Genomic DNA, 72,089 nt, shown 5'->3' on the forward strand with positions numbered 1-72,089 from the left:
ATTTAATTCTTTAATTTAAATTTTGACATTCCATCAAAATTATTCTTCTTTATTTTGTTTAATCAAATTGATTAAAAAATTAATTTTTCAAATAATTACCACACAATCCCCATGGAGACGATAACTCTTTTACTTACTACTTATTACTTATACGACCGTTACTACTTATTACTTATACGACCATGTATGTAATAGCCCGTTTTTAGTGGTGTCAGAAATCGTGGTTTTGGGACCACAATTTCAGTGAGTGAGCTATTATTTTAATACTTATTTAATTTTCACGAGATTATCTTAAGGTCGTATTAAAGTTTCGTTAAGAAATTTGAAGTTTAAATGGTTAATTAGGTAAAAATGGCTAAATCGTAAAGGTTGCAAAAGTGGGTTTCTATTAGTTAAAGGGGTCAAATGGCTATGAAATCTTAAACTAATGGATCTAGATAGTAATTATACCATTTAAAAATTTAGTGGACAAATATGGACATGATTTAGTTATTTTGTAATTAATAACTAAGGGTAAAATAGTAATTAAATAAATAAAACTTAAACTAAAATAAAAACAAAATTGTATCATCTTCATCAGTTGTCTTCTCCATTAAAAATTGAAGGAAATAAACACCATTTTTAGGGCTTTAAGGTTCCACCAACATAGGTGCTTTGCATGGTATGTTTCAAGCCCCGTTTTTAATGATTTTTATGTTTTTGAGCTCGTATTAGCTTAATCTAGCTAGCTCGGGGGTTAATTTGCAAAACTGTTAAGAGTGAGGGACTTGCCATGATTTTTTTAATGTGTTTTGATCTTAGTTGATAGATTATCAATCTTGGTTGTTAAACAAACATGTTTTGTTAAGTAATTTTTGATGAATTTTGGATTAAGGATTAAATTGTTGAAAGTGTAAATCCATGGGTTTTATTATGAATTGTTAGTAATTATGGGCTATTCTAAGGTCCCTATTAGAATTGGTTAACATAGGTTTAAGTTAAATTGGTTGAATTGGTTAAATTGGTTAAATTGGTTAAATTTCAAGTTATGAGCTTAAGGACTAAATTGTAAAAAGTTATAATATTAGGGGTAATTTAATAGTTCTACATAAATATGAATTATGAATTGAATTGAATATTTGAAGTACTTAATTGAATGAAATTATCTATTTAGATCAAAATAAACAGCAACCAGATTTAAATCGAAGAAAGGCGAAAGCTTCCGATTAGTTTCAAATTCTACATCTACGACCATAGTTATCGAGGTAAGTTCATATGAATTATAATCATATTAATGATAACTAAATTGATTATTTATTGCATTGTGTTAATATAAACGAACTTAAAAATGCTTATGTATTGATGTTTTGAGTAATTGACAGATAACAAATCTCGTTTGAACCTTAAGAATTCTTAGGATACGAATGACATGTCATTAGGGATTTCATGTTTCGAATGTTGGTCTTGAATGTCCCGCTGATAGCTGAGGTATTGCATTTGTTACGAATTCTTCACAACTCGTGTGAGTAGCATCGTGTAGCTAACATTCTGACCTACAGCTCGTATGAGCAGACCTATTTCATAGCTCGTGAGAACATTATTCTAAAGGAAAGGTTACGGTTTATGGAAAGGTACACTATGTGTGAGTATTCCCGAGTATCTGATGTAATTCTAGATGGTTCAACGGGTAAGTAAAGGAAATTACATGGTAAGTATATAATTACAATGGTTCATGATATTATGAAAAGGTTGATAAGTTAAATGACGTGTATATGAAATCTACTTACTATATCATTAAACTCATATGTACTATGGATGAACCTATTAACTTGTGAGTTTGATGGTGCTTGTATAGGATTTTACTAAGCTTATGGTCTTGGTAATGATGTTTTACTTATTCTATAATTATGCATAAGAATGGTAAGTTATGTTCAAGTTTATACGAGTTTACTAAGCACTAGTTGCTTACGTAGTTACCTTCCATTGTTTTATAGATTATAGGAAGCTCGATCAGTTGGAGGCTTGTCGGAGATCTATCACGCTATCCAGCAACCATTTTGGTAGTTTTTGAGTATTTTGGCAAAGATTACAAATGGCATATATAAGACCCTTTTATAATGGTATTTCTTGAATGTGTCATGGTTGATTTGGTATGTATATGCTTTTGAAGTTTATGGTTGTTTTGATTAACTTTGGAACTTTGTCAAATTAGGTCATTTTGGCCAATTTGAAGTGCTTGTATATAAGACTCTTTTTGGTATGTTTGTGATGGCATGTAAATGGTTATATGTGATATCGTTTGGTAGATAAATAAACTACGTTTTGAGGTTGAAGTATGGTTATATTGATTTGTTTTGGTTAATGACGTGTTGATATATAAATGTGGTACCTTTGAATGGCATATTGATTAGATGAAATAGGATGTTTGAAATGGCCTGTTTATAAGTGTTTGAATGATGTTTAAGTCTCTTGAATATGTGCACAATTAGGATGGATGGTTAGGTGTGTTTTGGCCTTGAAATAGCTTGCTTTTAGGGTCAAATTATTGATCACATGGCCTGGGACACGGGTTGTCACACGGCTGTGTGACACACACAACCTGCAACACGATCGTGTGTCACTTGTAAATTGTTAGTGTATCAAGTCAGTGTGTTACACGGCCGTGTGAGCCAACTCAGTAAGTACATGGGTGGAGAAACGGGCTGGGACACGGTCGTGTGTCCCTTTGTTCAATTGTTACACGGCCTAGGCTATGTCACACAGCCTGACCACACGGTCGTGTGACCATTGTTTTCAAAATTTTGCAACTTTTTCTCAAATCTTCTGTTTTGTTTCAAATTAGTCTCGAATTGTTTCTGAACTATTTTTAGGGCCTCGAAGGCTCGATTTAGGGATCAAATGCATATGTTTGATAGGTTTTTAATAAGATTAACTTATTAAATGTTAAGATGTTAAATGTTGTTCTGATTGTTCGGTAATGCTCCGTAATCCTAATCTGACGACGAAGGCGAGTTAAGGGTGTTACACTTACACTTGCACATAATCACGCGATGATACAACAATCCCTTACCATATGTGGACCTTCACAAAGGAAGCATTTCATTAGTTCCTTCAGTTTGTTGTTGGGCTTCCACTTCCTATTATGTGGTTTCCCATTACCACCATTTTCGTTGCTATTCTCAACCTCTCTTTCTTCATCTTCCCTATCATTGCCCTTCTCATTATGCTTGGAAGACTCGAACTTTTCTTTCCTCAAAACAAGCTCAATTAAGGACTCCACTATAATCATAGTTTTGATAAGTTCTTTGATCCCTCAACGTTGCAACTCTTGCTTCGCCCAAGGCTTCATCCCATCCATAAAAGAGATAAAGGCCTCTGTCTCACCTAGATCGAAAATTTTGAGCATGTGTTCAATGAGCTGTTGCACATTCTCCCTAATTGTGCCTTGTTGTGTAAGCTGGTGCAGCTTAGCTCAAGCATCATCCTCAGCATACTCTGAGTAAAACTACCCCTTGAATTCACTTTAGAACTCCTCCCAAGTCCCAATGGTAGCTCCACCTCATTTCTCATCTGTGGATCTATGGCGCCACCATAATAAAGCGACATCAATAAACATTATTTACCTTAGTAGCATCATACATGATGCCTTTGGCATGAAAGTATTGTTTCATTCCCCAAAATAAGTTGTCTACATCCTTTGTGGACCTCGTCCTCGTCCCATTGAACTCTTTTAGCTTCAGGACATCTATATTAGGCATGGGTGTCGCAACCAACACCCCATTACCCAAAGCAGCTTTCCGAATAACAAGCTCCCCCTTGAGCTCCTCAGTTTGTTCCTTCAAGGTTGACACCATAGCCTCGAGAACATCATTCTTCTTAGTCAACTCACCCATAGTGGTATTGAGCACCCCTTGGATCGCAACCACATTAGCACTGAGGGTTTCTACCAATTGTTCCTTGAGTTGATCTTGCCTCGATTCCAACTCTGTGGTACGCCCATCAACGTCTTCTATGATCTCACTCACATCACCCATGGAGCCCTCAAGTTTGGCAACCCTATCTTCCAAAGCTAACAGTATATCCCTCGAGCTGCTAGTTTTTTTACCCCTACCACAAGTCTCCCTAGGCTCAATCTACTTGTTTACTCCTTTCGTCATCTCAATCGGGGACTTTGAACCTTGGCTCAGATACCAACTATCACGGGGCTAGAACTTTAGTCTGGCAAATTGCGCGACCTTAGGCGATTTATTTATTTCAAATCCATCTAAGTCAACTTTACTCTCGAAAATGTGAATTCACAAAGGAATTTCTCTAAGGTATTGAAATAAAGTGGAAGCAACAAGAAAAGACAAAGGGACTTGAATTGAAAAGTAAAGCCACAAGAAAATAATTGCACACTAAGTGTTGGGGTAATTGCTCTCAATTATATTAAACAACTTTGAATGTAGTACAATGGGATGAATACAAATGAGGGTGAAGGCCTCTATTTATAGTTGAGCTCCCTCAGATCCAACGGTATAGATTGAATTACATAAACGGCAAAGATAATACCTATCTATAAGATGAGAGTATTTAAACTCTACACAATCTTATTTTTTAAGATTTATATTAGCCATGGTAACTCTAATTTTATTGAAGTATCTCATTAAGTCACTAAAGCTTCAAGTAGATGAGTTTCTCCATATATTTCACAAATAGAATCAATTCAAATAAATTAAATGAATCCTATTTATAATCAATTAACTTTTATAAAATTATCTATGTGCATTTGTCGTAGATTTTTATTCGCGGTGCGTGAAATTGTAGAAACAAGTTGAATTCCACACAAGGCTTGCAGCCTGCTTCAGTTAAAAGCATAATTGTTTTGCTCATCGGACTATTTCAAATCAGTTAAAAAGCTTAATTGTTTCGCTCATCGGACTATTTCAAACAACAGGTGGCATGCAATGTTGTGAAATGGCTACACGTGGCATTAACAAGTCCCCCATGCATAAACCGTAAACTTTCTAATAACATTCTCTCCTACGGACAAATGAAATGAAACTGCTTTTGCCCTGCAAACTGAATCACGATCACTAATTTACTCAACAATTTTTCTGCAGGTATTTCATCTCAATTCCTTGGGATTTTCTTTTTATATGTAGCTACTTTTCTTCTGTTATTATCTCTGCAAATTTCTGCTTATGTTTTACAGCTGTTTCTCCTAATCCTATCCCTGTTAGGTTTCACGTATTGATTTCCAAATGCAAATTACAGGAATTTTTTTTCAAAAAAAAAAAGTGTTTTGATGTTAATCGAACCGTGTGGAGTTGTAAATTGATTATTTTAATTCAAGTGATTGAGATGGCAGAGGTCGAACCATTTGGAGAAAGAAAAAAATGATGTTAATCCAACCATTTGGAGTTTTGATTTGTTTTAAAGGGAATTTGGAGTTTTGATGTTAATCGAATCATGTCATTAGTTTTTTTCCTTTATCATGATTGGAGAAGAAAAAATAATGTAGATACATGGGTTCTAAAACGTTAAAGGGGTAGCTTGAATAGCTTTAAAAAATATGCTACAAAATTAATATGGGAACGAAAATTTTTTCTTCTTTTTTGGCATGACCATGCCATGTCAAAAATCATTGCTGATGCATCTGCATAAAGAATTTAATTGAGGGTTTAATTGGATTTGTTTTTCGTTTGAGAGTTTTGATCACATTTTTTGAAAAATACATGGTTTTTTTTAACCCAAGTTTAAAAAATAAAATGAACATGGCCAAACCTTGTGATTGATTGATGACCTTTCCTTTGGAGGCGCAAAATCAGAGGTTTGAGTCTCCACTCATTTGAAAGAAAAATCAAGATAGTGTTTTCGATAATTAGTCTACTTTGCATATGGTATATTCCCATTTTAGAACCTTACTAGGATTAGCTTGTGGTTTTATAAATTGGGGTAGTTACCAACTTATGCTACATATTGACTGTATAGATGGCACAAGCACAACAAACCAGGGAAAGTTCAGCACTTTCAAGCTGTGAAGCTTACTTTGAGAAAGTAAATTCCAGGAAGAAATTACCACAACCATTGCAAGAGACTTTAACAACCGCTTTTGCAAGAATCCCTGTTTCATCTTTCCCGCAAGTTCCTGCTGGCAAAGGTGCAGCTTAAGCAATTTTAAGTTGATGTACTTCGTGTGAGTAATGGAAATGCCTCAATGTCTAATGTGTGGCAACAAAATTTTTTTTCTAGTGATTGAAATTCAAGCAGACACAACAGTTGCCGATGCTGTTAAGGTTCTATCAGAATGCAACATTTTGTCTGCACCTGTGATAAACCCAGATGCAGCCACTAGCATGAACTGGAGGGAGAGGTATTTGGGGATCATAGATTACTCAGCAATAGTTCTCTGGGTACTAGAGACTGCAGAGGTTGCTGCTGTTGCTTTATCAGCCAGCACAGCTACAGCTGTTGGTTTAGGTGCTGGAGCTGTTGGTGCTCTTGGAGCATTAGCAGTCGGTGTGACGGGTCCAGCTGCAGTTGCCGGACTAACTGTTGCTGCAGTAGGAGCCGCTGTAGCTGGTGGTGTTGCAGCTGATCAAGCATCAGGAGGGGATGCTCCAGCTGCTGCTGACAACTTGGGCAAAGAATTTTACAAAGTTATCCTTCAAGAAGAACCCTTCAAGTCAACCACTGTAAGCTTAGTGCAATGCTGCTTATATATTCAAAGAGTTGGGTTCGCTTTACCATACATTCAGTTTTACTGGCTCAGGAGGTCAAGTAGGCCATCTTTGTTTATCTTTAAATCCTTGGTTTTCTTTCACTACAAGTAATAATCTTAACCCTAAATGCCCTGTCATAAGATATTCTGATTGAACGTAGTGAAACAAAACTAGAGACCAGAATGAAGATCCAGTCCTCTTTAATGCCATCATGAAACATGTGATTTATGTTTTTCAGGTGAAGTCAATAGTTAAATCATACAGGTGGGCTCCTTTTATTCCGGTTGCAACAGACAGTTCCATGTTGAGTGTCCTACTGCTACTCTCAAAATATAGACTAAGAAATGTACCTGTAATTGAGCCAGGAAATCCCGAACTCCAAAACTACATTACTCAATCCGCGGTTGTTGGAGGTCTGGAAGGATGCAAAGGGAGGGACTGGTTTGATTGTATTGCTGCACGGCCTATTTCAGATATGGGACTCCCTTTCATGTCCTCTAATGAGGTGAAACTTTACTGTCACTTCAAGTAACTAATAAATATTTTTTTTCAAGCTAATTTCAACACTAAACTTCAATTACTTATCTTCTTTGTCAGGTTATTAGCATCCAAAATGATGACCTGGTTCTTGAAGCTTTCAAAAGAATGAGAGACAACCATGTTGGGGTCTTCCGGTTGTAGAGGGCCGAGCAAAAAGATTGTTGGGAATGTAAGCATAAGAGACATAAGACACTTGCTGCTCAAACCCGAACTTTTCTCCAATTTCAGGTACAGTGAAAGACATGCAGCTTTTAACCTGCATAGCATTATCTCAAATTTAAATGTTGAAATTTTAAATTACCATAGGAAAACTACTATTTACTAACAAGTGATAATTAGCAAACAGAGCCATGGGAAAATTCGATGATTCCAAGTTAGGTCACTACTGAAGATGCTTACCTAGTCTGCCTCTCCAAAACTTATATCTACTATTTTAGCAAACAGTGTTCCATGCAACCAAGGGTGGTTTAACAATGCTTTTATCTACTTGATTCTTAATTACAGGCAGCTCACCGTGGAGGATTTCATTAGTACTGTTGTCTCAACCGGCCAAGAAATTGGGAGAGTCACCACACCAATAACATGCAAGGTAGATTCAACTCTTGGTAGTGTGATCCAGTGCCTTGCCACCAAAAGGGTGCACAGAATCTATATAGTAGATGAGAATGAAGTTACAGGTGTAATTACTCTTAGAGATGTGATCTCTTGCTTCATATTTGAGCCCCCAAACTTTTTCGATAACTATTTTGGGTTTTCAGTGAAAGAAATGTTGAATAAGTGAACTGTCTCTTGTAGTCACAACCCAAGAAGATGCCAGACATGCAATTGAATTTGATTTAGTTTACAATTTCTTGCCATCTTGTCTAAGCAGTTCCTCTACATGTAATTTCAAATGAACCAAATCCAATGAAATTTACTGCTTTCCTTCCATAAGCTTAAATAGACCAAAAGTTAAGTCCAGAGAGGCAAATACTGAGTGGTGAAACTTTTTTCCCAGTAACCTGGAATATACCAAGAAGATGAAAAGTTTGAATATGGTAGAGCGAAAAAAAATTGCGGATGCTATAAAAAGTTCCTTCTCATGTCACGGATATTGAACTAAATCCGGGGAATTTTCTCAGTCCTCTGTCATCTATCATTAGTCTTATTCTTTCCACATCTCCCCACCTTCCTACTGCAGCGTATATGCTGGACAGTATCACAAAAGGTTCTGGAGTCTCTGGCTCCAACTCTGAAAGCTTCATAGCTATTTCTTCTCCTAGCTCATAATTTAAGTGACACTTACAAGCACCAAGCAGAGAAGCAAAAATTGCAGCGGGAGGGTCTGGAAGTTCTTGTATTAGATCTTTGGCTTCCTCTAGTTTGCCGCATCGACCCAAAAGATCAACCATGCAACCAAAATGCTCAAGATTTGGGCTCAAGTTACAAACTTTATTCATCATTCTGAAAACTTGTAATCCTCTGTCAACTTGTCCAGTGTGACTACATGAAGATAGAACACCAATGAAAGTTGCTGAATTTGGCTTTACTTTTTCCTCTCGCATCAAATCAAAAATTTCAAATGCTGATCCATTCTCTCCATTTCTTCCATAACCGGAAGTCATTGCATTCCAGAATGCCGGATCATCAGGCTTTGACTCAAACTGATCAAAGATTTTACGCGCACAAGAGGAATACCCACAGTTCATATACATGTCAATGAGTGCTGTAGCCATGAACTCCTCGTTACTAATACCACTTCTTATAGCAAGACCATGGATCTCTTTTCCCTGCTTTAAAGCACACAAGATTGAACAAGCTGGCAAAAGACCAGTAATGCATTTTAAACTCAGTTCTACACCAGCAGACTGCATCTTCTCAAAATACTTAAAAGCTTCAAATCCTTTCCCCAACTGCGAAAACCCCCTTATCATTGAATTCCATGTTGCTGAATCAGGTTTCATTCCTTCAAATTTTACCTCCTCGAACAGTGCAACAGCCATCTCACTTTGATTGTTTAACATCAACCCTGCTATCATTGAATTCCAAGTTATCAAGTTCCTGCTTCCTTTCATCTCCTTGAAAACATCATAGCCCCATTGCCAAGCCCGACATTTTGAATACATATCAACAAGTGCAGTTCCAACCATAGTATCAAACTGTGTCTCAATTTTCATAAGAACCCCATGAACCTGTCTGCCAAACTGTAGGTACAAAAGACTTGCACATGCAGATATAATAGAAATGAAAGTAACACAATTGGGTTGTCCTACTTGACAATTTCCCATCATGTTCTTAAACACCTGCAATACCATAAGTGGAACCCCATTTTGCAGAAGCCCTGAAAGAAAAGCATTATAGCTGACAACATTCTTATCAGTCATCTCTACAAACATGTTAATGGCTAAAACTATTTCTCCACAGTTAGAATACATAGTCAGCAACGAAGTTGCCACGTAAACGTCCAACTCAACTCCCAACTTAATGGCCAAAGTATGAACTTGCATACCAAGTTCAAGACTCTGACAAGCTGGCAAGACGGTAGCTATAGTGAGTGAATTAGGCCTCCACAATCCAAAACAAATCTCCTTAAACAATATAAGAGCTTCATTACAATATCCGTTTCTCCAAAACCCGGAAATGATCGTGTTTAAGGAAGCCAAGTTTCGGTCAGGCATTTCATAGAACACCTTGAGGGCACATTCAAAGCAGTGCAATTTCATGTACATATCCGTGAGAGCAGTGGCAGCATAGATGTCATGGGAAAACCCAGTCTTGATGAGATGGGTGTGGAGGATTTGGCCTTGAATTGGTGAGTTGAGCTTGGCACAAGCTTTGAAGAGTGGAGGGAATGTGAATTTGTTGGGAAGCAATGATGCAATGAGGTCTTCACCGTATAGATGGAGTGCTTCTTTGTACAATCCATTTCTCACCAGTTTTATTATTTGCTGTTTCATGGGATTATAGCAAAGAAAGAAAGAAAAAGAAGAGAGAGAAAACAAAGAATCACCTATTATTTGAAGTGAAGGATAAAAATATCATATTTAAATAATGATCGAAAAGTAGATTTTCCGAAATCAGGTTGGATTACCGTTTGTCCATTCCGGTCTCTTCTAATTTACAGTTTGAAATACTTATAAATTCAAAATAATTATGTTAAATAATGGTACCTTGGTTCCATCTTCTCCTTTAGAACACTAGCCTTTACCCTTAGATTTATTTGTGGATATATGACCTGACGACCCACCCACGTGTATACGTCCTCTTCCTTACATTCATAAAAGAACGACTATATTGGGGTTATAGTTTTTATCGAGGCAGTTCAATTCATAAACTAAAAATTTTGGTAATAAATTTTTTGGATTCTGAATTTTTTCTTTTTGGATAAGTTTATAATATTTTGTGTTGATAAATTTTGGTAATAAATTTATTTAGTTTTTATTTTTGCGATATTTTAGTTGATTGTAAGTTTATCTATGATATCACAATCATTTATTACAACACATTTTGAAGATTGGTTTAGATTGAATCATGGAGAATGACTTCCCAACTTTGAAGAGACTGGATCGATTCAGGTAAACTTGAAAGTCTATTTTGAAGACTTGTCCTAAGCTTATTGAAGATATTCTTCATGTTGATTATCATGTTTTATGACAAAGATTAATTGTAAACGATATAGTATATAGCAAGTTTCAGTTCCTTATAAGTTGAGGAGACTTCTATAGTTGATGTTTTGATTTGAGAGCATTTATTCATTGAGGAACATTTCTTGTGAGAATATTAAAGGTCTGGTTGTTTGCATGTAAAATATTTTCATTGTTTTATGGTATTTGTTTGGTGGAAAATGAATTCCAAAGGAAATCATTCTCCAAAAAAAGGTAAAATCAAGGTTTTTTTAAGGAAAATGTTTTACCAAATCTTTTTACGTAAGACATTTTCTAAATTGATAAGGTTTTGTTCACTGTCTTCACTATTGGAGAAACAAAAAGGGGAAGCTTTCACAGTAACAAAAGGGAAACGCTATTCACTGTCGAAGAAAATAGTCCCTTATATTCTAATTCTATTTTTTTACGACTTAATCCCTAAAATCCAAATTTTCAATATTCTACAATTTAATTCCTCAAAAAAAATTCTTATTTTACAGTTTAGTTCTAAACCTCGTTTTTTACAATTTTGCAAAGCAATCCCTTTTCTAAAATTTTCAAATTTTATAATTTAACCCTTACAACTAAAATTGTCAAAAATTCCAAAAATTAGTCCTTGATTTTTGAACAGTTAGACATTCATATTCTATTTTTCATAATTGTATATTCTTAAATAACGTAAATTAGTCTTAAAACTAAAGTTTTGAAATCTTTACAATTTAGCCCCTATACTTTCAAAGTTCACTATTTTATACCCAACTTTCCAAATTTTCATGTTTCATAATCATCTAATTTAGTTACTACGTCAATGTTTTAGATTTCACTACTCAGACCCTTATAATTTGAAATTTTAAAAATTTTACAATTTGGTCCTTACTTCAATTTTTATCAAATTAAATCATTTTTCAACTTACTCATCCAAATAATATTCAAAATAAATATTTACCACTTTCAACTTAATTGAATATAAATTTATCCCTAATGTACGAAATTAATTTTTAAGCTTAATTAAGTAAATTAAGATTAATTAAAACTAAAACATAATTAATTAAAATATAAATAAGCTTTATGAAATAAACTCAACTAAACAATGAAAAGATAATAAAATCTCAAATATATGTTTGCTTCATTGGAAACAACTTTTATGAAATATTTTCAAGAAATTTGCCAAATAACAGAAAATATTTTACACAGATTCATCCAAACATAAAAAATTATTAGCTTTTCTAGAAAAGCAAGTCATTTTCTAGAAATAATTTTTTGAAAAACATTTTCAATAAACAAACAGCGCCTAAGTGCAAAATCAAATTTGTAACTTGGTTTTGTCTTATTGTCTAGATCTTAGGTGCAAAAGTGAAAAGTTTAATAGGGTGATGTTAGAGATTGTAATCATTTGTTGTACGAGTTACTAAGATAGTAAATTATCTCTTTAGGCAAGGCCCCACTAACGTAGGGAAAACGAATTGCATAAACATATTGAGTTTTCTTTGTTTTATTGATTTTTTTCATCACTAGTGCCTAAAGCAGTTGGCACTACCTTTAGCATTGCTCAGTTTTGCCTACAAATATTGTTTTAGATTTTTCAATTGGTATTAGAGCCTACCACTTGACACATTTAGTGAATTTTCTGGTGTTGATATTTGTTTGCAATGGAAGGTTTATCAACGTCTGATTTCCCTATGCTCGATAGTGTTAACTATGCTTACTTTCACGCTAGGACGATGGCTTTCATCAAGTCAACTGATGAAAAAGCCCAGAAATTTGATCTTATTGGATGGGAGCATCCATTCTTTGAAGCCTTTAGAGTCAATCACCTAAGTTAGTGTTGACTTGGACTACTGAAGAGGAAAAACTTGTCAATGCTAATCCAAAAGTTCTCTATGCAATTTTCTATAGTGTAGATGCTCAATAGTTCAAGAGAATCTCCAAATGTATTATTGTCAAGGAAGTCTACAATATTCTTGAAACAACTCAATAAGACACTAATATTATGAAGCAACTGAAACTGCAAATCTCACTACTAAGTTCTAAACCTTGAAGATGTAGGAGAATGAGACAATTGACGAGTACTTAAATTCAAAGATGGTTTGAAAGGTTCTTCAATCCTTACCTAAAAGATTCGGTATCAAGGTAAAAGTCATAAAGGAAGCAAAAAAACATTGATGTTATGCATATGATGAGTTGATTGGATCTTTATAGACCTTTGAGATCAATTTAGATAAAAACAAAAAGGAACAAGATCATAGGATAGAAGTGCATTGCTTTACAAGTGACTAAAGTAATGCCCACATATCAAAGCACTGATATAGAATAGTGTACACACAAATTTCGAGTCGAAAGTTGGCTTGTACATTTGGAGTCAAGGGATGGGAGAGCAATGATAGGGGGATGGAAAATGGCATTTTGTTAAGTTTGTAACGAAAAATGGTAGCTTCGTTACGTCTATAACGGAAAATGGTTAGTGGTGACTATTTTGTTGTTTTTCAAAAGTTGAGTGACTGAATTGAAACCTGAGTGACTATTTTGCCAACTACCCCAAAGTTGAGTGACCGTTGGTGTAATTTACCATTAATTTTAAAATCAAGCAATTTTTTTACATCACATACATCCCTTGCAATTTTTTTTCTTTTCTTTAGCTCATCAAAGCTAATTTTAAAGATCACGAGAAATACGTGAGATCATGGAGGAAAGTTGTACGGCTAATTAGCAAATGTCTTAGTTATATGGTAAGAATATTGTTGGAGAGAATGTAAGATTATCAGACTTAGGTCTAGGTTAGAAATACTTTTCAAAAGTGTTTTTTAGAAAAATCACTTTTGGAGAGAAGCTAAAACTTTTAGTTTCTGAAAAAAGTGCTTTTGGACCAATTTTTGGTTTAGTAGAAGTACTTTTTTCTCAAAAACAACTTATTAAGAATGCTCTTGTCTTAAAAGTAAACTTTAGAAATAATAGTAAGCATACCCTTAGATTATTTATTGATATTTCACTGAAAATTATGGACTAGTCTAAAAATAACATTGACACTCAATATGTGTTGCAAACTATTTTGACTTTATTATGTTGTTTATGAGAACAGATAGTGCTCCCTTAATTCAAATAATGAAGAACAGTTGCAACATCTTGTGCTTTTATTGGTTCAAAGTTAATTTACATTTTCTTTTTTTGCAAAGACCATTAAGGACGGAATGATGGATATACCAGGGAATATGAACAATGTTGTCACCTTTTTCTTTTCTTTTTCAAAGCGAGCATGGGGGAATGAGAATAAGAGAAAAAGAAAAGATGAATTATAAATATTTTGAAATTGGAATTCGAATAAGAGAAAAGGGAAGAAAGATTTTTTAAGGATGGCAGAACTTTATTTTTGACTTAAGCTTAAAGTTTTGAGTCTGTTATCTGCCTAATTTTTAATTATTTATGATATTTTTTATCTTGAATTATGCTATTTATATTATTAACTATATTATTCATAATTATATTTTATTTATTATTAATTTAGGGAATAATTAGAAAAAAAAACTTAAAGTTTACTTTTGGTAAGTTTTTACATATTGGACTTTCACACCGTATAATTTTAGTATTTTAGCTATAACTTAAGCTATAAACATCTGTTTTGGGACAATAATATATTGATTTGAAGGGAATTGAAAAATCTAACCAAAGTTATTTCATGACTCAAGCCCAAAATTGTTAGAAAGGCACCCAAAAATGACTTGAAAGTTTAAATAAAAATTGTCAAGATATCTTGAAAATTTCTGCTTCATTTAATTAAGGGCACTTTTGCATTATCTCCATGTTATTATATTTTTACTCAAGTAGATATTATTAGGTTAAAATTTGGAGATACTTAGACTTATTTATAGCAACTTTTAGTTTTATTTTGTTTTTGTAATTTTATGGATTTTTATTTTCGATTTTCTGGTTAAAGGTAAATCAAAATTTGATTTAATAAATTCATGATACTTAATTTACACTTTAATTCTTCTTTGTTATTTGGTATTCATGTATCTTCTGTTATAATTATAATTACTTAGGTTTATTAAATATTGACCAGTATTTGATAACTTAGAATGGTTGCCTTGTTAATTAAAATAATTAAATTTGTGATTGTTTAATTCATTCTAATACGAATGACAAATTGCATAACTTGTTTATATCATAGTTTACAATTATGTGGTGTGGATGCGTGGTTTAGCTTAAATAAACCCCGCTGAGGTAAGTTTGTTGGTTAAAATTAGGCCTCTCCTGTTGTTAACGTTGTCAGTAAGTAATTTCAAACGAGTTGTCTCTTAATTATCGAACAAGTAAAGAGTGATTGGTTACCCGAAGTTGAGTCAACAACTAGAACTAATTTATTAAAGGCATTGAAGTTATCTTTACGTCGATGATTGAATCTATGAATCAAATGGAGATTTCACCTTTGGCTAGAGCTTTTCCCTCGTTGATTTTCTTTTATTTTATTTTACGATATCTTTTACTTTGTTTTAATTAACTTTTGTTTTTAATTTTAAACCCCCTTATTTTATTTTTATTGTTTATTAAATAAATAAAGTTATCACATGTCTCTGTGGATACGATCTTACTTGTTGCTTTCTACTAGTTAATATTTTCAAGTAAGTTTTTATGTTTTTGTAGGTCTCGAAAACCTAGTAGATATTGGATTTGGTGTCCTAATTGTAGTATATTTGTTTTATATACTTGTATTTTTCGAGCAGATTGGTTTAATAATATCCATTAATTACATTAATATCATCTGTATATTATCCTCAAAGTTTTTGCACGCAAAGCAAAATGGAAGCAAATATTGACTCACTGGTTATCTAATGTTTAACAAATATTAAGCGGTATTACGTGGTTGGATTGTAATAAGAAAAAATAGTTTGTATTAGTAAATGAACATAAACATGTCTTTACTCTAATCAGAAATGAGCAAACCGATTGAAAGACTAATATGTCGTCTATCAAGTCCAATTAGGGCATTATTTTCTCTTGAGCATTAGAGCGGGTAACTCCTAGAAAATAGATGTAACAACCCTTTTTAGTGATGTCAAAAATAGTGGTGTCAGGATCAGAAATCTGACTATTTAGTCTGTATTTATTATTTATTTCATACAAGTCAAATAAAGTTTACATTGAATTTTGATTTGATAAACTTTTTCTAATTGAACAAAGAGCTAAGTATAAGTGGTTTGTCCTTAAAGTCAAGTGGGTTCGAAAAATAAGGTATCGAGACCTCGTAATACCGAGAAAAAGGAAAATTGTGGATTAGTCCCTACGAGTCAACCGATAGAATATCCTAGGTAAGTTCATAGTATATATGAATATATATATTTATAACTTGTGATATTATGATTTGGTTAAATTGTGTTCAGGTTAAATTTTGATAGTAAACTGAAATTATAAAATGTTTACAATTAAGTGCAGGTGAGAAATAGTTATTCAGTAGTTGGCGAATAATATGGTTAATTAATATTGAAATTAACGTAATTGAGTTATAGCATGTGTACAGATATTGTTGAAGTGCCTCTAATTTATAATGTTAATAATTCAGCTAAATACCCGTTTGAACATAGTAAATGATTAGGATATGATTGGCATGCCAATAGGGTTAGAATGTTTGCTTGTACGAGATTACGCTTCGGTGCCTCTATTTGCACTTTGGTTCCTCTGTTAGCATTTCAATGCTCTCTAGTGTGTTTTGGGGAAACTCGTGTATCCAATTCATGATGCTATAGTTCATCATGCTATGAAAATTATGATTAATCTCAAAATGACTTGTTATTTTCAATGATTATCTATTAAAAGGTTTTTATTAAAGTAATATCATGTTTGAACATTTTATTTGGTATTGATGAAATGAAATGTCTATGTTATGTATATGAAGGTTTTGGTTAAACCGTTAATGAGCATGAATTATTTGAGGAACTAATCTTGTACTAATCATGTGAATTCTTGTACATGACTCTCAGGTTAAATTAATCTAAGCTATATTAGTTTTTATATTGTTAATTGAGCTAAGTTGATTTGAATTTCATCTATGAACTTACTAAACTATTTAAGCTTACTCTGTTTGTTCTTGTTTTCTGTAGTTAACGTTTTGTGGAACTGGTAGAGCAGATCAACTTCAAGGCTCACACTATCAAGTTTCTGTTTTGGTAGTTTTTTATTTGGGTTTTTAGTTTGTGGCATGTATATAGGGTTTTAAACTTGTTAAATTTGCAAGCTTGGTTATATCATGTTGACCCTATTTGGTGAGTTGGTGTTTTGTGCCATTTGAATGGTAAGCATGGCTTGGTATTTGGTGTTTTGAAATAGCAATTGGTTTTGGTGTCTTAATTGGGGAATAGATGTGGAAATGGTCATTTAGATTTTTGGTAACTTATAGTTTTGGAATGATTATGTTGGCCTTTGGAAAGTTTGTATAAATGAAAGATTTTGGCATATATTATTTGAGTCATAGTTGATGACTGAATGAGATTAACATGTTAATTATATCTTTGGTTTGAATGTCTAATATTAATGTTTGAATTGAGGTGCCAATGAAGGCATATGGGTTAGGAACTTAGGTTGATTGTGTGTAACTCCTTTAACCCGTATCTGTCGCCAGAATAGGGTTACAGAGTATTACCGAAATTTACAGTACAAATAAACAGAATTTCAAACATTTCATAACGTATCAATATTCATATCAAAAACCAATAAAAATCATTCATATTGTCCCACATACGAGCCCTCGAGGCCCAAAATATGCATTAGAAACAAATCGGGACTAAATTGAAAACTCAGAGAATTTTTTGGAACACATTGAAAAATTTCAAAGCTGCAAGGGTCACACAGCCATGTAGGCATTCAAAATGGGGACACACGGCCATGTCCCAGTCTGTGTCCATGCCCGTGTAACTCTCTAACTTGGTCACATGGCCAAGCCACACACCCATGTGCTAGGCCGTGTACCCTTCAAAGTAACCTCACACGCCCGTCTGCCAGGCCGTGTGCTAGGCCGTGTAACAGCCTGACTTGCAACCCTTTGAAAACTACATGGGACACACGGTCGTGTCACCTAGCCGTGTGTCACACATGGCTGATACACACGCCCGTGTCTCTGTTTGTGTGGACGAAAATAGGCCATTTTACAAGCCATATTTGTCACCCAATTTGGCAGCAACCTACACTCAACATTGTGCATATAAACAAGCCATATTAAGGCATCCAAAACAAGCAAAATCAAGCCTTAAACATGTATTATATTCACTTACAACCAATATGTCCTTAGACACCTCAAATGACAATTCAAGAACATGTGCAAATATAAACACAATTTGCTCAATTAACCAACAAAGGCTTGACCAAAATTAAGCCATATTATGCCATTTGATTTACCCTTTGAAAACATACCAAAATGCACCATATATGACATACAAAACTAGCTCCAAATGGTCATATAATTCACATATAACTTGTGCACTAAAAACACCAAATAAGTCATTCAAACAAGTACCTATTCATAACTATTCAAAGCTTACACAAAATGCATATTCAAACCATCATTTTACCTTCCATCATTCTACCTTATCAAGCCATACCTCAACCATATAAGGCAACTTATATACAAATCAAAATGTACCATTTCACCAACACAAGGTCAAAATGCAAACCAACCAAATGGTCATATCCATAACCAAAACACATAGACTAATATTAGCCAAAATAACCTATACATGACATTACAACCAAATTTAAACCAACCAAAAGTACCTAAAGAGCCGGTGGATAGTGTGATATAGCTCCGATAAGCTTCCAACCCGAACGACCTTTCGATTCACTATAAAACACAAAAAATAACATAGAGTAAGCATTTAAACTTTGTAAGTTTGTATAACATGGAGTTCAACTTACCATTTATTCACATATAAGGTAAGTAAACAAAGCATATCCCAATATATATTGGACAAATGCCTAAGCACATATACATCAACCATGTTAGTCATGTAAACGCATATATAAACCAAGTCATGGATGAGCTTAACAATTAATCAAATTACATGTACATGTGTCCTCCATTTCATATACCTATATACCATGTGATATCATTTTCCATGTAATTCATATCTATACCTATAATAGTTCATATCGAACTCATGTCACATCATATTAGAACATTGCCTATTGAACCATTTAGAATATCATTTGATACTAGGATAGCTCACACATAGTGTGCTAAACTATAATCCGTCAATTCCTGTACATGTATGCTTATATGAGCTATGAATCGGTATGTTCCCACGAGCTAGAAATCGGTAAGCTCATACGAGCTGAGAATCGGTAAGCTCTCATGAACTAAAATCGGTAAGCTCATACCAGCTGTGGTGTGTCTGCAGCACATGCAAGACCACAACAAAATTGGTAACATTAATGTCATCTCATTTGTATCCTATGTATTCCTAAGGTTCAAACGGGGCTCGGTAATCATCGTACATCATCGGATATGCAATAAATATTTATACATGGCAATTATGCAAATCACATACATATAATTCAATTCAAATATATAAATACTCAATTTAATTACACGAACTTACCTTGACGAGTACACGTAGATATGGAGGCAACTAATCTGAGATTTTCTCTTTCCCTCAATCTAACTCCGTACGTGGTTTGACTAGATCTATATGAATAAATTTAACTCAATTTAATATATTTACCAACCAAATTATTCCAAAACATAAAAATTACCATTTTGCCCTTGTACTTTTAATTTCTTTGTAATTTAGTTCCTAGGCTCGAAAAATGAAATTCATTGAATTTAACCCTTACCCAAGCCTAGCCGATTTTTATACAGATTAATAGTAACCCACATATTTCACAAATTCAAAAATTTTACCATAATTTATCATATTTTTCAGTTTAGCCCCTAATTGATAATTTCATCAAAAATTCCTTTACAAAAGTTATTTATCTAACAACAACCATTCATTTTTTAACATCAAACTTCAAAAATCAAGCATGTTCATCAATGGAAAAATCCTAACAATTTAATAATTCCACAAATTAGTCCCTAGGCTAGCTAGATTAAGCTACAACGATCCCGAAAACATAGAAATCATTAAAAACTAGACAAAAATCACTTACCAATTGAGAAAAATAAGCTTGGACGAACCTAGCTTCAAGAAAAATGGTTTCTTCTCCTTGATATTTGGTTGAGAAAGATGAAAGAAAATATGATACTAATTTGGTTTTATTTTAATTATCATTTATTTACTTAATTACCTATTTAACCTTTATAAACTTTAATAATTACACAAAATGTCAAGCCATTATCATCCACTAACAAAATAATGGTCTAATTACCATATAAAGACCTCCATTTTAAAGCCCTATAGCTATTTAATACCTTTAGCTATTAGAACTCAACTTTTGCACTTTACGCGATTAAGTCTTTTTTATCAAATTAAGCATGTAAACAATAAAATTTCTTAACAAAATTTTTATACGATACTTCTATCATACTGTAGACCATAATATAATAATAAAATAAATTTTTTGACTTCAGATTTATGGTCCCGAAACCACTGTTCTGATTTCACTGAAAACGAGTTGTTACATTGTGAATTGGTATATTTGGACATGTTTGACAGATTTTGATTAGGTTTGGATGTTGGTTAATGCATGGATTGGAACCTAAGAAAGGGTGTGTGAAATGGCTAGTGTTTGAAGGTGTTTTTGGGTATACACGACCTGTGACATGGTCTGCCACACGATCATGTGCTCTATTTAATTTTGGTGATTTTAGGTCCACATGGTCTCAGAGAGTTACACGGCCTAGTGACACGACCGTGTGACCCTAAGTTACACAGGCATAGGTTATTACACAGTTTGGCCACATGGCCATGTCTTTGCTCCACATAGGTTAAGTCTTATCCTACGGCCTAACCACACGGCCATGTGACCCTTGTTTTCAGTTTTTACCTCATTTTCATATTTTGATTCAATTTGATCCTTGGTTGTTTCTCAATCACTTTTAATGTTATGTAGGCTTGATTTAAGTCTCGTTTTATTTTGAATGACATGTTGGTTGTTTGATTTTATTAATGTTTGATTTAAAATTAAATTTTTTAATTGAAATTATCTATGTTTGTTCTACTAATGGTTGTAAATTCCTATAACCCTAATCTGGTGACGGAGACGGGTGAGGGGTGTTACAATAGAGATATAGATATGACTGACAATACATTAGACAGGACCTAAGTAGAATAGATCCTAGATTTTTTTATGGATTTATTCACTTTTGACGTTCATAGTGTGGCATACCTTAATCCTAAGGGAATGATAGACTATATATGCGTGTCTCGTATACTTTAATGCAAGTAAAAGTCTGAGTTCAAATAGATATTGAGCCAAAAGCTAATGAGTTGGGTATATGACTTCTGTAGTATTTAGCGTCATTCACAATAGTGAAATTCATAGCCCAACTAATGGGTAAATGATATCCTCTCATCGACATCATATAATAGATGGAAAGTAAACGTGGCCACGGGTCGTTTGTCTTTGTAATAAACGACTTGATTACTATTTGATAGTAATTGACTTGTTATGAAGAAAAATGTAATGATTACTATAAGATAAAATAAGATCTTATTGCGAGAATAGATTTATCCCAAAGAGATTAATGATATCCTATGAGGGTAACATACTTATGACAACATCATTGGAAATCACTGATTGCATAGCTTTCGTAATGGTATATAACTAGGGAGAGTTCAGTCACGATACTACAGTGGAATGAATTCATGACTAAATAAGGTTATAATTAATAGGCGAAAAGTTGGAACTTAATTAGAAATTATTTGATCCCTAATTACATATGTCCAATCGGTCCCTCCGCTAGCTTGTTGAAACCATAATGAATTATGTGTAGAACCAAATGAACAAAAATGGATAAAAATGATGAAGTTAGAGAAATGGGTCACATTCACAAATGAATGTGTTTTCTTTATTGTTACCTTATTTAACTAGTTGGTAATCGATACACAGTCTCAAAGTTTTGTCTTTTTTCTTCACAAACAGGACTGGGGCTCTCCACGACAACACAAGGTAGGATAAATTCTCGATCTAAAAGCTCTTGAATCTGGACTTTCAACTTGGCTGGAGCCATTCTATATGGCGCAATTGAGATCAGTGCAGTTTCAAGCGCCACCTCAATAACAAATTCGACCTCTTTTTCAGGCGGTAGACCTAGTAATTCCTTAGGAAAAACATTTGGAAATTCACGTACCATGTGGAATCGATCTAAATTGGATACTAATATTCTCGAATCCAGGATATATGCTAAATACGTCTAACATCCCTTTCTAATCAATTCTTGATTTAATAGCTCAATTTTTAATGGTACCGAAAATGGCAATTTTAGAACCCTATTTCCATAAGTTGAGCCTGTAAATATTAAATTTGAATATTTACGAAGTTGGTATAAAAGAATATTGATGTTTGGTCTTTTAATTTTTTCTATTAATTACTTAATTATGGTACATGGATTAAATTGTAAAAGTCCAATTGCTATAGGTTTGTAATTGGCCAAAGATTTAGGGACTTAAATTACAATTAGACAAAGGTCTAAAATGGTAATTAAGCCATTTTTATTATGAATTAGTGCTTCTTCATGGAAGAATCCACTTATTTTGATTAATGGTGATTAAGTTTAATTAAGTTAATTGAGTAATTAAAGATTTAATTAAAGTATATAAGGAAAATTTTAGTGGATTTCATTCATCTTCTTCATCTCTCAACCAAACCAAGCTTTGAAAACCTAAGAAAAACCATTTTTAAAGAATTCAACTTTTGGCCTTTGATTGGTAAGCAATTTGAAGTCCTTTCCTTATAATTTATATGTTTTTGAGGTCATGGAAGCTTGATTTAGCTAGCCCATGTACTAATTTGCAAAACTGCTAAAGTTTTTAACAGTTTTCATTTTTTATTTCTTGAAGAAATTGGTTTTATATTGATAGATTTTAAGCTTGGATTATGAAAAAGGACTAGATTGTAAAGTTTAATGGTTTGTTTTGTACATAAGGACTAAAGTTTATAAAATGTAAAATTATTGTAAAACTTCAGTATAAATGGAAAGTAGAGGGTCCCTAAGGGATGTAATTGAATTCAATTTTTAAATTGAAAGATATTTTTATTTCAATTTAAGGGATTAAATTAAATAAAATGTAAAACTTTAAGGGTATCAAAAAATAAGATTGTATAGGTTTATTCATGTCATAGCACATTGTATAAATGTTTGTTATTGAATGAAATAATTATATAGATCAAGAATTGAATCAAACCGATGATAATCAAGGAAAAGCCAAAATTGTCGATTAGTCCTGAAAGATTCAGTTGCTTTTTGTTTTGACCAGGTAAGTTCATGAAGATTCAGTCCCTGAAAAATTAAATCCAATCTATAAATTGGATTGTATGTATTTGAATTCTAATTATGTATGTTTGATTGTAAACTAAATTGGCTATGAATTGGTGCAAAAAGGTGAGAATTGGATTAAATTGAAAAGTGATGATTATATGTGCCATAGATGCTTGTGTAAACTTAGTAAATATTAGGATACAATTTGCATGCCAATAGGTTTTTGTGCGTACTTGTACGAGATTAATTAAAGATGTTCCTGAGATCCAACATTTGTTGCGGACTCACAAATACATGTGCACATGTTTAGCTCAAACAAGTAACTTGATGTTGTTTTAAAGGTTTAGCTCGGACAATGACCCGGCTGCACGTGTGCAAAAAAAACAAACAATTTTATAAAAAAAATTTAAAACTGCGATTTTAATTGCAAGCGTAAAGTGTCTGTTGTAATATTATAGGTGTCCAATAGAACACCAAAGTATCCCAATGGTTCAACCCAAATGAGTCGGTGATTAAGTGATTTCTAAAATATAGACATACAACTAAAAGGGTCTAGCTGACTAATCACTAAGCAATTATATTACGACAAGCCATACAAGAGGTTAATTACATTGATTAACTATCTAGAAGCAAACAAGGACTAAATTGTAAAGTGAGCAAAGTATGAAACTAACCAATACAATAACAGATAGTGGTTGGTTGATTTCCATGTGGTTGGTTAACCTTTGAATTAAGGATCTAAATCGCTAATACTCCTAAATTGGTTCAATTATACCTCTCGGTCCTAATTTTACTGATTTAGACAAATTAGTTTGATTTATCTTTCTACCTCATCGAACTAAACTGAGACTATCAAATTGGTACCTGATAAGATCTCTTCTCAATCTCACTTATCTTAATTTTCCCTTAAGGGCGCCAATCCTAAGTTTTGAAGTCTATTTGATTTAGTCCATAAACCCAAAAATCAACTTTCGCACATTTGCATCAACCAACCACCTATAATTTAGATACTCATGCTTATCTCTAAACACCTTAACAATAGATAATCAATAAAAAATTCCATCAACTTAACCACAAAGCAAACAATAAAAACCCAAGCTTTCTTTCAAAAGCTTGGAGAAAACCACAATGGCAGCAGAATAAATGAACAAAAACATTGAAGAAACGATTTTTAACAGGTGAAATGAAACAAAGCTGAATAAGATTAAATCATAGGATTAAGATATAACTACAAGGAAAGTTGAAGTATTAAAAGGTAATTAGCACTTAGTTACAGAAACCTAACTAACTAACTAACTTAACATTGAACCACAAAAGAAAGAGTTTGAATCTTAAAAAGATGATAAAAACATTAAACCCTAAGCTAAAAAGATGAAAAAAATGAATAACTAAAGGTCTCTCATTTTTTCTCAGCCAAAAGGTGACCAAATTGCCCTTGATTGTCTAATTTTGGTTGGAGGACATGTTGGACAAGGACTACCCTTACGATCATTTTTCTCTCCCTCGACAGTGATATCGCAATACCCATGGTCCAGTATCGCGATATCCTCATTAGTATTGAAATAGAGGTCCTTTGGGAGTTTAGGTATAGAAATACCATTGCTGGTGGCTCCATCTTCCTATTTTTCAACACTGTCAAGGATATCATGACTTCCATGCTTTGATATCACGATACCCCCTTCTCAGTGATGTTCTCTTGCTATTCAGGCCACCGTGGACTCCTAAAGTAATATCCTTTTTTTCAATGGTAACGGAATAGTGGTTTCAAGACCAAAAATCTAATATATAGAGTTGAATTTTTATAATTTAATTAATTTTATAGGGTTGCATTGGATTCATGTTAAATTTTAGTGATGAAATTTTAACGTTTAGACAATTAATTAAGTAAAAATGATTAAATTGTAAAAGATGTAAAGCTTAGTAATTATTGAATTGTAATGATTTGATTGTTTAATTATCAAAGGAGAAGGGACTTAAGTAGTAATTAGATCATAGAGAAGATAGATGGATGGTAAAAGACAATTAAATTCTCATTTGGTATATAGGGATAAAATTGTAATTAAGTAATAATAAGATAAAGAATAATAAAAATAAAAATTGTATCATCTTCTCTATGTTCTTCCATTGAAATTTGAAAGGGAGAAACACCATTGAAGAGCTTAGGGAGGTTTGTCCATAGTTCCTCTTGCATGTGAGTTCTATTTGAGTTTATTCTTAGTAATTTTCTGTTTTTTAGATCGTTGCAACTAGGTCCAGCTAGCCCGTACCTTTGTTTTTGAATCTGTTAAAAATTTTAGAAGTTTCCATTGATGAATTTTGAATGTTTTTTTATGATAATTATGTGTTTGAAGCTTTGATTGTGGTATTTGGTTGTTTTATGAAGTGATTTTTATTAGATTTTGATTTAAGGATTAAATTGTTAAAATGTCAAAATTTCAAGTTTTAATGGTGAATTTCAGGTATAATTGGGACTGTTTAAGGGCCTAGATTATTTTGCAATAAATTTTTACTTGAGAAAATGATTAATTTGATTATTTTCGGGTTAGAGGACTAAATTGCAAAAGTTGTAAAAGTTTTAGGGAAAATGTGTAATTAATAAAAAGTTAAGGGTCATATGCATTGAATGGAATTTGAAATGTGTATGAGATTAATATATTATATTTAATTATTATATAGATCAAGATTTGAATCAAAAAGATAATAACCGAGGAAAGAGGAAAATAGTTGAATAGTCCTTGCGTGTTAACCGAAATTAAATCGTAGGTAAGTTCATAGTATTTCAATACGTAAATGAAATTCTACTTGTAATATTATATTATTTTTCTTTAATTAATATGTTTATAGATAGTTATTGTATGAATTCACATAAATGCTCTTGTTTGTACTTTGGTACCCCTGAATGCACATACGTGCCCTTGTTTGTACTTCAAATTCCTGAATGCACATGCATGCCCCTGTTTGTACTTTGGTACTCCTAAAGGCATATACATGCTCCTGAGTTTATTCTGGTATATTTGAGAACATTATATCGTTACATCATCTCATTATTTGTTTTCTTGAAATTTTAGTAATCAAATAATATGTCAACCGTGTCTAATTGTATTTAGATTAAATTTTATACTATGTCCTTACTAAGCTATGTGTGCTTACAGGTTTTTTTGGATTGTTTTCTAGATAATCGTTGCTGACTTTCTAGAAGGATTAACCATTCGACTCACACAATCCATCTAATTTGGTAGTTTTTGTACCTTTTAGGTAGTGGCATGTATATATAGATAAATATGTGATTTTGAAATGTTGATGGATGTAGTTCATAAATGAGATGCTTGTTTTACTTAGGGTATGTTTTGTATTGATGAAACAAGTATACATATATAATGCATATATGAACACCTTGATGTTTAGTTGTTGAATGAAGTGGTTTTAGTCATAGTGTAATGCTTATTTGCTTAATGTCTTATAAAGAAGGTCTTTTGATAATTTTTTAGACTAAATGTTTAGTATATATGTGGTGCCTTTGAATGACATATTGGTTAAATGAAATAGGTTGATTGATTTGGTATGTTTAAATGTGTTGGAATAGTGCCTAGGTCTTTTGAATATGTGTATAATTGGAGTGGTGGAATAGGTATGGTTTGGTTTTAAAATGGCATGATTTTTGGGTCAAATTTGGTGCACACAGCCTGGTGACATGGCCGTGTGTCATTTGTAAATTCCTAGTGTTTTAAGTCAATGAGTTACACGGCCTGGCACACGGCAGTGTGTGGCAAGTCAGAGAGTTACATGGCCTGGCACACAGTCTGCGACACGACTGTGTGACCCTACTCAGTGAGTTGCACGGGTGATGACATGGGCTGGGACACGGCCGTGTGGCCCTTGTTCAATTGTTACACGGCCTGGGCTATGTCACACGGTAGTGTGACCCCTATTTTCACATTTTTGCAACTTTTTATTTAAACCTCTATTTTGTTTCAAATTAGTCTCAAATTGTTTTTAAATTATTTTTAGGGCCTTGAAGGTCCGATTTAAAGCCCAATTGTATATTTTTGATAGGTTTTTAATGAGTTTTTGTTAATTACTATTGAATGGCATTAATGATATATATTTTGATATAAATTGTTTGAAATTGCTTGGTAATACTCCGTAACCCTAATCCAGTAACGGAGACGAGTTAGGGGTTTATACCATGCGTCACTTACCAACCTCATTAGACTCCCCGAGTGCTAATTGGTCATCTCGAGTCTTAAAATAGCATAAAATGTGTTAATTCACTTATTAAAATGAAGAAATAAAATTAAGTAAAAACACAAATATAAATTTAATACTCTTATCTACTTACAGAAAACTAAGATCAAGAAAACTAAAGAGCACTTCAATAACATTGCAATTGGTCAATATGTCTTTGGTAGACCCTAAAGGTTTATTAAAAGATGTATTGGTCAAAGTGAGACAATTTATAATTCTAGTGGATTTCATTGTCCTCGAATTTGAGAAAGATCAAAAGATTCCCATCCCGTTGAGAAGACCGTTTTTGCCACATCCAAACCCACATTTGTTTTAGAGAAAAATGAAATAATAATGAACATCGAAGGGGAATTGGAAGTGTTTAAATGCGATAATCCTTCCAGGGATAAGGAACCGGTAAGGTAGTTATTGGAAAACTATCAGTTATTATCTTATCGTACCACTAACAACCTTGATCAAAGGTATACTTGTTGTCTTATGTGTGCAAGAAAACATATCTACGAGAGAGAGAGAGAGAGAGAGAGAGAGAGAGAGAGAGAGAGAGAGAGAGAGAGAGAGAGAGATGGAAGGACTCAGGCTAGAATGATGAACACTAGACAAATCAAGATGGTTGAACTCGAGGTAAGAAGTCAATGAAGAAATCTAATGGGTTGTCGAATGAATCTAGCAACAGCACTTAATACTTTAATAATTAAACTTCAATATTTTTTTAAATTTTTACTTTTATTTTTCGTATTTTTTAACTAAACTTAATTTTTATGCAGGAGTAGGACATAATAATATACGAGGTAATGTATGTTGAAACTTACGTTTATTTAATCAATGTAGGTAGGTAAGAATTGAGGATATGATAGTCTGACACCACTAAAAAATAATTTTTTGCAAAAATGGAGTTGTTGTCGTGACATTGGCCCAACAATGTCGCAAAACCATATTTCGAACCAAAATTATGAACTTTTAGGGGGAATGTTGTGACATTGAACCTCTATGTTGCCACACAAAACTTTTAGCTGAAACCTGGAAATTACAAGGATGAATGTCGTGACACTAGCGTTCAAAGTGGAATGTCATGACAAAAAAAATGGGTGTCACAACATCAAGTTGGGTTTTGTAACAAAATACCCGACCTAGTGATGTGATTCGATGCTTAAACCCTAAAACCCACCGATTTTAAGCCCTACAAACTTAAATATAAATGCCACTTTACCTCACTTGAGCCGCTAAAACATCTATTAGCTAAGAAAACTCTTCCAAAACTTTTTCAAAAACTCCCCTCATTGATTTTCCTTTACAAAGTTGTTGCCACCTTTTTCTTTGCTGTAATTTCTTTCTTTCTCTTTTGCTTTCTCTACGGTTTGTAGGTTAACAAGGTGTCCTATTCCATAATAACGGTCTTCAGCAATCAAAAAAGTATCAAAAAATGAGGTGAAGGGTTCCAAAATCGTTTCTTTAATTGTTTGAAAACTAAATTGCCTTGAGTGTGGCTCTATCAAATTGAATCAAACACAGAAACTAGAAATAGTTTTCTTTTCTTTTAGGGTGAAAACAAAAATTCTCTTTTAAAAAAAACAAGCAAAATCATTATTCCAGAAAATATATTTAATTCTTAGATAATAAAATTCTCACTATTTTCGGGTAGAATAATGATATCTAAAAGTTATGTGTAAATAGCCCTACCGGTGCCATCTATTTATAGGGAGAGAAGGTAGAATTCTTGTTAAATTAGAGAAGTTTATTTCAAATAGAAAAATACTCCATACTTAGGGTAGGATTAGGTTGGGTGGCACACCCCTAGTATTCCTACTAGGGTTGTCGCCCCTTCATATTCCATGAAGGGATTTTGAGTCTCTCTCACATCAAGTCCAATTATGAATATTTTCCAGAATTTTTGACCTAGTACCTTGTAATATGATCCAACCCAATTCTATTTTACTATTTCCCAAAATAAAATTCAATATTTATATTTAATTAAATACTTTTTTCATCCCAATTTTACCCCTGGTAAAATTTTATCACTACAGTAGAACAGATTTTTAGCGGCGTTTTTTTAGGTCTTTAGCGGCGCTTTTTAATGCCACTAACTCCATTTCCGGCGCTTCTAATGCCGCTAACGACAACGTCGCTAACTTTTGTGGCGCTTACATAAAAAAACGCCGCTAAAGATCATGTTCTTTAGCGGCGCTTAGAAAAAAACGCCACTAAAGATCATGTTCTTTAGCAGCGCTTAGAAAAAAACGCCGCTAAAGATCATGTTCTTTAGCGGCGCCTAGAAAAAAAACGCCGCTAAAGATCATGTTCTTTAGCGGCGCTTAGGAAAAAAACGCCGCTAAAGAACATGATCTTTAGCGGCGCTTCGGAGGAAAACGCCTCTAAAAGTAATGTTCTATAGCGGCGCTTGTTCAAAAACGCCGCTAAAAGTAGTGTTCTTTAGCGGCGCTTATTTCACAAACGCCAGTGTTTTGATATGACTTTTAGCGGCGCTTTTGTAAAAAACGCCACTAATTTTGGGATTTTTTTTTAAAAAAAATTTGTTTTTTTCAACCCTCCTGCAACAACAAATCAAAAGCAACCAAATCTAAACTAACCAAAAACAATAAATTTATATAATATTTCAAATTAAATGACTAAAATAATATTAATTGATAAATAAAAGTGAAATCATAATTTTCTTCACAAAAGCGTTAAAAGTATTTATGCAACATACACTATGACGGCGAAAGTTGCAACTACTGAAACATCTTCATCATAATCTGAAGCTGCTGTTGAAGGTCGTCGTACTTTTTGCTCTGCTCTACTTCTCTCGATGCCACATCTTTTTGAAGTCGTAGCTGTAGTTCTTCATATTTCTTTTGAACTTCTGCTTCTATTGCTGCTTCTCTCGCTGCTTCTCTCGCTGCGGCCTCTGCTTCTCTCGCTGTAGCCTCTGCTTCCCTCGCTGCCGCATCTGCTTTAAGTTGCTGCTGAAGTTCTTCATATTTCCTTTGAACCTCAAATGTGGTCGCTTGCATCTGAGCCATCTGGTCTTTTAACCTCTGAACTTCAGCTTGAGATTGACTCCCCGAAGCCATGTATTGGTGCAAGCTGGATCCAAAATATTGGGTTGGGCTGATAAAAGATCCTTGAAATCGAACCCGACCATACTTTTCAGGACCCAAAACTTCAGTAATAATCCGGTTATCAATGTCTTCAAGATGAACCGAACTATCACTAGAAGCAATCGCTTCGTACTCCGTCTTTTTTCCTTTAGTTTTTCCTAATAAATAAATCACATAGTTAGGAACGCAATATATAGTAAAAAAAACAAATGCAATAAAACAATAGTCGCATTACATGCAATGAATTAAACCATTAGAAAATAAACACTATAAATAACTAAAACAAGTGAAATCGTATTAAGTAAACGTACCATAATTTCACCAGCTTCAGGAGTCATAGCAGATCCATCTTTCTTCTTATGTGTAATTTCAAAAAGTTGTAGGCGTCCAACTTTTTTACCGGACGACCGTTCCTACAATATAGTAGTAAAAATATTATTTAATAGAAAGTTATACATATTTGAAAATATTAAAAAATTAAAAATACCTCCGCCTCAGCTACACATGCAAAACTTCTCGACCCGGCTGTGTGAGTGAATTTTTGTTGCTGCCGGCTGCTTTTTCCAACTCGTTCACGATCCTACGTTATAAAATTTTAGTACGTAAATAGTAAATACTATAAACCAAAATAATTACAATAGTTTGGAAGTACGTCGTACCTCGCCTTTCTGAGAATGCCAAAATCTAACCGCATCTTCCCATTGGTACCTCAACATACCCGGCGGGACATTTTGCAATTTCTCATCGAGGGTTGTTTTTGTTCAAAATGGTTCAAAAGTTTTAAATTTTGATGACCTACTCAAATTAAACAATCAAACATTATGCATGCGATTAGCTCGTGCGTTTCAGAATCCAGGGTCCACAAAACCGGACCCATGTGGAAGTAACGGAGCTACCATAAAGGTGGCTTTTTATCTTCGTGATTTTCAAGCAACTGTTTCTTTTACAGTGTTGCTCCATGGTTGCTTTTAAGAATTCTAATGGTGGGCGAAGCTGAAGAATACTAAGGACCGTTTATGTTCTTCCACTTTAGAACATATCCACCATTTCCACATGCATCAATACCCTTTGACCCACAAGTGTGGCTATAGTGGTAAAGCAGATTTTATAGAAAACTCAAGTTTAAATACTAAAAATAACATTGCTGGAAGGAATAAGGCCGACTCTATAAAAATTAATGTTTATAAATTATAAAACAGATACAGGAAAAACCTTTGGTAAAAGTTCCTTAGCTTAACTGAAACCGTCCCTTCAAAACAAGCTTAATTCCATTTCAACATCAATCCAAGTCCAACCAAACTTTATCACCGCACCTTACATGACACTGAGAATCCTCTTTACCCACCACGTTTCAAAGGAGTGCTTTGTTAAAGGGATTTTTTTATTTTTGCATTTTCACACTCGGGTATTTTTTTTATCAAACCATGCAAGGCAAGCACTAGGAAATGTTCGGCCTAAATTAAGTAGAATAAGCTCGAAAAACCCTCGACATCTGGCCTAATACAAAATTTTTAAAGCAAAATTAAAAATCCCCTAATCTTCTTGTCTATGAATTCAATAGTTTAACGCAAATCAAATTTTGAACCCCCAAATCAGTAACTTACCCTTGCAGCAAATGAACAACTCCCCAAGCCTTAATCCTCCACTAGAATAGTTGCTCTGTGAATAATCCAAAATATTAATATCGAAAACATACACCCGATTCAACAAGGTAACAAATATTACGGAATAATGGGCTTTAATGCGAAGAAATATAACCTTAACCGAATAGAAGAAACACTGAATAGAAGAAGTAGACGACTGTGAAAGCGGGTTATAGAGCGACCGCCGGAGTGGAGCCGACTGCAATGACAGAGGGGGATTTGGGAATTTTGGGATTTAGGGAAATTAAATCGGGGAAACTGGGGGAATAAGAATTGGGGGGAAATGAAATCGGGGAATTGGGGGAATACGAAATGGGAAATTAGGGAATGAATTTAGGGAAATCAAAGAGGGGGTGAACTAAGGAAATTCTGCGCGACAAAAATGACGCCGTTTACGATAGTTCAGTACCAAATTTGTGGCGTTTATAAATAGCGCCACTAACGCATTAAAATTTCAAAGATACAAAACGACAACATTTAGGAAACACTTATAGCATAATTGCGGCGTTTATAATAAAACGCCACTGAAATATTACATAAAAACGACAATGTTTAATAGAGGCTAATACCAAAATTGTGGCGTTCTCTAAAAAAAGGCCACTAACATAACTCCTTTTGCAGCGTTTTTACTAAAACGCCACTAAAAAATCAGACAAAACGACACAGTTTTGCTATCTTTCAATAAATATTTGTGGCATTTTCACGCAAAACGTCACTACTGGTTAAACTTATTTTCAAATTATTTAAAATAATACTATTTCACTTTTTTCTATTTTTAACATATATTTTCCAATGTTTTTAGCATATCCCTTAAATGTGGAAAAAAGAAATTTAAACCCTAAACCATAGGCCTCTAACTTTAACCCGTAACCTTTAAACTTTAAACCCGTAACCTTTAAACTTTAAACTCTTAAACCCTAAACTACAAACCTTACACTCTAAACCCATAACCTTACACTCAAAACCATGCATTGTAAGCCTTAAATTATAAACTACAAACCGTTAACCAGAAGCATCAAGCCCTAAAATACTAATTAATCCCAAACCCTAAAACTTAAACCCCAAACTACTAACCCTAACCCAAGACACCAAAACCTACATCATAAACCCTAAACTCAAAACTCTAATATTCACAAAATAATAAACTTTATACAATGATTAACCTTAAAACCCTAAACTATATATGATAAAATTTTTAACTTATAATAATCACTGAACCTTAATCATCAAACTCTCAAACCCTAAACCAAAAACACTAAACCTACATCGTAGACCTTAAACTATAATCTAAAAATACTAAACATTATATAATGAACTCTAATAACCTAAACCTAAACCAAATATGATAAACTAAATATATAATAACCTACATTATATAATGCATGGTTAAGACCAAATTACTGTTAACATATTTTGCGGCGCTTTCAGGAAAGCGCCACTAATTTTAGTATACATAACGACAAAAACGCTGCGTTTTGTTTAAGGTATTTTGCTTTTTTGCGGCGTTTTAACGTCAGCACCACTAATTGAAGTATACATCGAGACCAAAACGGTGCGTTTTGGTTCAGATATTTTGCGGCGTTTTCCTATAAGCGCCACTAAATGTAACATAGCTTAAGACAAAACACTGCGTTTTGTTAAGATACGTTGCGGCGCTTGATCCAAAGCGCCGCTAAAGTTATTCTTTAACGGTGTTTTCTAGTAAGCGCCACTAATATAATCAAAATTAAAACTACGCATTTTAGTTAAGATACTTTTGCGGCGTTTTAACGTTAGCGCCACTAATTGAAGTATACATCGAGACCAAAACGGTGCGTTTTGGTTCAGATTTTTTACGGCGTTTTCCTATAAGCGCCACTAAATGTAACATAGCTTAAGACCAAACACTGCGTTTTGTTAAGATATGTTGCGGTGCTTTGGCTCAAGCGCCGCTAAATCTATTCTTTAACGGCGTTTTCTAGTAAGCGCCACTAATATAAGTATACATCAAAATTAAAACTACGCGTTTTAGTAAAGATATTTTGCGGTGCTTTCTACTAAACGCCGCTAATACGGTGCCTTAGCGGCTTAGCGGCGCATATCACAAAGCGCCACTAAATCTAGGATAAATCAACAAAAAAAATGATGCATTTTGGTTAAGATATTTTGCGCCGCATATCGCAAAACGCCGCTAAGACGCTTTTGCGGCGTTTTTTGAGAAGCGCCACTAATTCTAGGATACATCAACACTAAAAATGATGCGTTTTGGTTAGGAGAAATTACGGCGCGTTGTTGTAAAATGCTGCTAAGACACTTTAGCGGCGTGTTTTTTGAAGCGCCACTAATTCTTGCATACATAAAGATGAAAATGTTGCGTTTTGGATAGGATATTTTGCGGCGTGTGGTTGTAAACGCCACTAATGATGTTCTTTTACGGCGTTTAGTTCACTGCGCCGCTAATACTCGAATTTTAGCGGCATTTGTCATGCAAACGCCACAAAATATGCCACTAAAAGCATATTTTGGTGTAGTGTACCCTTAATAATTTTTTTGAAAAAATATATTTAATATTTCACTGTTCAACTTTTTCACTATGATCGTATGATTTATTTTCATTTTCGGGCTTTAAAATAGCTCAAAAACATAAATTCAATCATTTGATTATTTTTTTAGAATTCCCTGTTCATTTCTAAATGAATTCATTTCTTATTTCTCATTTTCATTTCCATTTCCATTTTGAAAAAACCAAATTTATTTTCAAATGATTCCATTTTCTCCATTTTCATTTTCATTTTGGAGAAAGCCATAATCATTTCCTGAATGTTTTCCATTTCTCTTTTTCTATTCATTCTGTTCATTTTGATTCAACATGCAATTCATTTCTAGCTTCCACGAGCTAGCAAGGGGACCGATTAGACATATGCAATTGAGACAAATAATTTATAATTAAGTTCTAGTTTTTTGCCTATTAATTATAAACTCATTTAGTCACGAAGTCATTCCACTATAGTATCATGATAAAGCTCTCCCTAACGGCATATCATTACGAAATCAACTCAATTAGTGCTCGTCCAGTGACCTTGTCATAAGCATGTTACCCTAATAGGATATCCTTAATCTCTTTGGATAATATCTTGTAACACCCTTTACTCGGTCCGATTGCCGGACCGAGCTACAAGATGTTACAACAATTGACATGATCAATCACATACATTTAACATCAATAAATTTTCAATAAATCAACAAATACAAGTCATGATTCATGATTATTAAGAATTAAAAAAAATATGAATTTTAATCAATCTTACAAAAGCTCATTAGTTGACCTGAGTGCAAATAAGGACTAAATTACAAACTTTTAAACAACTCGGAGAAAATCACAAAACAAGGCCACACGACTGTGTGCCTAGCTCATGTTAAAAAATGAGATCATGTAAGCTGGAACCATTTGGACGTGTATCCAGGCCGTGTGGACTAAAATGTAAAAAATTACAAACATTCACACCATCGTGTAGCCAGGCCATGTGAGAGACTGTGATCGTGTTTAACCAAAACCACCCTGATCATATAGAGCACATAGCCATCTCACTTTCCCGTGTGTGACACACGATTGTATGTTAGGCCGTGTGTGCTGAAATGTGCATTATAATGCAAGTTACAAACCACACTCTCACATATATCATCAATAGCAATTATCCATTCCAGAAACCTATTCAAATTGTTCCAAAAGCAAACTAAATTATATCATTTCCCTAATTCTAACCAATATGCCTCAATGATACCATTTCAACATCAAAACTTTGAAACACTACACTTATATTTTACACCAATACAAAGCATCATAAACATTGCTATACACCATGTAACAAGGACCAAATATGATATCATTTACCATACCCATAATCCGTTTCATCCAAACCAATGCCCACAAATTCATACACAGCATCAAATGCATATTTTCCATTCACACCATTTCCATATTAAGCATTAAAACATAGCCTTTGGAGCATGATCAAAGTATTACATATAAATATATATACAATCATACACACAAGACTACCAACTTAACCAAAATACCACTTCAACATTCATTTAACCATTTCAAACCACAAACTTGTATATATACACATAGAACCACAACACCTATTTACATGCCACTTATAACCTAGCTTAAAATAATTAAAAAATCTTACCAAGTTGTTAAAATGATAGTGTGAGCTCCGACTTGATTCCAACCGACCGCGTAATTTTTGATGATCTATAAGAAATAAAATAAAACAGACGTAAGCATACACAGTTCGTATGTAAATTTAACATAAATTACCCAAAATTAAGAAACATGGTATTCTTTGATATCTTATGCAAACCACAAACCCAACAAGGTTAGTTTCTTCACAATTGAAACATAAAAAATTTTCCATGCTTTTCTATCATATACAAGCAAACATACTTGGTTCATGTAATACCATTCACATATAATAAAATCATACTATCATTTCCATTCCATAAGTCTTGTTTTTACCCGATGAACTATAGTGAAATAACATTGGATACTCGGGATAGAAATGCTCACACGAGATGTGAATATGGGCCTGCTCACACAAGCTATGGATTAAGCTGGTAACTTTACACGATGTTGTTCACACGTGCTATGAAGAACCTGCAACAAATGTAGGACTTTAGCCATTGGTAAAACATCTAAGACCAACACCTGACACGGTAATAACCCTAATGACATGTCATTTGTATCCTAGTCGTTCAATAAGTTCATACGGGCCTCAATTCATACTCATACCAATCAATCCTTTCAATATCATCATATACATATAATTCATCGTATACTTTCTTATTTTCAATCACATTCAACAACTACACTTCACTTTGCAATTTAGTCCCTCTAACAATCAAAATTACGGGTCCATAGAAAAATTAACTACAAGTTGTTACATAAAATATCATAAAAACAAGTATAAATCAGAATAAATTTTATACGAACTTACCTAATCAAAAATTGGCAGCAAACACGAAACTAAGGACTACTCAGCAATTTTTCCCTTTTCGCATTTATCTACCAGATGATCCGTTTCTTGATCTATATAATAGTTTAATTCAATTATCAATTTCAAATACTTATAAATCATAAATATATACATATTACCTTTTATTTAACATTTTATGGTATTTTCCTAAAATTTTACATTTTATTCAATTTAGTCATTAAAACTGAAACTATTTCATCTTTTGTAAATAAGCTCCATTTTTCAAACCATTTACAATTCCATCCTCACAAAACCTTCTAGGACCAAAACTTATAAAAATTTCAATTTAATATTAGGAATTTTCCATTTTAGTCCCTAATCCAAAAACTAACAACTATCTCTTTACAAATAAGTCATATTTCATAACAAAGTTCCAAACTCTACCATTTAACATCCAACAACAATGGCAACATTTAAAATATTTGATGATTTTGCAAAATAGTCCCTAGGTTAGCAAAATTAAGCTACAACGATCTCAAAAACATAAAATTTACTAAAAACGGGCTTGGATTTAACTTACATGCAAGGGCTGAATATCTAAGGTTGCTTGAAGCTTTTGTTTCTCCTTCAATGGTGGTTTTTCGGTGGGGGAAAAAGAAATGAAGGAGATGGTGAAGTTTTCTTTTCTTATTTTATGTTATATTTATTTTTAACATTATTTTTAATTAAAGTTTTTAACTTAAAAACATTAAAACAATTCACTCACAGTCCAATATAAACAAAAAGGGTTAATTTTCCATTTAAACCCTTAAATAAATATTAATTCAACATTTTAACGAATAAAAATAATACTGATTAACTTTTATAGCTTTTACGATTTAGTTCTTTTTCATTAATTGACCAACTAAACATCAAAATCACTGTACCAAACTTTAATATGACACTTTAATAAACTCATAAATATTAATTTATACTATCTACGTACTCACTCGTTGGAATTGAAGTCTCAAAACCACTATTTTTGACACCACTGAAAAATGGGTTGTTACATATCCGTTCTCCCAATATGATCCTATTTTGTCTCACGGTAACCATTACATCTTTCTTCATGAAAAGTCAATTACTATCAAATAGTAATCAAGTCATTCCTCATAAAGACAAATGACTTATGTCCATGTTTACTTTTCTTTAACCATGTAATGCCGATGAGAGGATATCATTTACCCATGTCTTGGGCTATGAATTCCACTATTGTGAACAACTCTACATACTGTAGAAGTGTACACGCAACACACCAACTTTTAGTTCCTTATCTATTTGAACTCAAGTTTTTACTTACATCAAAGTGTGCGAGTCACGCATACATAGTCTGTCACCCACTCAGTATTTAGGTATGCCACATTATAAATGTCACAAGTGAATAAATCCATAAACGAATTCAGGATCTATTCTTCTTGGATCTTGTTCGATGTATTGTCAGTCCAGTCAGTCACAACTATGTCTCTATCTTCTGAGAGTCAGTCGCTCCGATGCCTAAGATAAAGCATCTCCATAATTTGACTTGATAGATGACATATTAGTCTTTCAATTGGTTTGCTCGTTTTCAATTAGACTAATGATATGTTTAGGTTCATCTACTAATACAAGTTTTATTTCCATATTATGATCTGACCACGTAATATCAATTAGTATTAGATTAAACGTCAGACGACCAATGAGTAACATTTGCTTCCATTTTGCTTTGCGTGCAAAAACCATATGTGGATAATCATACAAAGTATATTAATGTAATACATGAATTTGTTTTATTATTCAATTTTTTTGAAAAAAATTACAAGTTTACAAACGAATATACTACCTCAGGGCACCAGATCCAATAGTCTTTCACTTTCCCTAGTGAAGTACATAAGTCATATTCCGCATTCCCATGCTCTCCATGTGTTTCTTAAAACTCCTAGCTAGTAGAGTTTTGATAATTGGGTCGGCAAGGTTGTCTTGAATGTGACCTTGACTACATCTATGATTTTGTTTGCAATTGCCTCCCTTATGATGTGATACTTGCAACCAATATGTTTCGTCCTGGTTTCTTGTCTCCTTGGTATTAGCTATTGTCGAACTGTTGCCACAATACAGTGTTGATAGCTTTTCCCATACCAGGAATGATTTTAAGATTTTTAAGGAACTTTCGAAGCCATATTGCTTCTTTGGTAGCCTTAGAAGCAACCAAATATTCAGCCTCTATAGTGGAGTCAGCAGTGTAACTCTGCTTTACACCTCTCCACAAAATGGTACTATCGCCTAGGACAAAAACAAAATCGGATGTTGATTTTCTTGAATCCCGAGACATTTAGAAGTCAAAATCAATATATCTTATAGGAGTAAGATCTTCTCCAGAATACATAAGCATATAATCCCTCGTTCTTCTTAAATACTTAAGTATATGTTTAACTACTTGCTAGTGTATTGGTCTTGGATTCGCTTGATATCGACTTATCAACCCCATTGCATAACATAGCATACATGAGTCTTCCTACTACTGAAGCATAATGAACCTTTCTCATGAGACTTTTTACTACCAAATATAAGGAACCTTTTTTATGTTCTCTTTTTCTTTCGCTGTCGTAGGACAATATTCCAAATAGAGATAAAATCCCAATACAGAGGGTGTATTTCTCTTCTTCAAATCAGTCATTATATAACGCTGTAATATCTTGTCTATGTGTGAAGCCTGAGACAGTGTTATCACTTTTTTCTTTCAATCCATTAAAATTCGAATACCCAAAACAAAATTAGCTTCTTCTAAGTCCTTCATGCTAAACTGTTGGGTTAACCACAATTTAGCCGATGATAATGTCCTTACATCATTCCCAATGAGTAAAATGTCATAGACATATAGAACAAGAAATACCACCTATTCATCCCCTAAACATTTATAAACACAAGGTTTCACATTTTGTTCAAATCTAAAAGTTTTGATCGCTTGATAAATCTTTGATTCCATGAGCGAGATGTTTGCTTAAGCCCATATATGGATCTAAGTAGTTTGCAAACTTTATACTTATTTCTTTATATATTCGATGGGTTGCATTATATAGATGCTCTCTTCAAGATAGCCGTTTAAAAATGTTGTCTTGACATCCATTTGTCAGATCTCGTAATTGAGAGTCATCATAATAGATAACAATATGCGGATTAACTTAAGCATAGCAACCAGAGAGAATGTTTCTTTGTAATCGATACCTTCTTTCTGAGTATAACCTTTTGCTACAAGTCTGGCCTTATAAGTTTCCACTTTTCCATCTGTATTTCTTTTCCTCTTGTAGATCCATTTACACCCTATTGATTTTATCCATTTCGGCAAGTCTACAAGTTCTCACACTTTGTTGTAATCCATAAAATCCATCTCATTTTTCATAACTATTTCTCAGAGCTTGGAATCAACACTCTGTTTTGCTTCATCATAAGTAAGTGGGTCATCTTCCTATTTGAAAGACTTAGTGTTAAAATCACTTCCGCCATATTAGAAGAACTCAGGCCTACAAGAGACCCTCCCACTACGACAAAGCACCCTATATTGTTAATTGTTTGCAAGTCTACTATTAGGAGTTGGTTCTGGAACCGTTTATGTAGGGTTTTGTATATTTCACAAAATTTCCTTGAGTACCTCTTTACTTCAAGGTTTGAAGTCATTCATGTAACTTTCTTCAAGAAAAATAGCATGAGTTGACACTATTATAGTTTGCTCTTTTGGGTTATAAAACAAGCCACCATTTGTTCCCTTTGGATATCTTACAAAGATACATAGTTCTATCCGTGATTCCAACTTCCTCGCATCTTTGTCCAATACATAGGCTAGACATCTTCGAATTCTTAAGTGATTAACATTCGGCTTCCTACCATGCCATAATTCATATGGAGTTTTTGATGCTACCTTATTTGGCACTTCATTTAGAATATAGCAAACCACTTGTACTGTATATCCCAAAAAAGAGTTTGGCAGCTTCAAATAACTTAACATCGAACGTACCATGTCTAACAATGTTCGATTCCTTATCTCTACCATGCCATTCTGTTTTGGAGTGCTTGATGCGGTCAATTGGGATAGAATCGCATTCTCTGTGAGGTACCCTAAGAACTCATTTGATAAATATTCCCCACCTCAATTAGATCGAAGTGCCTTTATGGGTAAACCTATTTGTTTCTCCATTTCCGCATGAAACTCTATAAATTTATCAAAGGCTTCACTCTTGCGGTGCATTAGGTATACATACCTATATCTAGAGTAATCATCAATAAAGGTTACATAATATCCGTAACCCCCTCTTGCACTAACGCTCATGGGGCCATATACGTCAGTGTGCACAAGTTTTAAGGGTTTTACGACCCTCCTTCCTTTTGCATTAAAAGATCACTTGGTCATCTTTCCTTCTAAGCAAGATTCACATTGTGGAAGATCGATTTCTTTAAGTGAATTTAAGATGCCTTCTTTCACAAGTCTAGTGATTCTTTCTTGGTTAATATGATTAAGTCTCAAATGCCAAAGGTACGCCTTATTAAAGCAAGAAGTTTTAAGTTTCTTATTTGATATTTCAGTCTCAAGCAGTGTATACATCTTTGGTTTGATAAAATAGAAATTATTTGACATCCGTCCATTACAGATAAGATTGCGATTTCTAAAATTTTCAATTCTATTATTAAAAGTCACGATCAAGTCGTCTTTATATAGACATGCAACGAGAATCAAGTTTCTTTTGAAACTTGGTACATAGAAAACGTCATTCAAAATAATCTTTCTAACATTATCAAAGTATATATGTACATCTCCCACTGCTTCAATTGTCACAATTGTCATGTTTGCAGTCTGCAATGATAGATTTTTATCTTTAAGATATTTCGTCTCCTCGAACTCCTACGTAGAAACACAAACATGATTAGTGGCTCTCGAATCAATGACCTAGTGGTCCATTGAATCCTCAACTAAACAAGCTTCTATTATAAAGAGTTTCATTCATTTGCCTTTGGTGGCAAGGTATTCCTTCATCTTTCTACAGTTTGCCTTGAAGTTCCCTTTCTTATTGCAAAAAAAAAAACATTTAGACTTAGATAAGTCTTTAGGCTTTCTGGTTCTCTTCCTTTCCACTTGTGGTGGCCCAGAGACTTCAGTCTTGCCTTTTTTAGCATGCTTTCCCTTCCCTTTTGGGGAAGAAGTGACAACTATATTTGCTTATGTTATTCAGACCTACTGAACATCATTCGACATCAACTCATAAGATTTTAACTCCTTCATGAGTTATGTAAGCATCAAGTTTTTGTTACCAATGTTATATGCGACCAAATAACCAACAAAGTCCTTGGACATACTCTTGAACACCATCTCAATTTAAGTGTTCTGGTCCAAATTGGCCTCATTGTTTGTAACCTCGGCAAAGTATCCCATAAGAGTTATCATATAGTTTTTGATCGGAGTACTAGGCTTTTGCAGGGCATTCATCAAGCTAGTTATAGTAGACTTTTAGGTCAAGTCAGTTTGGCCTTCGAACATGTCTTCTAGCTTATCTAGAATCGTTTGGCAGTGTTAAAACTCTCCAGTTGCTTATATAGGGTACTGGTCATGCTTGCTAGCATATAACAATGAGTTATCTCATCAAACTCCTCTTAGCTTTTTCTAGCCTCAACTTGAGTGGCCGAAGGGCACTTATTATCAAGAACTGTTAAGTTTTTCATAGCTCAGAATAATTATAAGGTTCGTTTTTCATTCATTATAGTTATTTTCGTTCATTTTGTTTTCAATGAGTCTGTTCAATAAGGGAGTTGGTGCCATTTTTGAACTGAAAATAAAACATTCATATATTAATATCTTTGTAGTAAGAAAATGTTTGAAAACATTTTGCAACATTACAATATGCATTAAGATGATGCAAGCATATAACATTAGAGTTATATGATGGTTGTTTTTTCCATTGTGCCATCATTTCTAAAAAAAAGAAAAATAAAAGAAGAGACCATTTAAAATTTGAAGTCCTCAATCATAAAAAAAAATTCCTTTATTTCTTTCCTTTGTCGTCCATCTTCAACCTTCTCCTTAAACCTAATTTCTTTAAACCCTTGCACCATCTGATCACTTTTATTTACTCAAGTTGTTGCTTTCCTTGCATTGACACCATCGTCAGTCACTGCCACCATCTATCCCGTCCTTTCCTTCGGTCATCTGTTTCCTTCAGTCCTTTAATAAGCTGTTGTCTTATTGATTTTTTTGTTCAGTTACCAAACAAATAGATTGCACTGATTGCTTCATAAGGCCATATTTTGCTTTATATATTATAAATGTTTGCTTCAATTCCTGTTACATAAAATGTTGGATCACCGGTACGCCCCATGGCACAGCGGAAAAATTATTTTAGCGATCATCAACCATGGATCCATGTCTGAGGAATGAATCGAGTTGAAACAAGGGTCGAAAATATACCTTTTCGGAACTGAAAGAGCGACGAACAACATTGTTGATAGGATCCCTTTGAACGATGTCGATCCCAAGCTGCAACAATAACGTCTCGGCCTCTACGTAATCCACCCAGTCAAAGAACGAACAATAAATTCTCTTGAACTTTTCAGAGTATTTTCAAAAATAGCTGCTAGACCTTTTGATTTGTGTTTCCTTGGTAACCCTAACACACTAAGGGACTATTTTCCTTTTTATTCTCTTTGATATCACATATCATAAATAAAATGAGATTATTCCCTTATTATTAGAGAAAAAAATGGAAAGTTAGAAAAAGAAATTATATTCATTCTTAAAGAATATCAATTTCTATGTCTTTCATATTTTGACTGAAATTAATTATTATAACTGTTTATATTAATAATTTCAGTAAAGTATATACAATTAATATTTTATAGAATCAAATTCATATATTAATTTTATCTATGTTCTCTATTTGTGTACAACAAGTTTGCACATATAATGTGTTCAATATTTAACTATCAAATTAAATTAATTCAATAATTAATTTAATTCATGTGAAAACTAAATGCAATACCAAATGTATTTGGGTTTTGTTCGCTTCAACTATAGGGTGTGATCCTATAGGCTCCTGTAACGTTAGTAGTAATACTAGAACGTTTCTAATATTACAAGCAATGAGTGACATTTAGCAATGCATCATTGCTATCCAAGTTACAAGAAGTCGTGATTCGACATAAGCTTTCTGTGATAATTTTTCATGTATTATATCATTTTATCCTTAATATTTAGATTGGACAGAAGTTATGGAATAGTCACACTTGTATAGCTCAATCTCATATTTCTTGATATTATGAGTAGACTACAATAAACAAATAAGTGTGATATCTCATATCAACTTATTCGAGCATGACCATGCATTTCTAGTTTCACTCCATCAAGAGGCCTAAGATATTGCTCCCATTATGTAAGAGGGACAAATCCTATCTTAATCAATCATATCCCACTACATAGATTGCAACATACCCAACATCAGTATTTATAGTATAACCTGTTATGGTAGACATTCGACTATGTCAAAATATACGATTCATGATATTGCAACAATGTTGATCTCAAGTCCGAGGATCATATACATAGTTATCATTATGAGTAACGTTGTGACTATTACATAATAATCCAAGAAACATAATCATAGCGGGTCAGTCCAGTATGTTGTTCTCTAACACATACTCATGTATCGATTTTGACATCCCTATGTCAATGACAACACTTTGTCACCAATCAACTACACATTAGCCTCAATGCATTATCATTGTCCAAGCCCACAATAATACTTAACTAAAGACATTTTAAGAATAATCATATTATTCTCTGGACTTTATTATTAACCAGTTTATTTATACACGCAGAAAAAGAAACTGAAATAATAATGACAATGCATTATATTAACAAAAAAGATAAAACGAGCATGTGATTGCAATCATCTCATGATTAGTCTTTGGGCATACTCTAACATAAAATTTGTTACCTTGCCTCTTTTTTATAGGTGTCAAGTTGCTCGAGTTTTGCTGTGTTTAAGCTTCCCATCCTAGCTTTGTTGTTATGACTCACGGTTTGGCACATTGGTTAGTATTTGAATGTGATTCTAGAATTATTTTATATGTTGGTATCATTCAATTTTGAAAGTTTGACAATGTTTTGCTTAGGTGATTAAATTGATCGTAGTTATAATGTATTGATCTAATTGTGAGTATTTGGTATGTATCTGGTATGTTTTCTTGCATATGGTTATTTGGGCTTATCGAATATGTTAAAGACTGAATTGACCTATTAATTATTTCAAATATTTGTTTTACCTATGTTGAGTGTGGTTATATAATGTTAGTTTAATATAAGTTATACAGTTAATAATATGTTGTTCGTATGCTTGAAATTTTAGTAGCATTATGCAATATTTTTGTTAGACTTGTAGAACACCCTTGAGCTGTGAAAAGTTTAGTGCTTGGATTTTAAATTTTGTGCACTAGTGATACTTGGACTGAATAGTTTGTGAGTTCGTGTTAGAGCAACATCCTCTTAGAGTCTTTGCATTTGGCATGTACATTGAATTTGTTAATTGGTCGATTCAATTACTTTGCTTATTATATTGAGTTCTATTAAATGATTTTATTTTTTATTTTTTATTTTACTTTACTTTTGTGAGCATGTTTATTAATTTTTGAAATTTATGTTCTAATGTGTAATTATTGAATGATAATATGAGTGGGTCGCTTTGGTGATCACTATGACGCTTTGAATCTGTCTAGATTTAGGGTTAGACGATATTATAAAAATATTTTAATATTAAATAGTAATACAATAGTTCTACCAAAGAAAAGTAGTGAAATGGTGTTCCTAATCTACAATAAAATTAAATTATAAATATATTTCAATAATAAAATAGAGATTGATTTAGATTAATTATTACTTAATAAGTGCTAGAGTTATATATCAATTAAAATTTATGGTTTTCGAAGAGGAATTGGACAGAGATAGAAGCTCGTTTTAATTGATGATGGAATAATTGATTACGATGCTATCTTTTTATTTTTTTACTTTTTATAAATTATTTATATTATACGAAGTAAGCACTCTTTTACCTATTATACATAAAGTTGAAAATTTTATCGCGTTATTTATTTGGTGTAGGTGAAAAATGTTTTGTAGGTTTGTTTTGAAAAGGAAGTTAGATTTGAACATTTATTTTTTTAATCATTATTTATTAAATATGTTTATTAGTTTAGTGTAAATATCTTTCATATTTATCTTAAATTATTATATAGTTGCATGTTGTTTTATTTAATTTTGTTATTTTTTACTTTAATATTGTAATATAATTTCAATTTGTTCCAAATTTCTGTAATAGTTTTATGTATCAATTCAATGTTAAGTTGATCCTGTTTTTTAGTTATAAACATTGATTTTACGTTTGATTTTGATTTTTGTTCAATGATAAAGTGACAAAATTTCAAAATAACTTTCACAATGAAAAAACTTTTACTATTACATGAAAAAAAATCATTGTTGATTAATGTTGATAACAAATTTGAATTGTTGTAGACTTCTTATATTGCTATTAGAGAAACAATGTTGACATAAAGCTTAACTTATAATTCAATAATTTAGATTTAATAGTTAACTTTATAATTTAAAATTTAGATTTAATAATGAACTTCATAATTTAAGTATTAAAAGAATGTTGAAATAAATTAAGCTTAAATTATAATTTAATAATTAAATTCAGAATTTAAGTAGGATGATTCAATTTGAAAAAGATTAATTTAAAATTGAGTTTTAATGTAAATAAAATTCTAAACATAAAATAGGGAAACAAATTATTCATTAATTAAAAAAATTAAGATTGAAGAAGCAAATGTGTAAATATACAATATGCCCTCTTTTAAATATTCTACAAATACACTTTCAATAGTATGAATTACAATTTGAAAGTATTCTATTTATAAATATTATTTATTTTTAATAATGCTCACGAAATAAAAATATTTTATTAAATAATAAAAATATAAATGCATATATTTACGTGCAATGTACGTGATATTAAAAACTAGTTAAGCTAGATAAACGAACATGAACAAGATTTTGAAGCTTGTTTAGAACAAAAAAATTTTGATCAGTTCATTTATGTTAATGAATAAGCTCATTTATGTTTGTTTAAAACTTATTTAATAAATTATTTAAACTTGTTTATTGTTTCATTAGTATATATCAATAAAATATTATGGTTTGTATACTTTTTTTATAATATAATTATTAATATTTATATCTGACTATTTTATATCTAAAAATAATATATATATTTATTGTTTTTGTTTTCTTATTATTCATGAACATGTTCAATTATATGTTTATGAATATGTTTGTTTAATGTTCATTTAACTTAAATAAACGAACATAAATACACATAATTTTAAAAAAAACAAACATTAAATTTATTTTAAAATTCTTAACGAATACGAAAAAATTTAAAAATAGACAAACGAATATGAATAAATGTCCGTTTGTTCAAACTCGATTAATTTATCCTTATAATTATGATTTATAAATTATATGGTGATACAAATATTTTTTATGAATTATTTTAATTATAAAATATAAATTTATTTAAACATCATATATTTAGTTATAAAAATAACATATCATAATTTTATAAAAAATGTGACTAAAAATATAATAAGAATTTAATGAAATATTATTTTAGATAATCTTGCCTCTGGACAACCAAGTACCAAAAATATTATCTTCTAATCAAATAAACCAATAACATTCCACCTCGTAATTTAAATAATAAAAATAATCTTACCTTCTTTGCCCTAACGTCGAATGCATAAAAAATAAGATACAGATACCTCTCCCCCGCTCCATTGATGTCACTAACCCTAATTATACTTACACACCTACTTCTCTTGTGATTCATTTTACACATTTAATTCTGCAGGCCGTTTTCATATCTTTCTTAGCTTTTATTTAGTTTTAAATTCACTCCAAAAAAAAAAAAAAAACTGCACGAGAATCTCTTGTTCGAGGAATCCTTCACGGTACGAAATTCGTTCTTCAGATCTCTGAATGCTCACTGTTTAACTGTTCCTTTTTTTTCTTCCGTTAATGGCAGCTTAGTGGCGAACAAGGACTTCAAATTTGCTGCATTTTTCAGGTAAAAGTTTTTGATCCTCTCGTCTCTTTCACCTTTTTCCAGTTCTGCCGACACGCTTGCTTTTACTTCTTTTCTTCTTGATTTAGTTGTATTAGTTTTCATTTATTGAAGTAGATGTGGATTTTGGCTGTGTATCTTTTACTTTTTTACCGTTGAGATTGTGAAGAAAATCTGAAAACTGAAAGTAAAATTTCAAACTTTCTTTATTTTAGTTTGCTTGTCTAGCTTCTATAGTTTCAGTCGCTATCCAGTTTAATATCAATTTGTGTTTTTTTTATTGTTGAATTATTTTTTGGTCTTTTACGGTAACTTATTATAACTAACAAGCTATTGATTATGTAGTGTAGTAACATTTTGACTGCCATTAATTGCAAGCTGTATTAGGATATTGAGAACGTTTGGTTGTTTTTAAAATGCTACTTTAAAAAAAAAAAAAACAGTTTAATGCTAACATGCTAAATATCGACGTTTTGGTTGCGTATGACTTTCGCAGATTTCCAGATTTAGAAACTTGGAATTTTAATTATTTTTGGGTTTAACGGAGATGGGAAAATCTCCAGCAAAATGGATCAAGACCTTACTTCTTGGGAAGAAATCTTCAAAGTCCAGTTTCTCAAAAGAAAAAGAGAAGCTGGTGAGGAAGTACTAATTATCTTCAAATATTAAATAGCACTTGAAATGTTGCATTTTCTAATTTTGTTGATTATTATGTTCAGAAATCTGCAAATAAAGGTGAGGTTTTGGTTTCTTCCAAGGTGACTGTGTCTGACCTATCAGTGGATCCTCCATCAATTTCAGCACCTATTCTAGTGAATAGCGCTAGGAATGTGGTGGACTCTGAGAAGGGTATACCTGCGCAATTGCCGAATGATGGGGCAAATATTCCATCTCCAAAAGTGGATGGAAATGGTGCCACAACTGGTAATTTTGGTAACCCAGAAAATCCTGATAGGATTAGGCTTGACCCAGCTGCTGTGATGGTACAGGCTGCTTTCAGAGGTTATCTGGTAGCTACTCTCCCTTTAAAAGTTACTTTTATACTTAAAGGTTATGCATAGTGATGAAACTTGTAAGCATTTTACTGCTGTAGTCTTCATTCAGTTGTGTGAAAACTCTGCTGACTGTTATTTGCAGTAACTTGAATACACTGTCACTGTTCTGCTTATTTTTCTAATATTGGAACCTTGCACTCTGCATCTTGCGTTATGTTGTTGATGATGATTGATTTTACTTAAAGTTAAGGATATGTGAGGATTGGGTGACATGTGATAGATTCATACTTCTTTCATGGTATGATCTAGATCTTTCGTTTTATTGGGAGGTAGAACATTGAACCACTTATTGGTTTAACTGCTTGTATAAGTCAGACTCTACAATTGGCTGGCTGCCTCTATGTTTTATATTTACTTCATGCTTCTTATTGTTTGTATGTATATTTTTCCCCTTGCTGTTGACAGAAACAAGCATAGGGAATGCATATGAATGAAAATTTCTTAGGGGCCTGGATTACTATTTATAGTAACTTGGGTAGTCTGCTACTCATTTTACTAAGTTTCCCAGGTTAACACATGTATCAGTTTTGTACAAGCATCTGCTTGTTTAGAGATATTTGGATCTTAAATATTTGACAACCTACTGATTTATAGTATTTGTATAAATTTTAAATGCAAATTTGGTTGGTATAGGTTTGCATAAAGTTTGATAGAAGTAGTGAATCTGCTGTCAACTTTTACACGCCCTTATACTAGGATTATTATCCTCTCTAAAATCACATAGTTTTATTGATGACAATATTATGTGTTGGAAGGCTCGCAGGGCATTTCGAACCCTCAAGGGCATTATAAGGCTGCAAGCAGTTATTCGTGGTCACTTGGTTAGAAGACAAGCTGTTGCTACTTTATGCTGTACATGGGGAATTGTTAAGTTGCAAGCACTAGCTCGTGGTCAAAAGGTCAGATGTTCAGATATTGCCATGGAAATACAGGAAAAACATCTAAGACTGCTTCAGGTGATTTTGATTACTGATCAGTGGATAATGGCTTGTTGTTTCTTGCTATCCTGACAATAACTGTAGACACCAGTTGTATGCTCTAGTTGAGTTTGTTGTTTATGTATAAGGTCTATGAGAATAAAGGTATTTTTTTTGATTATATTGATATTAACATGGCACTGATATCATAACCACTCAAAAATAATAAAGGATTATTTTATTTCAGGTTCTTATCTGAAAATCAAAGTATACCTCCCTTTTGTTTCATTATGTGGCATTTTGAGTAGCTAATTGCACATAACATGCTTCTAAGCTGGGTACTTTTTACTTCTTTATTTAAGCAGGGTTCTAAAAGCTCAGATTCTATTGGAGTGAGCACATCTTCTAAGGTGAAGAATTTATCAAATAATGTGTTTGTTCAGAAGGTATGGTTTGCTTTCTCATAATACTATTGGATTCTTCTTACTGGTTAAAATGAGAACTTCTGTGCTGATAGAAAGCCCATGATATTTAGCCTTTAGGGCGTTTTTCACACTCCTAAGTTCCCGCTTTTGTCGCCACATTAGTTGTCTAATGCATATTTTCTTAGCATATAATTGTTCCTGTTTCTTTTGTGCTTCAAACTTGAGCTTGTGCACCTTGATCTTTTGAATTGTTCCTTTTACTTTAAAGTTATAATTTTCTATTGCTCATATTCTTACTCTTTGTTATCTTCAGTATTTTTTTCCTCTTTGGTGATTAATGTTTATAATATCAGTACGATAGAGGCATCTTTTGTAGTTAAACTCACAAGTCAGGTCTAAATATCTGTATGCTCCATCTTTATCTCAAGAGCCTCCATGCCTGAGTCCTGTATCTCACCTGAGAATTGCAAATGCAAATATATCAGTTGTTTATAGATCTCTTCTTGTTGTATCAAAATGATCAACTATTTTTTAAGCTTGTTTATCTATCTGCTTTTTTTCCTACTGTTAATTCTTGATAATGCTTACTTAATATATTCCTCTCAGTGGATTTAAATCTTAGAAAATGCCTTCAATTATTTGGGCTCCCACAAGTGGCATTTCCTTTCCGTCGAACCTCATGAAATGACAAACAAATAAAAACAGAAATAAATCTTGTTATGCAAAGTACTTAGACTTTAGAACTCTAGCTTGACTAGTAAAAAAACTTTTGCATGGAAGATGTAGTTCTGTTCCTTACCTCTTTTTCTTTAATATGGATGAACTTTGTTAGTGATTACTGTTTTTGATGTATGCCACTGCTTCCTGTTCCTAGCTGCTGGCCTGTTGTGGATGCCAAGAATCATGGTGTCTTGACTTATGCCAGTTCTGCTATGGTTTTATTCACTGTTGTTCCAATCTGTATGTGACTATGCATTTTCATCATTTCAGCTTTTGGCCTCGTCACCTTCTGTATTACCTCTACAACTTCAATATGTTCCAGAGGAGCCTAACTCATCCTGGCAGTGGCTTCAACGATGGACAATGTCACATTTTTGGCTATCCCCTTTAAAACCAGTTAGGAGTGGAAAAACAAAACGAAGTATTCTGAAACTGTCCAATGCAAAAGTTGTTAATGGATCTAGTCATTCTACCTTGGAGCATGAAAAAAACAAACGAGGTCTGAGGAGAGTTTCTGGCAACTCAGCAGCAGATTCAGTTCGGAAGCATCCACAAAATGAGCTTGAGAGGGTTAAGCGCAGTTTACGAAAGCTTTCTGACTCTTCAAAGGAGGTTTCTGATAAGTCCGAGGTTTTTAATGAGAAAACAAAGAAGACTCTGAAAAAAACTTCTAATTCTAATGACCCTGATTTTTCAGAACAGGAATCTGCTGAGAAGATAAGAGATGTGGCTGCAACACTATCAGAACTGTCAATTCTTGAGGCAGATATGAAAATGTCCTCAGAAGATCCTTCTCTTGGTGAGCCTAATGTCTGTCCTGCAGTTGATTTGCCATCTACTGAAAACAATGGTAAACTTGAGGACATGCCATTAACAGGGGAGTTAAGCTCTAAAGATGAGCAGGTTGGTGATGAGAGCTCAAACACAAACCAAAGAAGAGCTTCTTTCCCTGCAAAAATTGATAATCAGGCAAATGGGTTGAATCACATGCCAAAAGTTCCCAGTTATATGGCACCAACTGCATCTGCAAAAGCTAGACTTAGGGGTCAAGGCTCCCCAATGTTTACCCCCGAGGCTGTTGAGAAAAATGGGTTAAACAGGCGATATTCTCTGCCATCTTCAACCAATAGTAATACAAGTTCACAGTCCCCACATGGTCAAAGACGGGTTCGAGTAGCTGGAAAAGGTGCTAACATCAGTGACAAATCTCAATCATCCTCTAAAGATGCTAATGGTAAGCACCACTTTACATTGATGCCTCATTTGGTTACTAGTGTAATAATGTTTTATGCCCTTCTGTTTGTGTTTTTGTTTTGCTAAATGAGTATTACCCATGGATATGCTGCTTAGTTTTTCCCCATTCTTGAAGTAGGACATGGAAACTGGCACCCTCTGTTGTATAAAGTCATGTCTACATGTGTAGTTAAACATGCTTTTATGTGGTAGTTCTATGCTCTCCCTGTATGCTGCTTCTGCATGATGACCATCCCTTATTGTTGACTTGACAATTTCAGATAAGGTGGTCAGAGCTGAGTGGAGGAGGTAATTCTTGCACGAGGAATTGTTTCGATGAAGTTTCCATGGAGCTTGTGCACAGATGCGACTTAACAAAACTTCCCTTATGTGTTTGTAAACTTCTGATGTTTGGTTGTAGAAGCAGGAGAGTGAATCATCTAATCTTTTGTTACTTGGTGTATCTTTTTAAGTTTCCTTGGCACTTTCAGGAGTGTAGACGGGTAAATATTTGTAGATGTTACAGTTGGTTATTTGGTTTATTTGGTTCGTTGGTGTTTGTACGTAAAATTCTTTGGATCTCCTACTCACTCTTTTCTATCATTTAATATCATAGGAATAGAGTATGCTGATCTGAATCTGGCTAACCCTAGTTGTATTCTCTCACCTAGGTGGAGAGACTAAATCTCATCACCAAACCTCAATTTTGATTGAAACATCATTTTTGAAGCCAATCCTTTCTCAACTATCAATCGATTTTTGCTCCATCTCAGCTCTGACTAGAAGAGGAAAAGCTCGAATTTTGCTTCAAACCAAGTCTTAGGCATGGTGCCATTACAAAAATTGACTTTTGTTTATCAGGCAAGAGGTATACCGATGGTGATGACATCGATGAACATCATTCTAATTTCCATGGTTTCAAGACCCGGGCAACCCTGGACCTAAGATGGGTGAAATTGAAGTTAGATGAACATTTGCAGAACATGTTATCTACCGTCTCCTTTAAACATAATGTATGGGTTGTCGTCAAGTGAATTTCTTAAAGGTCCCTACACCAAGTACTTCTCATTCACTCGAGGAAAAAAGAATCTAAAGACTGCAGTTATTCGGTTCACTGGTATGAAGATGAGAGACGATGCTCATTGGCCTTTCTATAAGTTCCCCTGTGACATGCCGCAGCTTGAGACATCGTGATTGATGTATTTACTTTAGTGAATCGGAATTAGAGTTATTTCTTTCGTCTTTAATTTTTTTTTTTGGGGGGGGGGGGTGAGGGAGGGTGGGGGTTAGGCTGAGGCCAAGCTTACCAACACATTACAATTTCCAACATCTAGCAATTTTAAAAGATTTTGTGCCGCACCTTGGCCCTTTGTGGGTAAGAAATATTCTCGAGGCATGTCCATTGATGCAAAAGTTGGAATTGCATGCAAGTTTTTGGTTTTTGCAGACAATTTTAATTGATGTGGAAATATACAACTAGGATTGCATTATCTTTGATGATACTGCTCTAATTATTTACTAAGATGAAAAGGTTTTTCATCTTAACTTTTGAATCCTGATAAAGTACAATGAACTGCAAAGCAGAGATTCTTCTGCATAGGCCATATGATTGTTATAATTAAAGGAACTTCAAGACAAACTGAAAATCATTTGGGAAGAACAGATGACAGCTCACATGAATGATCTACTCAAAAACATACCAGAATTAATGTTGCTTCATATTAACTTAAAAGTCTTTTTTTTTTACTGCTAGCATTAGCCTCTGTAGATTGTTTCTTGAAAATGATCGGAATCTAATGAAACTAAGGCAACATTCATTGGTGTTTAATAGGAATGCCTTCTGTTCTTTTTCCCCCCGGATAGCTGATTGAATAAGGATTGTCTTGTCCTTGACTGGTTTATTTTTGTTGAGTTTCACTGCAGCTAGACGATTGTGATTATATCGATGAAGAAACAGAAATAAACCGTCCTCCTGGCTGCCCCATTATCATCTAAGGCAAGTTTTTATAACTGGCAGACATGGATTCGTGAGTGAGATTTGGATTGCAGTTTATCTACTAAGCAGTGCAATGGGACTTGAGAAAATGGTGATTGATCCATTTACCAGATCTTACGAAGGGTATGGAGGATGCGAAGTTAAGAAACTTGTCCCAGTTGTGCTTTTCTGCTAAGGCAAAGGCTCTTTGGACATCTTACAGGCAAAGTTTGTCCACTTGTTGAACTGCTGATTCTTTGAACAGAAAATGACTTAACGATAGAAATCATGATACATGGTATGTGAAATAAACATGATAATATGTATTAAGTTGAAGAAAGAAGATGATCATCCACCAACCTAGCCTTTTATAGTTATGGCTTCGTATGTTCATATTTGTAATCAGTGTCAGGTGCCAGCCAGAGTTCCCCCAAACACTTCAGTAGGTCATTAGGGACCTCCCTTTTATCTAGGCTCTGCCAAGAGCAGACCCCATAACCCCAGTGAAGTGATCTAGGGAACTCAAGAGGACAGCTGACTCTCTATTTCTCCTTTGTGGTTAGATGATTAGGAAATAGGAAGCCAGCCTACCTATTTATAAGTGAAGACTCTAGTGGCCAAGTAATTGTGACCCTTCAACTGATCGGACCGGCATTAGATATGAAACAAATCCACACATGGCAATACTGAAACTGAATCCAACCAGAATTATGGCATTTGGGGACTAGAGATGAGGAGATAGAGAATATTCTTGAGGTGATTGGACTTGAGCTCTCCCCCACACCTTTTCCATGCTTCTATCATTGTCATAGTTCAAAAAGTGTTATATGCATTTCCCTTAATAACTTCGATATATCTGCCATTAATAGTCCAAGCTATCTTTAATTAGGAGCAGTCTGTGTGTAAGTTTTTGACAATACATTAATCAATTAACAGCTGCTTAGATTCTGTGGTGGTGAATAAAATGATGGATAGTGAATAAAAGTATATATGGCCAGAATTTTATGCAACTTAAGACCTCTAAAATCCTTCCCAAGGATTCATCGGGCCTGTTATTGCGTCTAGATTAATTTTTCCCGAGCATCTTTTGTCTCACATAAAATAAAAAGAACAACCAGAAATACTTACAGATAATCGAAAGTGTCTTACTGAATAATTGAGGTTAATTAGCCAATGTTTCCACATGAAGCAACCAGGACAAGGAAGCTTTACAAAAAAAAGCTGATATTTTGAAGGTAATCTTTCAAAACTTTGGGTTACTTCCAACTGAAGTTTTCTTGTTTTTGAAGATACTCCTGCCATAATTTAATACACACAAAAAAAAATGAAAAAGAAAAAGAAAAAAAAGAAAAGAAGAGGAGTGTTATAGCAGGTTAAGAGTTTTTAATTGGAATTGTTAGCTGCTACAGACTATCTCAATCACGCATATCATTGTCACTAGAAAGGAAGAATAATTGTTCTAATAAAGTAAAATCTAGCAATTGGTGTATTTATGGCATGTTTTGTACGTTTCCATATGTTATAGTCAAATTTAATATATTATGCATTATCTTTCTCCTAGGAAGGTACAGCTGACTGAGCAATAACATATCTTTTGGAAAGGAAACAGCTACAAAAGCCACCAGAAATTTGACAAAAATGTGCTGCTTTCTGTAGTTAATTATAATGGTGATTCAAATGGCTTGTTGCTGCTAGATTTGATATGAAAGAACTACAACATGGTGTTGCCTTGTTAATCTATATCAAAATAAACCAGATAGAGGTTTTGATTACCTACTAAAACTGGGTATTTTTGTTCTCTTTGCATGGTAACTAATCATCCTTCTAGCTTAAATTGCTAGGAAATACGCTTTTTTTTTTCTGTTCTATCATTAAGCATAGTTTTACGGCTGATTGGCAATACTAGATAGCTTTTCTTGCAAGGTAAGGCTATATTCATAAAACCATTTCTGTTATGCTTCTTAACAAATTGAAAGCAGAGACATTCTTTCTTTTTTGCTCCAATGAAAATGAATGGATCCCTCTTGTTAATCAGTTAAATTGCCCTATGGCATGATCCAGGCAATAGGAAATTGTTTCAAATACTTTTTTAACACCAATCTGATTGACATTGTTTAAGATAGAAACTTATGGTCTAATTTGAAATGCCAAATTTGGGAATATGGCTTTTGGAGATCTTGATGTTCGGATATCTCTAAGTCCCAGCCTTGGTTATATATATTTCCAAAGTTAGCTTTTTAATTAAGCATAATTCCTTAGTGGTATCTATTTCTTTATCATACTTTTGTATTCTTCTTCCATTTCTTTCTTGTACTGTTGCCTTGAAGTCGTAGCACTGTTTGACCATTGCCATTCACAGTCACTAGCAAACTGATGAAGGAGGGAGACTAATCAAATAGCAGAAGCAGCGATGCTGTTGCGAAATGACTATCCATGTTATCTGCAAACTGCGAGCTCACCAGAATAGCTCACCAAAAACTACGAGCTCACCAAATGTGCGAGCTCGCCAAATGTGGGAGCTCACCAAGATCGTGAACTCACCAACATTGTGAGCTTACCAAGCAAGAGAGCTCACCTGTGAGCTCTTCACTCTATAAGTTGCCAACTTGCCAACTTGCACTGAAACTGTGATAAATTTTGATTAAACATTTTGGCAGGTGATTAGACAGAAATCAACAACTGAAAAAGAAAGTTATATGAATCTAGTCACTGAACTAAGCTAAGTAATATTTTATTATTATTTGTACCCTATTTAAGCAATATTTTTCATGTAAACTAAGTATCAGTTTTTTAATGGAATAGTTCACCAAAATTAACTTCTCCATTTTTCATCTTTTTGCTTCTGTTTCAACCTCTTCTTTTTCAAAATCCAAAAATTGGTATCAAAGCCATTTATCTTTGAGGCCTTTTTCATAAAAAATGTCTTCAGTAAACTTTACACCACCATCACCCCCTGTTTTTACAGGTGAAAACCACCACATGTGGGTAGTAAAAATGAAAACCTATCTTCAAGCCTTTGATCTTTGAGAGGTTATAAATGCTAAAATAGAACCACCAGTGTTGAGGCAAAATCCCACTCTTGCTCAAATGAAGCAGCACAGTGAGGAATGTGCCAAAAAACATAAGGCGATGTCTTGCCTACAAAATGGTGAAACTCCCAAACAAGCTTGGGATAAGCTTAAGGAGGAGTTCTAAGAATCACAGAAGACAAGGCAGTAGCAGATGATATATGTCAGATGAGATTTTGAAAACCTCAAAAAGAAGGAAGTTAAGACGGTGAAGCAATATTCATATCGAATCATGGCAGTGGTGAACCAGATAAGACTGCTAGGTGATCAATTCCCTAATAGTCGAGTAGTTGAGAATGTGATTACCACACTTCCTGAGAGATACGAATCAAAGATATCCTCACTAGAAGATTTAAGGGATATATCAACCATCTCACTCTCAGAGTTAATCAATGCTTTGTATACTCTAGAACAAAAAAGGTGTAAGTAGAGAAGAAGGGCATTGCTGAAGGAGCTTTCAAGCTAAAAACAGAGAGGCTACGAGCTCCTCAATTTAGACAAAAAGGAGAAGCCAAAGAAAGATGTTGGAAAGAAAAAGTATCCACCGTGTTCGCACGTCAAGAAGTTGGGTCATCTTAAGAAATTCTGATGGTTCAAGCCTGATGCTCAATGCAAAAACTGTAAGCAGCTTGGTCATGTAGAGAAAGTATGCAAAAACAAAGGGCATACTCAACAACAAAATGCAGAGGCACAGACAACAGTAGTAGAATAACTGATGTTCACAGCCTCCTGCGAAGCCTAGCTCATGACACCATGCGAACTCACCAGCGGAGTAAAAAAGAATTGGCTCATCGATAGCGGGTGTACAATTCACATGACAGTAGATGCGAACATCTTCAAGAATGTTGACAAAAGGTTTCATTCCAAGGTGAAAGTTGGAAATGGCCAATATATTGAAGTAGTTGGAAAGGGAGATGTTTTAATCAAAACTCCATTAGGTACTAAACTTGTCACAGATGTTCTTTTAGTCCCTGACATAGATCAAAACCTGTTATAGATCAAAACCTACTAAGTGTATGACAGTTGCTCGAGAAAAATTACTCTGTGGTATTCAAAGACAACAAATGGCTAATTCTTGATCTAAGTGGATGCGAGCTCATATCAACAAAGTTGGCAAACAGAAGTTTTGCTATCAACTGGAACTTAGCAACTTTAGTAGCATATACCAGCTCACTGAATGAAACAAAACTTTGGCACAAAAGAATAGGACATGTTGACTACAAATCCTTAAGTCTAATTTCCAAGAATAACCTGGTTGAAAATCTGTCAAAAATGGCTAATCATGAAGATGTATGCGAAACATGTCAGCTTGAGAAACAGATAAGGTCTCCATTTCTTGCGAACACAAAATGGAGAGCCACTGAAAAATTACACTTAGTACATACTAACATTTGTATATGATAATACAAGGTTTTGTTGGGTGTACTTCATGAAGAACAAGTCCGAGGTGGTTGAAATCTTCTTCAAGTTTAAAGCTATGGTTGAAAACCAAAGTGATTGCAAGCTCAAAATGGTAAGATTAGATAATGAGGCAGAATACACATCAAAGAAGTTTGAAAAGTTCTACGAAGAGTCTGGTGTTCACCATCAATTGAGTAATGTATGCACTCCACAAAAAAATGGAGTAAGTGAAAGAAAGAATAGAACTGTGATGAATATGGCTCACTGTTTACTATTTGAAAGTAAACTGCCAAATGATTTTTGGGCAGAGGCAGTAAACACTGTTGCTTACCTGCTAAACAGACTACCTACTAAAGTTGTTGAAGGGAAGACACCATTTGAAGCCTGGTATGGTTTTAAACCTTCTATTTCACATTTAAAAGTATTTGGTTGCACTTGTTTTGTTCATGTTCCAGAAAAGAAAAGAAGCAAGTTAGACAGTATATCGTAGCCAGGGATATTTGTTGGATATTCCAACGTTAAGAAAGGATACAAAATCTATAATCCTTTCACCAAAAAGGTGATTATAAGCTAGGATGTAAAGTTTGATAAAAAATATAGAATTGGATTACAACAGAGGAGGAGATGTATGAACAATGGAGTCCAAGACTAGATTTGCGAACCACTGTAAACCAAACTGAAAATGATGCAATTGATGAAAAACTAGTGCAAGGAACCAGGTCCATCACTGAAATCTATTAACAACGTAATTTGGCGAACCAAGAACCAGTTACCCCTGTTGCAAGGTTAGACACCATAAAACTGCTACTAACTCTTGCTGCTCAAAAGGGTTGGAGAATACATCAGATGGATGTGAAGTCAACCTTTTTAAATGGTTATTTGAAGGAAGAGATTTATGTCGAATAACCACAACGGTTCACAATACCTGGGTGTGAGGCCACTATAACACCCCTTACTCGTGTCAGACGCCAAGATAGGGTACGAGGCATTACCGGACTTAAACATAACCAATCATACAAAATCGAGTAATGAAATTTCATCCAAATTAAAAATTTTCATATTTCATCATAAAGTCCCTAATATGGGCTTACGAGACCTAATACATACTTTGAAAGTGGTTCGGGACCAAACCGAGAACTTTTGAAAACTTTGAAAAATTTCTTGAAAAACAGGGGCACATGCCCTGAGCACATGGCCATGTGGCCAGCCGTGTGGATGAAAGTTAGGCTATTTACTAAGATTTTTTCCATCCAAACATTTACACACTTATACCAAATTTATCAACACACAACATGGCATTAGCATAAACGTACAACTTAACCAATAATAGCCAACATCAATGGCCTTATACAAAATGAACTATCAAATAACATAGGCCAACATTTTAGGCCAAATAAATTATGACACATAACAAAATAATCAAGTCCTCTATACATGCCATAATTCATAATATTTTCAAAATACCAAAAGAGTGTTGATAGTGTGGATGGATCTCCGACGATCTCCGTACCCCGAGCTAGCTTGGTGACACTATAAGACAATGGAAAGAAAAGGGAGTAATTATATAGCTTAGTAAGTTGGTATGTAAATAATAAACAATTTATTAACATGCTTTTATCAACCCTCATAATGTGTTCTCAAGATAATACAATCATATTTGCACATAGTTTCACTATTCACTCATGTTCATATCAAGCTGTCTATGCGAGTCATAGTCAATAAATTATTTATATCTTTAGTTACGAAACTTCAAATTAAGATCCGCTAAATTTATTTGAAACTAGACTCACATATCTTCTTACCATAAAATTTTTAGAATTTATGGTTTAACCAATAAGTACAATTTATTCTTTAAAGTCATCCCTATTCTGCTGTCTGACAGTTTCGACCCTTCTTCACTAAAAATTAATTATCTCATCGTACGGGATTTAGATAATGTTCTTGTTTATTTCTATTGAAAATATACTCATTAAGAATTTTAAACATAGAAATTATAACCCATAATTATTTTTATACAATTTTTAATGAGTTTCCAAAGTCAGAACAAGGGATTCTGAAATCACTCTGACCCTGTCTCATAAAAATTCAAATATCTTATAATATGAAATTCTCTTGCTTACACTGTTTCTTCTATGTAAAACTAGACTCAATAAGATTTAATTTTATATCTTATTCAACCTCTAATTCTATTTTCATAATTTTATGTGATTTTTCAAATTTATACAACGGCTGCTGTCCATAACTGTTTTATTACTAATTTTACTCTTTCATGTTTTCTTTGTATTAACTTTCATTTACACACACATAACACCAAGCATGTCCATAGCTAGCCATTCCAATAGCTAGTCATTATCAAATACTTACAATTCTTCATAGTCATACTTACTCCACATCAACCTTACCAAAATTCGATCACATATTGAGCACATTGCTCATGAATATTTATACACATGTACTTGCACTCATTCATCACATAATCACAATCATTTACACTTAGTCATTTCCCGTTGAACACATCAGAATATTAACGGATACATCAGAATATTGCACATATTGCCACACTTGTAGCCAAAGCTACTTCACATCACTTATCACACATAGGCTCGTTCTCGAGCTATTCACATTCGTGGGTTTGCTCACACAAGCTGTCGGTCATTCGTAACTACTTAGTGCTGCTCACACAAGCTGTCAGGTATCCGTAACACATGCTGGATTATCCAGTCACTGGTAGAACTTATAAGACCAGCACCCGAATTCACTTAGTCACAATTTCACATAGTAGGTTCCTAGTGACATGTCACTTGTATCCTATTCTATTCTTAAGGTTCAACCGGAAAATTTCTCACTTGTCGATATTTTGTCAAATACATCAAATATTCAGCCACATTTCAGAAAATATATCAAAATATGAAAGCGTAAGTAAAAACGATGCATTATTTACATACAAACTTACCTCTGTCCAAAATATCAAATGTTTGCGTCTTAGTCCACAACCTTGCCTTTTCCCTAGTCAAGGTCAATTCCTTGTCTTTCTTGATCTATAATAACATATTTAACTCATTTAATACACAAATTTTCAATTTAGCCCCAAAAACACCTTATGGAAAAAATTACATTTTTACCCCTAACTTTTCACATATTTACAATTTTGCCCCTAGGCTCGTGAAACGAAAAGTACTCATTTTTCTCATTACTCAAGCTTAGCCAATTCATATTCCCTCTTATAGTAGCCCAAAATTTTCACTAAATCACATTTTTTCTTTTTTTACACTTATTTTACAACTTTTACAAATAAGTCCTTTTATGCAATTTCACTAAAAATCACTTAGTAAAAGTTGTTTATTACACTTTACACTTTTATATTCTAGCATAAAACATCAAAACACATACAAGTTATCCATGGGTAAATTTTTAAACACAAACCCTAGCTCAAAATAATGGTAGAAATAGCTAAACCGAGCTACGAGGATCTAGAAAATGTAAAGAACATTAAAAACGAGGATAAAATAGACTTACAATCGAGCTTGGAAGCTTGAAAAACCCTAGCTATGTCTTCCTCATGTGAAATTCAGCCAAGGAGTTGAAGATGAGCAAAAATTGGCTTTTAATTTGGCTTTTTAATTCATTTAATCACCAAATTACTAAAACTCCCTTAACTTAAAAAAATATTCTATTTCACCTATTTCATGTCCATTTTTGTCCAAAAAATTAACCAATGGTCTAATTACCTTTTAAGGACCTCCAATTTAAAATTTCATGGCAATTAGACACCTCTAGCTTCTAGAACTCAAGTTTTGCACTTTTTACGATTTAGTCCTTTTGACTAAATTGAAAAATTTTTGAATGAAATTTTCACAAAATCATTCTGTACATCTGTAGATCATAAAAATATAAGAATATTAAAATTTTCCTTGTCGAATTAGTGTCCCTGAAACTACTCTTCCGACAAGGCCCAAAGTCGAGTTGTTACAGCCAAGGTGTATAAACTGCACAAAGTACTGTATGGTTTGAAGCAATCACCAAGAGCATGGTATGAAAGAATTGATAGTCACCTTACAGAAATGGGTTTTTAAAGAAGCATCAGTGAGCCCACTTGATATGTGAAGAAAACTGTTAATAAAATACTCCTCATTATTTCATTATATGTTGATGATTTACTTGTACTTGGCAGCAACAACAAAGTGGTAATTATATTCAAAGATTAGATGCAAGACAAGTTTGAAATGCCAGACTTAGGTGAAATGACATACTTCTTCGGTCTGGAGGTGAACCAAGCTCACAATGCAATCTTCATAAACCAGAAGGGGTTCGCTATAAAAATCCTGCGAAGATTTAGCATAGAGAATTGTAAACTTGCAAGCACCCTTATTGCTCAAGGTGAGAAGCTCACCAGCAATGAAGATGTTGAAATGGTTGATGAAAGAAGGTATAAAAGCTTGGTGAGATGTCTGCTTTACTTGATAGCATCCAGACCTGACATCATGTTTGTTGTATGTCTGTTGTCAAGGTTCATGCATTGTTGTAATGTGAACCACTACAAGGCAGCAAAAAGAGTTCTAAAGTACATAAGAGGAACTCTAGATCATGGAGTGAAGTTTATGAGGATTGAAAAGATCAAGCTACTTGGGTATTCAGATAGGGATTGGGCTGGATCTTCTGAAGACATGAAGAGCACTTCAAACTATTTCATCACTCTAGGATTGAGTCTGTTCTGTTGGAGCTTGAAGAAGCAAGAAACAATAGCACAGTCAACTACTAAAGTTGAGTATGTCACAGTTGCAATAGTTGTAAATCAAGCCATTTGGTTGAGAAAACTACTGAATGATTTAAATTTGATGAAAGAAGAAACAACAGAGATCAAGTGTCATAACCAATCAGCTATTGCAGTTGCAAAAAATCCAGTGCTCCATGGTAGAAAAAACACTTCAAAATCAAGTATCACTTTGTGAGAGAAGCGAAGCAAGCTAAGGAATTCACATTAGTTCACTACAGTTCACAACACCAATTAGCTAATATTCTAACAAAACCTTTTGGGAAGATGAGGTCTGAAAAGCTGTGTTATGATATTAGAGTTCGAAGCATGGGGGTCAAGGAGGAGTGTTGCGAAATGATCATCCATGCTAACTGCGAACTGCGAGCTCCCCAAATGTGCGAGCTCACCAAAAGATGCGAGCTCACCATGACTACGAGCTCACCAGAATAACTCACCAAAAAATATGAGCTCACCAAATGTGCGAGCTCACCAAGATCGCGAGCTTACCAACACTGCGAGCTCACCAAGCATGAGAGTTCAATTGCAAGCTCTTCACTTAGCAAGTTGCCAACTTGCCAACTTGCACTGAAACTATGATAAATTTTGATTAAACATTTTGTATGTGATTAGACAGAAACCAACAAATGAAAAAGAAAGTTATATGAATCTAGTCACTGAACTAAGCCAAGTTGTAATATATTATTATTTTTAGCTTATTTAAGCATAAATTTTTATGTAAACTAAGTATCAGTTTTTTAATGAAACAGTTCACCAAAATTAACTTCTTCATTTTTTATCTTTTTGGTTCTGTTTCAGCCTGTCCTTCAAAAATCCAACAGATGCTAACATCAACCAACATCCTGATGGTATTCTAGGCATCATTTTGTCATTTCTCCTATAAGGGAGATAGTAATAACCAATGAAGTCTCATCTAGGTGGAGGTATTCATGGGTTAATTAATCACTCAAACCTCAACTTTAATGTAAACATGCTAGGTAAAACCTTGTTTTTGTGTTATGATTGCAACTATCCTTCTGTTGGTGCTTCAAAAAAGCCAATCCCTTTTGAAATTTTTCTACCAAATTTTTGCTCCATCTCAGCTCTGAACAGAAGATAAAAAAGCAAGCTCAAATTCTGCTTCAAACTACGTCATTGGCATAGTAAACATCTTGGTTAATGGATCAACTTTATTATTGCAAGAGGGATTCAAGAGATTGATCTTTGTTTATCAGGAACGAGGTGTATCGATGCTCCTACAATGATGACATGTATGGAACCAGTTTTTTTAATTTTAGTGATGATCAGAGCAGTAAGTTCTATGAATTTCCATAGTATCTTCTTCTTGGTGATGGGAGTGCTAGGAAAACAAACATCATTTTAATTTTATTGGTTTCAAGAACCTCACAACCTTGGACCTAGATGGGTGAATTTGAAATCAAATGATAATTTTCATTACATGTCAAATTATCATCCTTTATGTCGTCAACTGAAGTACCTAAAGATGTATAATAGCATCTGGGATGATCTGAGAGAGTTGCAGATAAATGGTATTGACGTTGAGACATTGAAATTCGAGGGTTATTGTTTTATTCACTCAAGTAAAAAATTTGAAGACTGCAATTATTCATTTCAGTGATAGGAAGATAAGAGACAACACTCACTAGCCTTTCTATAAGTTTTCCTGTAACAAGCCACAGCTCGAGACTTTAATGAATTCTAATTAGTATTATTTCATTCTTTTTGTTTTAGGCTGAGACTATGCTAGAGAGCTTACCAACCCATTATAATTTCCAACATCTAGTAATTTTAAAAGCTTTTGAGATTTACCTTGGCCTTTTATGGATAAGAAATGTTCTCAAGACATGTCTATTGATGCAAAAGTTGGAATTGCATGCAAGCTTTTGGTTTTTGCAACCATTTTTATTTTTTTTTCAATTGTGAGTTTTTTTACATCTTTTGATGTGGTGGAAATATACCACTAGAATTGCATTATCATTGATGATACTGCTTTGATTATTTATTAAGATGAAAAGATTTTTCATCTGAACTTCTGATTCCAGATACAGTGTTTAAGATTACCATCCGTGTAGCTGGTTGTTTTTTTTTGGTGTTTACAATCAACTGTTACTCTTTGGTGAATGAATACAACATTCTGATTTGGTTCATTTTTTTTCTAGTTGCAATGTAATGTTGCTTAGCTGAAAATGAACTTAGTTGTTGATGTTTTGATGGGTTTAGGTGATGATTGAGCCGGTAGTCAGCTTATCTATGTGTGTAAGTAAAGTTTTACAAGTTTCAAGATTACTTAGTGATAGTAGGTAGTATTTGGTGATGTAATTTGGCTTTAAATTGTATTTTTTATGTTGAAAACATAGCAGATCAATTTGCAGGTTAGTTCAGGCTGTAATCTTTGGCTCAATTTTTTTATCTCTCATTTCTTTGCTTAAGCATCTAAAGTGTTGTAGCTACTTTGAATCAATTGTTTTGTTATTTTAATTGATTCATTTTTGTTTAAATCGATTCTAAACTATTTCACTTGATTCAAAACCCAACAAATGGTATCGAGAGCCTGTCATCTTTAAGGGCCTTTTGCTTCTTGTTGTTTGTTTTAAAAAGAAAGAAATATATGTTTTTTATTGCTATAAAAACATGAGTTTTTCACCACCACCATCACCACCACCTGTTTTTGTTGGTGAAAAATACCACATATGGGTAGTGAATATGAAGATTTATTTACAAGCTCATGATTTGTGGTATGTGGTTGAGGTTAATACAGAGCAACTACCATTGAGAGCTAATCCTACCATAGCTTAAATTAGACAACATAATGATGAGTGTGCTAAGAAATATAAGGCAATGGCTTGCTTGCAAAATGGAGTCTTTGATGTGACCAGGATTATGGCCCGTGACACTCCTAAATGGGAGAAGTTGAAGGAATAGTTTCAAGGATATGATAAAACACGACAAAAACAATTGATCAATTTGAGGAGAAACTTTGAGAATTTAAAGATGAAAGAGTCTAAATCGATCAAGCAGTACTTTGATAGGATAATGGCTACAGTCAACAATATTAATTGCTTGGAGATGAATTCAATGACAAAAGGATTGTTGAGAAAGTAATCACAATCCTTCCAGAAAAGTATGAATAAAAGATTTCTTCATTGGAGGACTCGAGAGATTTTTTAACTATTTCATTATCAGAGTTAAAAAATTCCCTTTATGCACAAGAGCAAAGAACGGCAAGTAGGCAAAAGAAGCACATTGAATAAGCCTTTCAGGCCAAAAACAAAGAATACTTGAGCTCCTCAAGCAATAAAGAAAAGAAGGGCTGGACAGAGAAGAAAGAGAAAAGTTGGTGAGACAGTAGAAAGGAGAAAAATCCACCATGCTCGCATTGCAAGAAGCCTAACCACCTGAAAATGTACTGCTGGTTCAGGCCTGATATTCAATGTAGAGGTTGCAAACAATTTGAATACATGGAAAGGGTGTGCAAAAATTGTAGCAGAACCATGTTCAAGCTCAGGCTATTGATGGAAACCATGGTTAGGAGGAGCATCTGTTCACTGCCTCTGGTTTTGTTTCAAGCAGCAAAGTCAATAAGAGTTGGTTAATTAACAGTGGCTGCACAAACCACATGGCAGTTGATGAAATCATCTTTAAGAAGATTGACAGAAGCTACACTTCAATAGTCAGAATTGGAAATTCTAATTTTCTAACTGTTAAAAATGATGATGACAGTGAAGAAAGGAAAAAACATTGGTGCGACCACTACAAAAAAACATTGACACACTTGAGAAGCTTGCTAGAAGCTCCATGGAAAACTGACAAATGAGAGGAAGAAGAGTGGAAATGGTTGTGGTTCACAATCTGGGGATAGCAGAGCTTTCCAAAGGTTCACAATCTGGGGATAGCAGAGCTTTCCAAACAACGAATGAAAATCATGAGCAACAAAATTTTCTAGAAGGGTTTCCAAAATCAAGTTTTGGAGCGAATCTGCCATCGATGTCGCGACACGACCCTCCTGTGTCACGACATACCCCCTATACTTGGTTGCAACATTGTAGGCCTTTGTTGCAACCAAGCCTATGCAGCCCCAAAAAAATCATGTACGTGATAATGATGTTTTGGAGGGAAATTAGGTGTATTTGTACTAGTTGAACTCTAAGGACTTCAAGGACAATTTAGGGACTTTAATATTTTAAGTTTAGCCTATATACATGCCATTGTAATCAGTTTAAACATACAATTTTAGGGAGATAAAAAATATACTTAGGGTTTTTATTTTATTCTTAGATTTGACTTATGGTATTTTATATTCTTGTAATCAGAAGATCCTATTTCGAAGTGAGACTCTCGCAAGTGGAGATTGTTTTGGAGCCACTCTTTCATCGATAAATCCATGAGCATATCTTTTCTTTTATTCTATTATTTATATCTCTTTCTTTAACATTGTTTAATTGAATTTTTGTGTAAATATTAGAATCAATTTATGCTTCATACATATCTCGCATGGTTTCAATTATTCTAATCGTATTCACTGATTGAAGGATAGAGTTTCTTAGCGGATCAACTGTTTGGGAGAGGAAGAAATTAAACCCTAGACTTGACAAAACTAGGAATTCATTTAGGTAGGAATTAACCCAAAATTGGTATGGCATATCCGTGAACACCTTAACCCCGAACCAGTCTGGACTGTAAGGTCGAAAGATAAGTAGTTCTTGCTGACTCGCTATTCTAGTGGACATATTAGAAGATCCTACTAGGGTATCGACTAGATGATTGAATAAAACCCTACATCAATAAATAATTAGGTAAAACAATTGGATCTAGGCTAAAGGAACTCGCGTAGTTGAAACATGGATAGGAGAAACTGATACATGAACATAGGAGTATATTTAGGCTTAATTCAATTTATTTAGTTTATTAATATTATCATCTTTTTTCCATATTAACACTAGTAAATTGTAACTTAAGTAGATTAGTAATTATTCCAGTAATTGGCTTGATAACAGTTTTCCCTAAATTGCAATCCCTTTGGGTACGATCATCAGAGCACTTACATACTTCGTTGTAACTATATTTCAACCTGACTCGTATACTTACAGACACCGCCTCAAATCTATATCTTTAGTTGCAATGTTCACACTTTGGACGTTAGTATGTCCGGAGGCAGTCAAGTTGTTGGCGCCGTTGTTACGGATTGTGACTGTGATAATTGTTACTGAATCAATTACTTACAAATAATATTAGTCAAAAGACGAATTAGTTAGATAGTGTGCTAATTGTATTAATTTATTATTTTAGCTTAATTTTTTTATAATTTTATTATTTCCCTTGTTGATTAAGAAAATTTAATCATGAGTGCAATTAATGATGATTACAGTTGGTATAATGGCAAGACGTGGGATAATTTATACGATGACGTGGAATCAAGTTGGTTAGATGGAGACTCGATGGATCAATTGAGTTTGTGTAGCGAATATGGAAAAGAAGGGTATTCATATGAACCTCTATATGAGTTAGATGATAAAAATATTGATATGCCCAAAGACCCAATAGAGTCTCTTTGTAATCCGCCAGAGATATTGTTATGTGGAACAATTAAGCCCGACAAACCTTTAACCCAAAACATAGACACACACATGGATAAATTTGGTGACGACGATAGTGGGTCTGAGTCAAATGAGTCGTCCTTTTGGTATGATGAGTGACACAATAATGAAGGACAAGTTAGGTTGAATGGAGCTTCTCCAAACCTGTAACGACCCGATAGTCAGGGGTGTCAGAAAGTACATTCCCTGGACTCCATTCTCGTAAATTAGACTCGTAAATATTTTTATTAAATATTTAAGAAGTTAATTGTGTAGTTAATTAGATTCTGGTTAAGTGAATTTGCATGAATTATAAGTTGTTAAAGTGCAGAGATCAAATTGCATAAGTATTAGAAGTAGAATTATAGATTAAAATTAATTGAGGGACTAAAGTAGTAATGACCCAATTTCCTAATGATGGTGCACGACATTAAGGAATAACACATATATATGTAAACTTATTATATATGTTATAAACATAAATAACTTAAAAATTAAAGACATTTAAATATTTATTATAATATAATAATAAAGTAAAATAAATGAAAAGAAAGTGGGAAAGGATGAGCATAACATGCAAATTAAAATAGGAAAGAAAAAGAAAGGAAGAAAAGAGAAAGAAATGCTCGACCATAAGGGTTTAAAACCTTCCAAGTTCAATTGGTTACTCAATTTAGTCTATTTTCTTGTAATTTTTATATTTTTGGAATTTCAGTACTTAGGCTAGCTGACCCGTGTTATAATTTTTGGTATTCTTTAGAATTTTGGATGTTATTATTATTGAGTAGTTTAAATGATAGGGGCTAAATTAATAGATTTTTGAGTTAGAAATAGAAAAGGACTAAATTATAGAATTTATTGCTAATTTTGAGCAATTGGGAGTAAAGTGTGAAAAATTTGAAATTTAAGGGTATAATTGAAAATAGGGAGTTGTATTTAGTTTGAAGTGAAATGAGTATGAAAATATAGAGTTAATTGTGAAGATTAAAAATTAGTCTCGGTTTAGGGACTAAATTGATATTTAAGCAAATGTTGAATAAAAATTAAAATATTCAATGTGAAATTGCATTGTGTAGTATTAATGTATTTTAATTGTTTAAATTTCATAGCTAACGTCGCACCGGAATCCTAGACTAAAAAGGGGAAGGATAAAATCGACGTCGAATAGCTCGGAATTCATGATTTGTATTTCTATAATCTGAACCTAGTTGTTAATTTTTGTATTTTGAATTCTTGCATATGGTAAGTAGTTGAGGTGAGTATTTTGGTACTTTGAGATTGAATTGAAATTATAGTTGACCGAAATAGATTGAATTGATATAGATATTATGAATGTATTGATTACATGAAATTGAAATGAATATATGATTAAATGTGATAATGTGCATATATGAAAATTGGATATTGGATGTATTTGCAAATGGAATGGAACCCTATTAACTGTTTCGAGCTAAGTCGGATATAGATGGCATGCCATAGGATAGGAAGAGTTCAGGGATTTTTCTGAGTCGATGAGGCATTGGGTGCCAATTTGCTTGGTTTAACAGATGAGACATAGGGTGTCAGTTTATATAGCGTTGGATGTAGTTATTACTTCGGATTTATCTGATGAGGCACTGGGTGCCAAACTAGTGTGTTGGTTGGATCCGTGTATTGGTCCGAGTTCGAGTCTTGGTAATAGGGGTAAATAAATAATAAAGTTCTATAATTGATATTGAAATGACAAGGTATGTGAAATGGAAATGAGGGAGTGGATTGAAAAATGAATTGTGTAAAATGTTGTGAACAAATGAAATATATGAGTTATGTACTCATGAATTGAATATGAAATAGATAATGTCATTGTATAAATGAAATGTGGATTGATACGTGAAAAACTATTTATATAGCAAGTGATGTGAATTAAGATATTTGTTAAACAAATCAAATATGATAACATGTGAAAATTGAGTATAGAATGAAATGATGTGGTAATATATATGAAATTGAAAATGAAATATTGTACTTGTAACCTTAGACAATAGTATGTTTGGATTATAGAAATATTATTGAGTTTTACTCAGCATGCGGTCTTGTTTTCTGTGCACAGGTTAGGTACTTCTCTTATGATCGCCGACTCAGCATCCAACAACGATCTTGATCGATGTTTACTTTTTTAATGGCATGTACCTAGGATGTGTTTCGTTGTTAGTGATTTTGTGAATGGGATGTAAATTGAGTTTTAAGTATAATGTTGGTTTAGTATATAAACATATGTTTGTGTTGAAGCCATAAGTTTTCCATGTTGTTTGAACCAAGGCTTGGTAGGTGTATGTGAACTTAAGCTTGATGTTTTAGGTAGAAATATGTTAGGCTAAATTGAGTGTTTTGGTATGCTTAAAATCTTGATTTGAGTGTTGCATTGATAATATGTTTTGATGATATAAATTGTGGTACCAATGATGGTACATTGTTTAGGCACTTAAGATGATTGTTTTGGCATGTTTTGAGTATATTTAATCGTATTTTGAATAGATTAAATGATTGGTTTTGAGTTGCGTAATGCCCAAGCAAGTAGGAAATGATAAACTAGTTGTTTAAGGTACATTTTAGG

The 72,089-nt window shown here is 33.5% G+C and overlaps 3 protein-coding genes across 5 annotated transcripts; 2 read left to right on the top strand and 1 right to left on the bottom strand.

Annotated features, from left to right (window-relative positions):
• Window positions 1-4,929: 4,929 nt before the first annotated feature.
• LOC107918475 (SNF1-related protein kinase regulatory subunit gamma-1-like) lies at window positions 4,930-8,053 on the top strand. The gene is given in 8 exon segments (XM_016848045.2): window positions 4,930-5,081; window positions 5,953-6,121; window positions 6,214-6,656; window positions 6,922-7,188; window positions 7,281-7,344; window positions 7,347-7,367; window positions 7,370-7,451; window positions 7,728-8,053. Coding segments are annotated over 7 exon segments (1,323 nt in total). The 5' UTR covers window positions 4,930-5,081; the 3' UTR covers window positions 8,005-8,053.
• Window positions 6,189-10,486, bottom strand: LOC107918474 (pentatricopeptide repeat-containing protein At2g02750). 3 transcript variants are annotated; one of them, XM_041108821.1, is made up of 3 exons: window positions 10,373-10,486; window positions 7,737-10,150; window positions 6,189-7,479 (listed from the first exon to the last, which is right to left on the bottom strand). In XM_041108821.1, exon 2 carries the CDS (start codon window positions 9,929-9,931, stop codon window positions 8,303-8,305), a length of 1,629 nt encoding a protein of 542 aa, XP_040964755.1. In that variant the 5' UTR covers window positions 9,932-10,150; window positions 10,373-10,486; the 3' UTR covers window positions 6,189-7,479; window positions 7,737-8,302. The 3 variants fall into 3 exon arrangements, with proteins under 3 accessions (XP_040964755.1, XP_016703533.2, XP_040964754.1); XM_016848044.2 differs by having other exon boundaries at window positions 7,737-10,393; XM_041108820.1 differs by having other exon boundaries at window positions 7,623-10,393.
• A 37,526-nt stretch (window positions 10,487-48,012) lies between these two features.
• On the top strand, window positions 48,013-53,278 carry LOC107920098 (protein IQ-DOMAIN 31). Its single transcript, XM_016849618.2, has 8 exons — window positions 48,013-48,245; window positions 48,320-48,361; window positions 48,855-48,995; window positions 49,078-49,368; window positions 50,169-50,369; window positions 50,696-50,776; window positions 51,746-52,709; window positions 52,990-53,278. Exons 3-8 carry the CDS (start codon window positions 48,906-48,908, stop codon window positions 53,019-53,021), a joined length of 1,659 nt encoding a protein of 552 aa, XP_016705107.1. The 5' UTR covers window positions 48,013-48,245; window positions 48,320-48,361; window positions 48,855-48,905; the 3' UTR covers window positions 53,022-53,278.
• The last annotated feature ends 18,811 nt before the right edge of the window (window positions 53,279-72,089 follow it).

Source organism: Gossypium hirsutum, chromosome D13 (genome assembly GCF_007990345.1).
Source record: "Gossypium hirsutum isolate 1008001.06 chromosome D13, Gossypium_hirsutum_v2.1, whole genome shotgun sequence".
NCBI lineage: Eukaryota > Viridiplantae > Streptophyta > Magnoliopsida > Malvales > Malvaceae > Gossypium > Gossypium hirsutum.

Coding starts and splice junctions, on each gene's coding strand:
- LOC107918474 (XM_016848044.2), bottom strand. CDS start 10,159: ATGAAACAGCAAATAATAAAACTGGTGAGAAATGGATTGTACAAAGAA.
- LOC107920098 (XM_016849618.2), top strand. CDS start 48,906: ATGGGAAAATCTCCAGCAAAATGGATCAAGACCTTACTTCTTGGGAAG. Junction 48,996..49,077: donor CAAAAGAAAAAGAGAAGCTG/GTGAGGAAGTAC, acceptor TATTATGTTCAG/AAATCTGCAAATAAAGGTGA. Junction 50,777..51,745: donor ATAATGTGTTTGTTCAGAAG/GTATGGTTTGCT, acceptor TCATCATTTCAG/CTTTTGGCCTCGTCACCTTC.